This window comes from Rattus norvegicus, chromosome 6 (assembly GCF_021556685.1).
Source record: "Rattus norvegicus strain SHRSP/BbbUtx chromosome 6, alternate assembly SHRSP_T2T, whole genome shotgun sequence".
NCBI classification, from domain to species: Eukaryota; Metazoa; Chordata; class Mammalia; order Rodentia; family Muridae; genus Rattus; species Rattus norvegicus.
This window is the reverse complement of record NC_141539.1, coordinates 70,993,894-71,065,982: the sequence shown is the minus strand read 5'-3', so window position 1 is coordinate 71,065,982 and position 72,089 is coordinate 70,993,894. Positions and strand designations below refer to the sequence as shown.

General features: G+C 35.9%; 1 pseudogene; it reads right to left on the bottom strand.

Annotated features, from left to right (window-relative positions):
* Nucleotides 1-32,883: 32,883 nt before the first annotated feature.
* On the bottom strand, nt 32,884-33,010 carry LOC120093502 (U4 spliceosomal RNA; annotated as a pseudogene).
* Nucleotides 33,011-72,089: the final 39,079 nt, after the last annotated feature.

Sequence of the window (72,089 nt, the reverse complement as noted above, 5' to 3'; positions counted from 1 at the left end):
GAATTACATGCTGACTGGAGCCTGATATAGCTGCCTACAGAGAGGCTCTGCCAAAGCCTGACAAATACAGAGGCAGATGCTCCCAGCCAACCACTGAAATGATCATGGGGATCCCAATGATGCACTTAGAGAAAGGACTGAAGGAGCTGAAGGTGTTTGCAACCTATAAGAAGAATAACCATATCAACCAACCAGACACCAAAAATTCCCAGGGACTAAACCACCAACCAAAGAGTACACAGGAATGGACCCATTGCTTCAGCTGCCTATGTAGCAGAAGATGGCCTTGTAGGGCATCAGTGGGAGGAGAGGCCCTTGGTCTTGTCAGTAACTAATGCCCCAGTGTAGGGAAATGTCAGGGCATGAAGGAGGGAGTTCTGTGGAGCAACCTCATGGAAGCTGGGGAGAGGAATGAGATAGTGAGTTTCTTCAGGGAAAACTGGAAAATGGGGTAACATTTGAGATGTAAATTAAAAAATAGGTTAAAGAAAAGGTAAAAAAATCATTAGGATTCCAAAACTCCATACACTACTGCCAATACCCAACCCCTATTGATCCATTGAAACTTAATGTCTTGGATCATAATATTTGGACATGAAATCTTTGGGAAATGGTTAGAATTAACAAGTCCACAATGGCAGGGCACTTATTTTCTCCTTTGTTCCACTTAACACAAGTTTCTAGAGTATTAGCTACATATACTCCTTTATTGCCATATTGGATGTTCTAAAAAATAGTAAATGATCTAAGATAGTTGGACTCAAACAGTGGCGATTTCCTATATCAGGAGACATCTGACAATGCCTGAGGACTTTTTTAAAAACAGCTCATGGCAGAGAGGAAGAGGGTTATAATTATCTGTAGCTAATACAACAAATTAGCTAATGTGTATCTGTTCCATCCACAACAAATAATTATCCAGGACAAGTGTCTTTAGTATAAGGTGGAAAAGCCCCAAATTATTAAACCAGTCATGTAGTTCCAAGGAAGAACAAGACTATAGGATAAAACTGACTGAGCAGGGAGTAGGGATAGAAGAAATATACCATCTCTGCTTGTTTAATGGTTCTATCAAAAACATGCTGCAATAAAGCTAAAGATCTTTGGACTTTGAAAAATAAAAGATCAGTCTAAGAGAGGAGCTCCAACTTGGTTTTCTCACTCCAATGAAATACTATGATCCAGTCACCCATGGAAATAAGCAAAGTAGAAGCAGGATTTACTAAGAATCATAATAACATAAAAGTGTCACACTCAGGACAAGCAAGAAAAACTATTGAAAGCATGGACAGGTATTCACAAAGAGGAAAAAATAAAGTGCAAAGAGGCAAAAATAAATTTACTTTTCTAGGAATTTTTAAAGAATATACAGGAATTATAGACACTGTGCATAAGATTATTTTACTTTTCTAGGAATTTTAAAAAATTATACAGAAATTGTGGACACTGTCCACAAGATTATGTAACTCTTCTTGAGGCAGTTAATTCACAGGGCTATTGTGGGTTAAGCCAGCGGCAGCGATACATGATTTTTATATGCTATTATAAGCTCTCCAGGGCATTATCATGTGATGTGCTTGTACTGTCCACACAATGTAAGGTCTTTGAAGTCCCTCTCTGTTCATATCTGAATCTCAGTTTGATCCTAACCATATACTGTCACTTTATCAGCATCACTAATTTTTAGCCTTGCAAAGAGTCTAGTACTTTCACATATGCAAAATTTTCTTTGCATTCACAGTTCATGAAGAGTTGGTGACTTTACTGTATCAGAGACAACTCATCATAGACACAAAGATGTAGTTGCAGTCAAGTTGTTAGCTATATTTAGTTCCCTTTTTACAGAGTGTTCCAGACTCTTCTTGAAGTGACTGCAAACTTCCTAGAAGTCATCTTTACTTACAATTTAGTCTATTATGGTTAGCTGAATTAGAACCAATGATGTATCAAATAACAATATTGCTTTACATGTGTTCTTTACACATTTCCTGGGGCCTTATGGCCTGTGGTAAATGCCCCAGGGCACCCTTTCTTCTCTTATCTGAACCTTGGTTATTTCATACCAACTACACCCTCTAATCTTCATCTTAACCAGACTCTTGAGTTTACCACTTTAGGTGTGTCCTCATTTTGACTCTATTGTTTGTTCTGTAACATTTAGAGCAAACTACAGTCTTACGAAGAATATTTACCTTTCCATTGCTATATACATGGAGCTAGGTCTGGTCTCAATAAAAGTGTTTCTTAAGCAATGAAATTAAAGTACATTTATGATCCATTGTTATCATTTAATTGTTGGTATGTGTTACCAATTAAATTTAATGGAACTGTTAATTATTCCTTACCATTGTATAATCTCTTAAACTCTTATAGGAACTGATCAAAAGGAAATTTTTAACTAATACACATAAAAACAGTGGCATAGGCAAATCAAATCATTGAAACCAATTATCATTTTTTTTAATGCTGAGCCATTTTTGTATGTCATGAGCTTACGGTAAATGCTCTTTACATTCTATGTTAATGTATCCCATAATGTAATATATGGTGAAATCCACATGTCAAGGTTATTATTCATCCCCACTACTGTGCACTTTATGTAATTCTTCACTTCTGTTCTAACTCTACAGACTCTGAGCTTTACCCTCTAGTGATAGAAAAATAAATATTTCAGTAAATAAATGGTATTTCTTCTGTGGGTTGTTTGCTATAAATTATTTGTATGAATATTAATTACATCATTTACCTTTCCTAGGAATAAAATATTATGTGGTAGTTATGGACTTGAAAGATTACCTACTGTATAGGACTGTGTTATATCTTCATATGAATGAATAATGGAATTTCACTTAGACTGATATCAAGATTTTAGCTAGATTTAGCAAATACAGATTAGTGGTAGATGAAAAATTTTCTGGGTAAGTATGTTTTAACTCTGAGGTTCTCAACAATAAGGAGATTTTTATCTTCTATGACAGTTTTAAATGGTTCAATCTAGGGAATGAGAATAAGATTTGGACTATAATAAAACTGTTACAACATTTTCAATTTAAGAATTAATGATGAAATCACACTCACTCAAATCAGTGTGAAAGTGCGAAGAAATTATCTCATTTTTTATATATTTGCATTTTCCTATTTTTTGATAGTGTGTGTGTGTGTGTGTGTGTGTGTATTGTGCGTGTGTGTTTTGTACTAGTGTACCTGTCACTAGGACCCACCTTGTATTTTATGTGTATGTCTCTGGATATGCATGTGTTGAATCTGTCTCTCTCTCTCTCTCTCTCTCTCTCTCTCTCTCTCTCTCTCTCGTGTTTTGTGTGTGTGTGTGTGTGTGTGTGTGTGTGTGTTTTCATGTAAAATGCATGAGTTCAGTTGATTTAGAGGAATTTCCAAAGTCTGTCTATAGCTTACTCATGCATTTAAATCATTAAAGATGACATTTCAGAAAAAAATCTTACTTCCATATTGGAGTTAGGAACAAAAGGATGGAAAGAAAAATGTTCATGTCATTTTTATTGCCTTCTTCTTTGTAGTTAAAGCAAAAACATTACTATATGAGGTATTGGACTAGAAAAATAAATTAACGTTAATATAGGTTATTAAAGTCTAAAATCAATTGCATCCCAAGTTGAAGCTAGAGGAAGACAGCAGCTATTTCACTGAGAGTAACCTATAGCTGTTTACTTCTCTGTGCAGTGATGTTGCTGAGAGTGTGGTGCTGAATGACGATGAAGCAATGCTAAACATAATCCTCTGCTGGGTTCCCAACAGGAAATCATGCCTCAGTCACAAGTAATAAAGTAAACATAGAAACTGCAAAAATCCATCACCAGAGGAAAACAATAATTTAAATGAGTGATAAAAAAGGCACTTCATCTATGCAGGATAAGAAACCACTGAACAAAACAAATTATACAACACGCCAGAATGGCTCCCTGCCCAAAGAAACTGCATATAGCTTATGATGAGAGGAGAGAAAAAAACCACAGAATGAAAGGAGAATGTCCCTCACACAAAAAATTACCAACATCAGGTTTCTAAAAACGTCCCCCAGAACATGGTTCTAACTTTTAAGGATTGTATTAAAGCAAGAAAGGATTTTAGTGATAAACAGTAATGAGATGAAGCTCTGCTTTGCTCTACAAATCTCCATATTGTATAGGATAATAGTTTGTCAGTCAGCGCCTTGTCCTGGGAGTCTCCATTTTATAAACAGTATTGCATTCCATTTTGTGCATGGAAGGTAGCTCTGCACATGATTCAGAAACATCCAAGCAGCACAAGCAGAAAAATGACTTATTCCTCTCCCTAGAAAAAAGCATAATGCTATGAATTTATTCTATCTATCACCGAATATCTGTTTCCATCTCTATCAGCTCTCTTGGATCTCTGGACTTCTGAGAATTCCTAACTTTTATTGCATCTCCTAACCCTATCCAGCACTCTGTAATCTTTGTGTAAGGTGTGTCTTTATAGTTATGATATTATCAGACTTAGGGAGCACAGAATCACTCCCAGCCAATATTTCTCAACAAGCCAATTGAATATGCTACATTAATACTAGAAGGCAGGATAGATGATTTATTCATTGTGTCTATGTTAGGAAGAGGGACAAAGATCCAGAGCCTCTCTGCCCTCTATACTCATCTTCCAAGTTCTGGTAGATTATAGTTTTACCAAGTATACGCACATCCCAGCAACACAAGCCCCCCTCACCTTTGACCTATCATTATCTGGGATTCAGTTTCATTTTGAGCTCTCACTGTCTGCGGTTCACTCTCATTCTGTAAGGCGATCTATGAAGTTGTTAGAACTATATGGAGTCCTTTTCCAGGAGGCAACTTTTCCTCATGGGAGCCTATTCTTTTCCATGCAGGAGATTCCTAGTAAATGTCTCATTATTTGGGACCCACTATGATGAGGGTCTAATATGAGTTCAAAAATACACGCGTCCTTTCAGAATAGGTTCATTTCTGCCGGGCCTGTTACTGCAACTAAGATATGAATAAAAGAAGCAGGTATTTACTCTGACCAGCCTCTTACAAAAACTGAGCATTTGTGGCCAACGGGAGCCAAAAAACAAAACATAAAAAACAAAAAACAAAACTCCACTGTATTGCCATGTTTTCTAAAATTATGTTATTTCATAAATTTTGACACTGTTGAAAGATATAAACATAGACATTTATGCATTTGTCATGGTGTGCTCTCTACAAAAACCTAGGGGACATTTTGGAAAACAGGACCATAGAAAGTGAAATTTGTCATATACCGCTCTCCAAGCAGCTGCTGCCTGTATTATAGCCATGATTCCTAGACATGGTGATTTTCATTTAAGTCGAAATACTTGTTTACAATATGGGTTTGCTTTTGCTGTTAAGAACAAAAATTAGTATTAAATGTCAATACTTTTATGGTTTTATTTGTAAATTATTATAGAAGCAGCTCCTTTATGAAACTCGATGGATAACCATTTTCCATGGTGTAGACTAGGGATACTATATATCCCCAGAAAAGACTCCATTCCCACTGATTTCTCAGATATAAATGTTAGAACAACATTGTTTATAATTTTATAATTTGTTAACCTTTTTTCTTTTCCAAAATTTTCTCCAAATTGAAGCACTCCCTCTTGGAGGGAGAAGGAAGACTCATACCTCAGAAATCTAATGAGTCTAATAAGGTTCCAAAAGTTAGGTTTGTGGGACCCTTTCCAGAAAGCAAGAAGCAGTGGCTGGGTGAGGAGGTTGCAGTGGATTGACCTGCAGGTGGTACAGGGAGCTCAGAAGATGCAGCTGGCAGGAAATTGTCACGACAAAGAAGGCAGTTAACTTTGAGTCCCCACAGCTCCTGTTAATAATCGTTATCCCATGTTCCTATAGTTAAATCCAATACACAAATTGGTTTGAACTATGTAGGAGTGAAACCATTTCTTTGGTCTGTCTTTAGATTTTTGTCTGAACAGATATTTGCTCACATTTCCTCAAAACATACATACATACATAAACACACATATGCACACATTCTCTCTCTCTCTCTCTCTCTCTCTGTCTGTCTCACACACACATACACACACACACACACAAACACACACACATACACACCAACTCCCACATTTGTTGGCTTTGATAACTAAATATGTTCTTACACTAGGTATCTATAAATATTAGGTTTTAAGTGTTTGAAGGTTTTTATAATGATATTTCTAGATACATTTCAGGATTAGAGAATAATTATGAGAACACTTAGTATGTCTGTGGTGGAGAGCAAGATCAGTGTTTCAGGAGAAATTCATCGGTATGAAATAAGTGGTAAAAGGTGACTGGGAGTACAGAGATGGCTATAAATTAAAAGTGCCTAATATTCTTGAAGAGGACCTTGGTTCAGTTCCCACTACTGAATCTGGTGGCTAGCAAGGTCTCACTGGGGATATAAACCATTCTTAGTGGTAGGTCCGCTATCCGTAGGTAGATGGCCTACACAAAAAATTATCCCAATTGCTTCTTGGAGGCTCTTTATCTCAGTGCTTTCTTAGGGTGTTGTTTTAATTTTAGCTGTAGAGATCTTTTGCATCTATATTATGACTTGCATGTTTGTTTTTATGTGTTTCCTATGTGCTTGAATGGGTGTGACTTGTTTTTCTTTTTGCTTCTTTTATATTTATGTATTTTCTCTGATTCTTTTTGTTTGTTTGTTTGTTTTATTATTCTGTATATGCTTGTTTCTTTACAAAGAGGTGCAGAAAGAATGTAGAGGGGACAAGGGAGAAATTGAAAGAATAAAAGAAAGGGAAGCTACAATCGAGATATATAATTTATTTTCAATAAAAGACAAAAGGATTTATATGGATTACCAAAAAATATGTTAATGACCCTAAGAAATGAAATGAAACACTGATGTCATTATCAAATTTAAAAATTGTACATGAAGAAGGATTGTTACAACGTCCCTAAGATGAAGTACAAAAGCCCAGAGGTACATGTAAAAATAGTACAAAGCACTATTGCAAAGTACACATAATTTTAAATAAATATGACTCAACTTTGTAATAAACTGAAAGGAGAAATAGGAAAACCAGCTACTAATGAATTGCAAAAAGCTAAATAGGCTGAGTAGGTCAGCTTCTTTCTGTGAGTGGTTCTTAGGTATGGCAAGCAAACCTCTTTATGTTGGGGTATTTTGGTGGATTTAGACACTATACTTGCAAGAGCTAGCCACTGTCAATAGCCCCAGGAGCTAAGTAGTCAGTCTCAGGATCAGTAGTGAAAGTGCTGATGTTAAGCACACATCATGAGTTCCATCATATTTTATTCAGACTTCAGTAAACTAGTAGAGCTTCAGAGAACAAAACTCTCTCAATTAAAAGGGGAAATATTTTAACCATAGTTATTGAATATTAGAAGAAAAACCCTAAAACTAGAAATGAGAAATTCATGGAACTCTGATAGACCTTGACATAAGATCCATGAAGCATTAGAAAGAACTGCATACATGCAGAGTTTAAGAAGACTTACACGGTACTTATTCTTTTAGATTTATGTAGATTATTTTATGTGTATGAGTATTTTATCTCTGTGTGAGCATGTGTACCATATGTGTTCCTGAGGCCTATAAGGGTCTGGAGATGACTTCGTATCATCTAGAACTGAGGTTTCAGTTGGCGGCAGATGCTAGGAACTTAATCATAGTCCTCTGTATGAGTGCCATATGCTCTTAACCTTTGAGCCATCTCTCCAGCTATGGCTTACATATCCTTAATTAAGGTTTTAATTTTGAAAGGAAAGAGGAAAATGAATTGATTTTATAGATACTGACAGTTTTTTAGAGATACTGACAGTTTTCCAACATTGAAGGCATACAACAGATTTGTGGTTTTGAAAGACATGCAATACTTACATATAATATTACTTAAACATATGACTGCAGAAACCAAATGGCATACAGAAATAGCAAAAAAAAATCTCCCAAAAATCCACCCATTTTAGACAGAATTGCAATCACTTAAGAAATCATTTAACTCAAATTTTACAAAGAATACCTTTATAATTGAATATATTGGTTTTGGTTTGTAACAGGACATCCCTAACCATCTACACTGGCTTTTGACTCTGTCCTCTCTACTCTCACAAGCCCTCAGATTATAGGCCTTGCTTGGCACTAGTATGTAAATATATTACTGCAAAGACAAAGAAACTAAGTATTCATCTGAAAATGAAAACAGATAATCATTAGTACATACTATCTCAAAACCTGTTTTGCATCTCCAAAATAGAGATAATAATAATATGTTCTTATATAGATGAACATCTATGTGCAAATAACTTAACCATGTGTACAAGGCATTGAATATTTTCAACAAGCCTCATCTACTCAAGAGTATTTCTCTAAAGGAGGGATGAGGTTATAAAAGGGTCAGCCAAGAAACAGGATTTACTGTTTCACTCCCACATTGCCCGAGGGAAATGGGCCCTGGGCAACTGACTGTTTCTCATCAGGCTAGCCATCTCCACCCAGCTCTGATAACAGAAGCCTCTGTTAGCACTATTTGAGGACCTCAAGGACTGAAGGCACAAAAACTACCCTTCCCAGTGTGACAAAGAAATGAAATAGGAAAACAAAACTGAGATACATTATATATTAAATATTTTATTGCCATTTTATTAAAAATTGGAAAATATCAAATGTGTATATACTTAACTTGAAGAAAAAGTTTCAGAATGTATAAAGGAAGCTCAGTGGGAAGAGGACTGAGGGAGCTGCAGATGAGTAGACTGAAGACAAGCCAGTGCTTCCTCTGAGTTCAGCAAGGAAAAAGGACCTCGGTCCTGTGGAGGTAGAGACCCAAGCTTAGGGAGATGTTAGAGCAGTGATATAAGAGTGGCTGAGTGGGTAGAGGAGCACCCTCATGAAGGCAAAGTGGAGGGGGAGAGGACAGATGGGATGGGGGTATTGTGGAGGGGTAACAAGGAATGAGGATATCATATTATTTGAAACAAATAAAATGATTAATAAAAAAGAAGTGAGTAAGTATATGAGTAGTTGTTTTTTAGGAGAAATGAATGTAATTATGGGGAAAACAATTCAACAATTATGTTTAGGAATCAGAAAAAAAGTTCATGAAACATATATAAAGTGGTTTTTAGAAGTCAAAGAGCCCAAATGTAGATGGAGGTGACAAATTTTAATGGGTCAACTAGAAGAAGATTCATTAGCTTGATTCAATTTTGGGATATGCAGGATAAATTTTAAAAGATCAGAGTAAGAAAAAGGAAGAAATTAGACAGAAACAGACAATATAATGCATGGAACTGGGTAAAAGACATACAGTTATGCCATGTGAATGAAAAGAGAAAAAAAAAACGAGATGAAACATGAACTCCTGATGTGAACAGGGTGATAGAAATAGGAAATAAGCACTTGCTGTTTGCACTCAGTAATCTTTTGGCTTGCCACTGTGTATCATTTTCTAGAATTAATTGGATGAAAAGCTTTAGAAAAGTAACAAGATATCATCACTTAGCACTTCACAATGCTTCAGCTAGAAGAATACTGTGAAGTGCAAAGTGATGATGCACTGTCTTTGTCTCTGTCTTTCTCTCTGCCTTTATCTCTCTGTCTCTGTGTCTCTGTGTTTGTGTGTCTCTGTGTCTGTTTCTCTGAATCCCCCCCATACACAACCCTAGTATTTCCCTTCATCATAGTACATCCCTTAGTACTTTTAAGTGAACAAATTTCCATGTCTAAGAATTTAATAAGCAACTAATTGAGTATTATCCAACATGGTGAACTTTGCACTTTCAAATTTGATATAAAAATTTTAAGCATTGGGCCATGAAAATAATTACAAATTTTTAAAAAAAAACTGACTCTGTCCAATTCATTTCTGATGCATCTCTCCACCTATAGCAAAATGATTACTGCCCTTGGCTTTGTGGGCAAAGAGATGCAGAAACCATTCTGAAGCGCTGTCTGTAAAAGTTGCTGTCCTGAGAACACAGGTTCTAGGATGGAAAGAGAAATGAGAGGAAATCAGCTTCAACTTCTTAATTGACCACCCAGATTTTAAATCAGTCTGGAGGTTCCTCAGAAAATTGGACATTCCACTACCTGAGGACCCAGCTATACCTCCCCTGGGCATATACCAAAAAGATGCTCCAACAGAAAACAAAGACACGTGCTCCACTATGTTCATAGCAGCCTTATTTATAATAGCCAGAAGCTGGAAAGAACCCAGATGCCTGTCAAGAGAGGAATGGATTCAAATAATGTGGTTTATCTACACAATAGAGTGCTACTCAGCTATTAAAAGCAATGACTTCATGGAATTCATAGGCAAATGGAATGAACTAGGAAATATCATCCTGAGTGAGGTAACCCAATCACAGAAAAACACACTTGGCATGCACTCATTGATAAGTGGATATTAGTTCAAAAGCTCAAATTACCCAAGATGCAATGCACAGATCACAGGAAGCTCAAGAAGAAGGACAACCAAAATGTGGATGCTTCTACTCCGTCATAAAAGGGGGAACAAAAATATCCATAGGAGGGGATATGGAGGCAAAGTTTAGAGCAGAGAATGAAGGACTGGCCATTCAGAGATTGCCCCACATGTGGCACCGAAATTAGGTAAGATTGATGAAGCTAAAAAGTGCATGCTGACAGGGACTGGATATTGATCTCTCCTGAGAGACACAACCAGATTATGTCAAATACAGAGGTGAATGCTAGCAGCAAACCACTGAACTGAGAATGGGGTTAATAGAGGAAGGACTGAAAGAGCTTAAGTGCCTTGCAACCCCATACGAGCAACCAACTAGAGCTTCCAGGGACTAAACCACTTCCCAAAGACTATACATGGACTAACCGAGGGCTCAAACTTCATATGTAGCAGAGAATAGCCTTGTTGGGGTACCAGTAGAAGGGGAAGCCCTTGGTCCTGCCAAGGTTGGACCCCCAGTGCTGAAGAATGCTGGGGGGTGTGGTAAAAAGGGATAGACGGGGGGGGGAACACCCTTATGGAAGAAAGGGAGGGAATAGGGGACTTATGGACAGGAAACCGGGAAAGGAAATAACATTTTAAATGTAAATAAAGAAATATATCCAGTAAAAAAAAAACAAGCAAAATTCTCAAAATTTTTCAAAGTATTATACTCTCGTTTAAAGGCAGCACAGACATCTGGAGGTGTCTCTGAAACTTGGTAAGGAAGTTCAGACTTCACTAAAGGCTCAGAAGAGAACTTTTATTTTTTTTTTCAGGTAGCACAGAAGTGCATACAATGGATAATATAACAATTGATGCAGAATGGAAAATCAGAACAACTTTCTCACAATGATTATTGTACTTGTAGCTCTTAGGATTGGAGAGGTTATTTGAATTTTAAGAAATTCAGAGTTGAAAATATGTATTGTTGCCATAGGCAGGGTATCACTCAGACCATGAACTTCTGAGGTAAATAAACTGCTATCCTTGAGCCTATACTGTTTTCAACACCCATACTAAAGAAACAAAAATCAGCATAGCAAATTAATTTCTGTTAACTGTATTTCAAATTGGTTAGCACAAATAAGTTTTTCTTTACTTGGAACAATTTAAAATTATTAGCAACAAATTACATGACTTTGCCCCATTATACCTTTTAACTAATCTTTATTTCCTATTTAATAAACGTATTGTGTTGACTTATAAGATGTAATGTCAATTTAGTTTCTCACAGAATGGTTTAAGAAAACCCTAGCTAAATCTGAAAAGTTGTTCTTAACAATAATAAGCATTGCCAGAAAAATCTTAACTTGAAAATACATTATGAATACAAAGAGGTATGTCGTCAGCCCTTGGAATGAATTTATTTACAAAAAAAAATGCTTTTTTATTAATCATAGATAAGACAGTGAAGGAAGAATCTATCAATCAAATATTCTCCTAGACTCTCTTTGAGTTTCATTAGTAAAACTAAATGATAGAGAAATGCTTGTTGTAATAAAATATGTTAAAATAAAGGAAAAGCATGTTTAAAAAATATAGTTTGTGTTTTAAGATACTGATTATATATAGCAAATGAACATATATAATAATAAAGTGAAATGTTAATTTAATTTTTCTAAAAGGCATAACAAACTCACTGAAAACCCTCTACTTAATATTTTAAAGGACTTGCTAATTTGTTTGAATATGTTTTTATTTGCTATGTGAAAAACGTTTTCAAGAGAAAGTGTTTGTATGGGAAGCACAAAATGAAAGTGTCTTTTTATATACTACTTGAAACTCCAAAATCAGATCCAGCATACCCACTTCCTGTTTCTATAGCATCCTTTTATGTGTGTGATGCTTTATTGGTGGTTATCTTTCCATGGGAGCAATGGATTGAGTTCTAATCTCAGAGCTCTAGCTGACACCTCCTTTCTTTTCTTCTTGTGCTTATGTTCAATATTATTATGATTTTTAAGCATGCCATTTATGAAATAATAAAAACCAACTTATTTTTAAAATTGTAAGCTAAAACTTATGTGTTCCTGGGAAGCATCATTGAAGAACATAAAATAAATACATTGAAATATATGTTATGCTGTTTAGGCCATAGTTAGACAGCTACGATTTACTCTTAAGTTTGCAGCCACCTGTAAACTTTTTTAGGTTACAGTTACACTAGGACAACTAGAGTTACACTAGTTATACAGATATAAAATATATATTTTATATCTGCTGTTTTAAATTCATTTGCATCTTTTGAATTAAAATTTCCAGGAATAGTTTTTAATGAAAACATTCATTTGTCATCCCTATTACATCAAAACAGAATTTGGAGGTATAGCATGGTGTCATATGGCTTTCTCCCCAGACTGGGTAGCAAAGATAGACATGAATCCAAGGCCAGCCTGGTCTACATGGTGAGACTTCATCAAACTCTAAAACAAACAAGGAAAAGCCAGCAAAATAACTTGGTAAGTAATTTAAGTAGCTCTTTGTCTCCTCAAGAGTTTTCTTCTTTGTAGAGGTATTTTAATCCAGCAACATGGCTGTTCTGGCAAGGGATCAAATCCAAAGATATCTTAAATCCATGAGATTTGGATAGAATGTAGACATTCCCTGGATTATTGTGTGATCTGGCTGAAACACAGACATGCCCTAAGTATAAACCCTTAACCCCAAACAGTGTAGGTAAATGTAATTGTGGAAGAAAACAGGCATATTTGAAAGTGAAATCTAATTGAGGAACAGACAAGGTGATGAATCAGAGAAAGATTTTACAGAATTAGTCAGAGATATGATGTTCCCAACTATCAAGAGAAGAAACAGGAAAAAAAGAGGTAGCTTAAAAGAGAAGTATGCACTCATTGATAAGTGGCTATTAGCCCAAATGCTTGAATTACCCTAGATGCACAGAACACATGAAACTTAAGAAGGATGACAAAAATGCGAATGCTTCACTCCTTCTTAAAAAGGGGAACAAGAATACCCTTGGCAGGGAATAGAGAGGAAAAGATTAAAACAGACACAGAAGGAACACCCATTCAGAGCCTGCCTCACATGTGGCCCATACATATACAGCCACCAAACTAGATAAGATGGATGAAGCAAAGAAGTGCAGGCCGACAGGAACCGGATGTAGATCTCTCCTGAGAGACACAGCCAGAATATGGCAAATACATAGGCGAATGACAGCATCAAACCACTGAGAATAGGACCCCATTGAAGGAATCAGAGAAAGAACTGGAAGAGCTTGAAGGGGCTCGAGACCCCATATGTACAACAATGCCAAGCAACCAGAGCTTCCAGGGACTAAGCCACTACCTAAGGACTATACATGGACTGACCCTGGGCTCCAACCTCATAGGTAGCAATGAATATCCTAGTAAGAGCACCAGTGGAAGGGGAAGCGCTTTACCACTGAACTAAATCCCCAACCCCATTGATACATTTCAAATGATAGCTCACTTCCCTGTTACTCCTTCACAAACCTCAAATCCCATCCTCTCTTTCCCCATTCTTCTTTGCTTCTATGAGGGTGCTCTTCCACTCACTCACGGACTTCCTCTTCACAGCTCTAGCATCCCCCTATGCTGGGGCATCAAACCTCCACAGGACCAAGGGCTTCCTCTGCCACTGATGTCAGATAAGGCCATCCTTTGATACATGTGTATCTGGAGTCACAAATACCTCCATATATACTCACTCTGTTTGATGTTTTAGTCCCTGGGTACTCTGGGTGGATGTGTTAGTGATTTATTCTTCCTATGGGGTTGCAATATACTTCAGTTCTTTCAATCCTTCCCCTATCCCTTTCTGGGGTTCCTGGGATCAGTCCAATAGTTGGCTGTGAGTATCGCCATCTGTATTGGTCAGGTGCTGGTAGAGCCTCTCAGGGAACAGCCATACCAGGCTCCTATCAGCAAGCACTTCTTGGCATTGTCAATAGTGTCTGGGTTTGTTGTCTGCAGATGGCATGCATCCCTAGGTGGGCAGTCTCTGGATAGCTGTTCCTTCAGTCCCTATACATTCTTGTCCTGTCTTTTCTTTGAACAGGAGCATTTCTGGGATAAAAATTTTGAAATGAGTGAGTGCCCCATTCCTCAAGTGGACATCATGACTATCTATTGGAGGTGGTCTCTACAGGCACTGTCTCCCCTTTCTTGAGTATTTTGGTTAAAGTAATCACTGTTGCGTCCTGGAAGCCTCTAGCTTTCCTGGAATCTCAATATCAAAGACTTGTAACAACATAGAAGAAACTTCAATTGCTGATTATTATTTATATGATATATAATAATAGATCATTCACTAAGAAACTAAATGTAGAGTTCATAAAGCCAGTTGATTCATTTTTCTGAAAATGTCACATATTATCTAAAATCTTGTACTTGACAGTTCATAGTGCATTACTCATAGCAGTCAAATCATGATAATAATGCAATAACTATCAATTCATGAATGCACAAGCAAAACATGCTATGCCTGTGCAATCAATCACAAAAAAAGCTAGCTTCTAATATCTATGGAAAGAATGAGGATCTTGAATACAACCTAAGGAAAGGAAAGACTGACACAAGACACTACTTAGTGCACTATTCCAATTCCATTAAATAGTCAGAATTAACAATTCTATAAGCATATCAGTGTCTCCCTGAGGAAGAAGATTTGAGGTAGAATTTATTTGTGGAATGGGGAGTGTCTAGGCATGAAGGTACAGGTATAGGTACTTGGACATGTGAAAATACTACAGTTTCTATTAACCTTTTCAGTCTTCCAAAAACAATTTCCATAAGTATTTCAACTTGAGAACGGGACCCCCATTGGAAGAATTAGAGAGAGAACTGAAAGAGCTGAAGGGACTCGCAGCCCCATAAGAATAACAATGTCAACCGACCAGAGCTTCCAGAGACTAAACCACTACCCAAGGACTCACTACACATGGACTGACTCTGGGCTCCAACTGCATATGCAGCAGTGAATAACCTTGTTGGGGCACCAGTGGAAGGAGGAAGCCCTTGGTCCTGCCAAAGTTGGACCTCCAGTGTATGGGATTGATGGGAGGGGCAGTAAGGGGTTGTGGATGGGAAGGGGAACACTCTTATAGAAGGGGGAGGGTTTAGGGGGCTGATGGACAAGAAACTGGGAAAGGTAATAACATTTGAAATGTAAATAATAAATACCCAATTTTAAAATAATGAATGAAAAAAGTTAGTGTTATCTCATGGTTACATATCTAACTTCAAGAAGATTAGAAGCAGTATTGAGATGTTTATATTCCAGTGTGAACCATACTACAAATACTTCAGCCTCACACCATAAAAGAGACATCTTTGTCTGCTGTTTCTTGGTTGTATAATGGACCATATTAACAGTTTCATACTAATAGTCAACTGCAATTCTTGTTCCTTTGTCTAAATAATATATTCTTCATAAAACTAAAATGAATTAAACAAGTGTTGTAGCAATTCTCATACAAAAAATAATATAGTAGATATCACATAACCTGCCAGGGGTAGGAAAAGGAAGAGCACTAAAGCTTACCTAAATATTCTAATTTTGCTTGATGACTGCACAGTTTGCAGAGTGCCCAGGATCCTCAGCATCATTGTTCCTATGGGATCTTTGAGATTTCTACAAGTGACACAATGTCTACTTTGATAAGGGAACCAGAGTAATCAGTAGTTAAGGAACAAATAAAATATGGAACAAGCTGAAAAGGGGATGGGACTGAGATTAAAGAAAACTACTTCCAAAACTGTATATGCTAGTGGGATTTAACGTAGTCCATACGTTAGGGTTACAGTTCCCACAGTGTAGCTATCAGAGGATTTCAGATCATTCACTTGTAAGTACTGCTGTGTGTGTTAATAGAATACCTGGCCTACTGTTCCCAAGACTAATTAATTAGTATTACCTGTGAAAGTATTGAAACATGATGATATAACCACATCCCAAACTTAATGAACCAGAAAAATAAAGCTTGTTAATACAAATATAAAAGTACAATGACTATAAGGAATAATGTTGAAGTATGGACTTTTAAAAATCTCTGCATGAGTGTGCCTATGCATGTTTGGTGCACGTATTCATGTGTGTGCAGTTGTATACACCTGAGAGTAGACAAAGGGAGCACATACGGTTTCATGTTGGTTCACTCCCTGCTGTATTCCTTTGAGACAAGGATTGTCACTGATCCTATATGTATGCTGGCAACCAGCAAGAGGAAACCTCTTGTCTACAACACAACAGAGCTGTGGTTACAGGTATTAATGGAGACACATCCAATTATTCCTATGTATTCTGGAACTCAAGACTTGTGCTTGCACAGCAAAATTTTTTACCCTCTTGAGCCATCTAACCAGGCCCTAAATTATGTTTATTTAATTATATTAAATTTATAAACCATATTACTGTAAAAACTTGCAAATGAATGAAAACATTACACAGCAAAATTAGTCAGACCCAAATCCTGTATGAGTTAATGAAATTTCCCATAGTTCAACTTGACATTCAAAATTGAAGTTGTGAAGCTTCAAATTAGATTTTATACTTTTACTATCAAATACATTTTATGCACTCTTCCACGATTGAAATTAAATCATGACAGAATTAGAACTAGGAAAACCACTAACTTTTATCTCTATTAAAACTCACGCTCATTATCTTCATTATATTTTTTCTCATCCTTTATTTTTAGCTTTTCTTGTTCTTTTTTTCTTCATGGTATACTGTACTCAGCTGTAAATATGCATATATATATATATATAATTGGCTACATTGAACATATGAAAGGATATGCAGTTTACTACTTTCTAAGATTGTCTAAATTTAGTTAATATTATATATTTTAAATCCATATATTTTCTGGGAAATTTTTTCATTTTCTTTTTAAATTTATTAATTAACATATCACACACACACACACACACACACACACACACACACACACCCCACCATGAAAAATTCTTTTTTGTTGTTTGGTTGTATAGTTGCAGGTCTGATCACTTTGGATTGGATAATAAATAGGAAGCTCAACACTTTCTCCCACTAATTTCCCCTCTCTTAAAAATCAGAGAAAGAAGTGGAAGAGCTTGAAGGGGCTCGAGACCCCATATGTACAACAATGCCAAGCAACCAGAGCTTCCAGGGACTAAGCCACTACCTAAAGACTATACATGGACTGACCCTGGACTCTGACCTCATAGGTAGCAATGAATATCCTAGTAAGAGCACCAGTGGAAGGGGAAGCCCTGGGTCCTGCTAAGACTGAACCCCCAGTGAACTAGATTGTTGGGGGAGGGCGGCAAGGGGGGAGGATGGGGAGGGGAACACCCATAGGAAGGGGAGGGGGGAGGAGGATGTTTGCCTGGAAACTGGGAAAGGGAATAACACTCGAAATGTATATAAGAAATACTCAAGTTAAAAAAAAAAGTCTGAGACGACAAAAAAAAATCATTAATTGCCTGTGTTGCTGTTGTTGTTGTTATTGTTGTTGTTTTTCTAGGAACAGCTTATCTAGTGAAATATTGTTATTATTCCAGTGTTGTTGAAGTAACCGTTTAGAATATAGGCAATTTCAAAGCAGATTTCATCATATTCAGGCTCTTATGATCTACCAACAAAGGGGGCAAATGGGAGGGAGAATCTCTAGAGACTGTATTCAGAGGTTAAGCACAGTTTCCAGTTAATTGATTGGGCCAACCACCTATCTCAAAACATATGAACACAGAATTGTTCCTGTGTAATGGAAATGCAGGGACAAAGGGTGGAGCAGATACTGAAGGAAAGGACATCCAGAGACTGCCCCACTTAGGGACCCATCCCATCTGCAGACACCAAACCCAGACACAATTGCTGATACCAAGAAGTGCTTGCTGATAGAAGCCTGATATGGTTGTTCCCTGACCAATAAAATGTAGATCCTCACAGCCAACCATCAGACTGAGCATGGGGACGCCAATGAAGGGGTTAGGAAAAGGACTGAAGAAACTGCAGGTGTTTGCATCCCCATAGGAAGAACCACATTATCAATGAAGCAGATACTGGAGAGCTACCAGAAACTAAACTACCAACCAAAGGTTACACATGGAAGGACCCATGGCTCTAGTTGTATATGTAGCACAGGATTGCCTTATATAGCATCAGTGAGAAGGAAGACCCTTTGTCCTGTGGAGACTGATCTCCAAAGTAGGGGAAACGAGCATGGTAAGGTGGTAGTTGGTGGGTGGGTGGGTGAGCTTCCTCCCAGAAACAGAGGGAGGACAAATGGAATACGGGGACAAATCAGGAAAAGGAATAACATTTTAAATGTAAATAAATAAAATAACCAATAAAAATCTTTCTTCCTGCTAATCAGCGATGTTCCCTGACCCATAGAAGAAGCTTTGCCATAGGTGTATGAACTAGCTGAAAGCCTACCATCCAGTGATATTTTCATTATGTCCTGCACAGAAATTTTGTCTGATACTAGAAACCCAGCCAGCTAGTCAGGGCTTGTGAAGTCAGATATCTCAGAAGATAATCTACCACAATCATTCTTTCTAGACAAGGATAATCTCTTAACTAGATCAAAAATATAATTCTTTTCCATATATATATATACATATATATATATATATATATATCCCAGATTTTTATTATCCATTCATTTGTTGATAGAAAACTAGATGGATTACAATTCTTCACTGAATATCTCTATGATAACTTATGGGTTCTTTGGGAACATACTTAGAAAAGAAATAGTCAAATCATGTGGAAGATTTCATTCTTTATCTACCTATCTATTCATTTGTTCATTCATTCATTTGTAGACATGTTCTCACTTTCTAGCCCTAGCTAGTCTAAAACTACTGCACAGACCAGGCTGGTCTTGAATGTATAGAGATTCACCTCTGGCTCCTAGGAGTGTGATTATAGGAATTTTTCATTTTTATACGGGTTTTGTAAATACCATGAAAGATAAAATACACACAAAACAACTTGAAATGACCAAAAATATGAAATTCATGATCTATAATGTGTTAGAAAGCAAATCGTTTAATATAAGTATATATAATAAGATGGCAGAAATAGTAATATGAATTTATATTTATTTATTTTAAATTGTTTTATTATGTTTTAATTATTTTATTTATTTATATTCCAAATGTTACCCCCACTTCTCACCTCCCCCAGAGTTCCCCACTCCATTCCCCCTCTCTTTTGCCTCTGAAAGTGTGTATTCACTCCCTATCCCACCCCATTCCCATTATACCCCTTTCTTGGTGCTTCAAGTCACTACTGGAGTAGTCACATCCTCACCTACTAAGGCCAGACAAGACAGTCCTCTGCAACATATATGCTGGGGGCCTTGGAACAGCCTGTGTATGCTCTATTGTTTATGGTTTAGTCTCCAAGAGCTTCCAGGGGTCTGGGTTAGTTGATACTGTTGGTCTTCCTATGGGGCTGCCATCCCCTTTAGCTTCTTCAGTCCTCCTAATTCATTTATAGAGGTCCACGATCTCAGGCCAGTAGTTGGCTGTAAGTATCTGCATCTGTCTCAACTGCTGGTAGAGCCTCTGAGAAAAGAGCTATGCTAAAGTCAGGTCTGCAAGTACAACATAGTATCAGTAATAGTATCAAGATTTGGAACTCTTCATGGGATGAAGCCCAAGTTGGGCAGGTCACTGGATGGCCTTTCCTTTAGACTCTGCTCCATTTTTGCCCCTGCATTTCTTTTAGACAGGAGCAATAGTGGGATAAAGGTGAGTTTGAAGGTTGATTGTTGGCTCCATCTCTTCACTCGTTGCCCTGTCAATCTACTGTAGGTGGTCTCTTCAAGTTCTATATTTCCACTGTTGTGTATTTTGGCTAAGGTCACCTTCATCGAGTCCTGGGATTTTCTCATATCCCGGGCTTCTAGGTCCTTCTAGAAAGTCACCCTAACCCTGGAAATTTTGTTTCATGTACATTGGTGTTTTGCCTGTATGTATAATAGTTGTAGACAATTGCGAGCTGCCATTTGATTGCTGGAAATTGGATCCAGGTCTTCTGGAAGAGCAGCCAGTGTTCTTAACCACTGGACCATCTCTCCAGGCCCTATTCCCTGAATATATATTTATTAAAGACAGCCTCATATCATATGACCTCTGACTTTTCAATTATTTGCTTCTAATTCTATAGGTATGTAATAACAATTAATACCTAAAAAAATAAGCATTGTACAGACTTTTGAATTGGCATTAACATAGTTTCAAATCCAAGTACTGATCCAAAGTTTAATACTTTTTAAGTAAAGAAAACGGAACCCTTAAAAACTAAATTTCACACACACACACACACACACACACACACACACACATCTTTGGTTGGGACATCATTTCTCCAGTTGAAAACAGGAGACAGTATATGTCAGTTACTTCTGAGTAACACAGACACACAGACACATAAACGCACATACATACATACATACATACATACATACATACATACACACACACATTCACACACAGACACATACACACACATACACATACACATATGTATTAGTAGAAACATGGATTCTAGACTATAAATTTTAGAATTATTTTTCCTTTTACATATAAGATCCTTTTCTTTCAAAAATAAGGACAACCCTGACCTTGTCAGAAAAATAAATTTTTTTGTTTGTCTGGTTTGATTTGGTTTGGTTTAGTTTGGTTTGGTTTGGTAGGGTTTTTTGGCTTGCTAATTTGGAGTATATTTGTTACCATGTTTCTGAGGATCAGGAAATTCATAATAATCTTAGCTGGGTCTTCAACAAGAATGCTATTAGTTTTGGCTAGGTCGAGTCTTTATATAGAGATTAAACTATGGAAAACTTCCAGACTCAGTCTACTTTATGTCAAACTTAGTAAGTCCATGAGATCTAACTTCTTGCTTTCTATGGACTGATTCCAGAGACAGCATATGGTCCTTTGTAGTCTGGAATCCCAAAATACTTGTTTGATTCATTGAAGTTTATAGAGACCATAGGCTAGAAAATGGGAAAATATCCTATCTAATCCTTTTCCTTATCATATTCCATAGTACGTAAAAAGTCATAAACCTGCCTTCCATACTAGGAGAAAGGTGTTAGCTCTGTGGTATGGGAGATCATGTACTCAACTTGGAGGGTACTTACCACATAATATGGAAGACAAGCAATCTCCTTAGCCTTACATTTTATCTCCATTCTTTCTTTGTTCCTCACTACCTTGTCAGATGATTTATGACAATTTCAATGCATCTTTTTGACACAACATAGAACATGGCCTGAAAGAAATAAAAGTAAATACTTGTTTAGAACTACTTGTTTTGCTCAGACTGCCAGTCAGTGCTATAATAAAAGCTTAGACATCTTCACCATTGCTACATGTTATATTTCCTGATGAAATTACAAATTAAATAATACTTTATGTATATGATCAATTACTTTTTCCTAGTAAAGACTGAATATCACCATACACACATGACCAATGATTGACTTTCTTTAATCTATTTTTCCCCTCTTTCCTTTACACCATATCATGACATAGGCAGGCTACAGGCTGAGAATCATTGTCCTTCAATTTCAAGTTTGAGCATGACCCTGATAGTTCAGAATGACAAATCTAAAAAGATAGGAAAGAGAAACTAGATGTAGTCAGTCAGTTCATATAGAGCTTCACTATACAGTTGGTGTATTTTGTAGTATTTTCACTACTTGATCAAAAGTACTCCATGTTAATACTTTATATAATATTTAGAAATGAGCATCATTGATTTTGCATTTTATTTCCATGTGTACTTATCAATGTGGGTTTTAAAAGGAATAAAAACATATTTCCTAGATTTAGTTTCATACAAATGAACCTTCCTCTGACAGTTAAACAGTAATGAATCAACTTAAATGTTTCAATTTTCCTTTATAATCAACATCATTAATTTTTGAATCTTGAATTAATTAAAAAGAATGTTCATTTCCCTTAGGTGGCAGCATAAACTTCAATAGAGTAGTTATTTCTAGTAATAATAACTCATATCTTCTACAATAATGGAAAATGTACTATTTTAGGAAACTCTGAATTCATTGATCAATCTTTTGAATTTATTTAAAATACATCGTACATGAAAGTTTTGAATAATTTATTTTGCTAAAGGAATATGATTATAACTTTACATCATTTCTGACAGCCTTATCATTTAAAATGAATAAATGAAAATTAAAATGACTGAAATTTAAAGTAAAAATTAATAAAAATATATGAGGATCTTATATGACTTTTTATATATCAAATTCACTTTTTATAAATATACAAATATGTGTGTAAGAAAAATTGTAGATAATACTATATATTATACTGTAAGAGTGATTGACTCCTCAATCAACAGATTCTCAAATCTTACTCATTTCTGTGAATTAGTAGAGAAAATAATGTGGTTTCAATGAATTATATTATGATGTTCTCTTGGATTCACTGCAGAGTTCAAATCCCAAAAGAAAGGGAAACTCGACGTAACTTTTAGTTAACCTCTACTGAAAACTGAAAGTTGATGATAACATCCTAAAAAAAAGTTTGCACATTAGATGTAAATTAATGTTTCAGGCTTTCTTGATAAGAAAAGAATATGAGAATGCAATTCCAGAAATCCCCTGCACAAATAAAGAAATTCACACCATGAAATGGGGACTGGACAACTCCCTAAGCAATCTGATATTAAAATAATAAAACAAATTTAAATGTTAATTTTAAAATAGTATAGTTTACTGTTCAATATTTACATTCATTTGTTTGTTTACAGGTTTTCTTTTCTTCTTTGTGTTAATCTATTTCTAAAATATTGCCTTTATTTCTTTAAAAATAGCACTCCAGGAAAAAAAAAAAAACTGTTAGAGCTTAAGACCAAATATATCTGACTCTCAGGTCTACTCCATTTAGGTTTCAAAGATACGGTGGCTGTTGTAACTTCAAATCTCTTCCTTTCACATATTTTCTCCTAGGATATTTTCCCAAAGAAGGATGGATATTGTTGACAAGGAATTAAATGTAATAATCAGGCAATTAACCAAGGGCGTTTGCTGCACTATATAAAGAAGCAAATTAAGACGACCATAGTAGCTAGAAGCCATCTGTTAACCAATGTCAAGTTGATGATAAAGAAAATTGAGTTCCCTTGGCAGTTGGTTTTTCTCCAGCTGCATGCAGCTATAAAAGAGCCATCAAAGACAAATCTGCATTTGTTGTTAATTCAGAAATGCAGTAGGCAGAGATTGAGAAAGCTCTAGTGACGACTGAATGATGATGGCAAAATCCTGAAAAGGTTGTACACTGGGTTTTGGTAAACATTTCAGATACATTTCAAAACTTTTTAAAGAGAGCTAAAAGGTAGCTGTGCAATTCTGGTATGCGTTGGCAGATACAAAGTTATTCATATCAGAGAGCGGTGAATGGAACATTTCAGAAGCAATCAAGCAAACAAATGTTAGGCTATGCTTTGTTTTGTTATTTTATATGATTATTTTGCCTCTGTGTATATGTATAACAAGCATGGGCTTGGTTCCTCCAAGGCTGTATCAATTCATCAGATTGCCTGGAACTGTCAATACAGAAGATTGTAAAGACCAGATATTTGGTGATTAACTGACCCAGGTCCCTGAAAGAGAAGCAAATTCTCTTAACACCCACTGTTTGCTATCCTAGTAGCTCCAAAAGACAATGTTTCCTTTAATCATCTATCAATTCTGACTTTTAGAATCTTTCTGTCCCCTCTCTTGCAATGGTCCCTGCACCTAAGAAGAAGGTGGTGTGATACATATCTCTCAATTTAAGTAGATCATTGATAGTACCTTATTCCTTGTGCCTAAAACAATTGGGTGTCTCTATGTTAATCACAATCTTCTGTAAACAGCAGATTCTCTGATGAAGTTTGAAAAATGCATTAATCTATGGGTGTGAATATATGTCACTTATAGTTAGTTTAATTCTATGTCAAAAACTAATAGCATATTTTCCCCTAGTGGCTAGGTCCTTGGACTCATAATGGCTTTCATCTTGTGAAGTTAAATTAAGTTGCTTAAATGTAATCAGAAATTGATTAGTTACTCCTGTGTTGATTATGTAACTATTGGGCCAGCAGGGTAGGGGGACAGCATGTATTGCCAGGCCTGTCATTATCGTAGATTACAGGGTTCATAGCTGCATAAACCAATGATTAGTTTTATCCTCCTGCAATGTGCACAGCACCTTCAGACATTATAAAAACTAAACTACATGGATTAAGCTTCCTATATAATTGCATATGGACCCAGATTTTAAGTTTAGAGCTCTTGAATATGGGGTATAATGAAATGATTCAGGATGCTCTCATGTAAAGTCTATAACATTTTACCTAATGACTGTCTTTTATTTACTGGATAAACTGATGTATGTGAATTCCACACAAGAAAAGGCCAGCGGGATAGCCACTTTTCTTCTTGTTAGTGTGTCTCACCTTACTCTTGGGGATGTCACAGCACCAACTTGTCCTCTGTAACTTCATCTCTTGTAAATACATAGCTACTCTTCTGTCATGGCGAAATTTAACTCATAAATTGTGAAATAGACTTAGCTTAGCATCCATACAAACAATATAAATGCATAGGAATTTGTCTGACAAGCAATTCTTTATCATTAAAAGGAATACAAGTTACTATAATTGATCTTTCTCTTTTTCTTTTTCTTTTTTTTAAATCATGCCATTTGTTTACATCTCAAATGATACCCCACTTCCTGCTTACCCGTCCAGAAGAACCTCTTCACTCAACCTCCCTCAAATCCCTTCCCTTTGCTTCTATGAGGGTGCTCCCCCACTCTCTCCCACTCTACCCCTACAGCATCTCCCTACTCTGGGGCATCAAATTTCCACAGAATCAAGGGCCTGACCATCCACTGATGTCAGACAAGGCCATCCTCTACTATATATTTATCTGGACCCCAAAATAGATCTCTCCCTGTACATTACTTAGTTGGTGGCCACATCCCTGGGAGCACTGGGTGGTCCAGCTAGCTGATGTTGTTGTTCCTGTGGGACTGTAATCTTCCTCTGCTCCTCCAGTCCCAGTAAGGGCTCCTGAGCTCAGTCTGACAGTTGACTCCAAGCATCCACATCTGCATTGGTCACTTGCTTCTTGTTTGCTGAACCTCCCAAGGAGTAGCCACACCAGGTTCCTGTCAGCAAATGACTCTTGGCAATGGCAGCAGTATCTGGTTGGTGTCTGAAGATAGGATCCCCAGGTTGGGCAGTCTCCAGATGGCTGTTCCTTCAGTCTGTGCTCCACTTTTTGTTCCTGTTCTTCCTTTGGACAGGAACATTTCTGGGTTAAAAACTTTGAGATGGGTTTGTGGCCACAGCCCTCAAACGGGGACCTTGCCTATCTACTATGGTCTCTACAGGTTCTATTTCCCCTTTTCTGCTAAAATCATCCCCTTTGGGTCCTGGGAGCCTCTTGTTTTCCTGGTGTCTGGGACCCTCCAGTGGCTATCCCTAATTTCCCATCCCCTCATTACACATTTTTATTCGATTTCCTGACCCTCTGTACCTCTCTCCTGTCTCCTCCAATACCTGATACTGCCACCTCTTTTTCTCCCCCTCCTCTCTCCCTCCCAGGTCCTACCTCCTGCTGTCATCCTGTTCCCTCCTCAATGCAAGACTGAAGGATTCACACCACGGTCTTCCTTCCTCCTAAACTCTATATGGTCTGTGGGTTATATCCTGGGCATTGTGAGTTTCTTGATGAATATCCACTTATTAGTGAGTATATACCATGTGCGTTCTTTTGTCTCTGGGTTACCTCACTCAGCATGATATTTTCTAGTTCCATTCACTTGCCTGTGAATTTCATGAAGTCATTGTATTTAATAGCTGAGTAGAGTAGTACTCCATTGTGTAAATGTACCACATTTTCTGTATCCATTCTTCTGTTGAAGGACATTTGGGTTGTTTTCAGCTTCTGGCTATTATAAATAAGGCTGCTATAAACATAGTGGAGTATGTGTCCCTATTATATGTTGGAACATCATTTGGGTATATATGCCCAGTAGTGCTATAGCTGGGTCTACAGGTAGAATTATTTCCTATTTTCTCATGAACTATCAGACTGATTTCCAGAGTGGTTGTACCAGTTTACAGTCCTACCAAGAATCACTATCCCTGACCTCAAGCTATACTATAGAGCAATAGTGATAAAAACTGCATGGTGTTGGTACTGAGACAGGAAGGTAGATCAATGGAATAGAATTGAAGACTCAGAATGAACCCACACACCTATAGTCATCTGATCTTTGACAAAAGGAGCTGAAACCATCCAGTTGGGGGAAAAAGACAGCATTATTCAATAAGTGGTACTTGTTCAACTGGTAGTCTGCATTTAGAAGAATGAAAAAAGATTTATTCTTATCTCCCTGTACAAAGTTCAATTCAAGTGGATCAAGGACATCCACATAAAGCCAGAAACACTGAATCTTATAGAAGAGAAAGTGGGTAAAAGCCTGTAACACATGGCACAGGGAAAATGTTCCTGAACACAACACCAATGCCTTATGCTCTAAGATCAAAAATTGACAAATTGGAGTCCATAAAATTGAAAAGCTTCTGTAAGGCAAAGATGCTGTTAATAGTACAAAATGACAACCCATGGATTGGGAAAAGACCTTTATAAACCCTCAAATAGAGGGATAATATCAAAAGTATACAAAGAATTCAAGAAGCTATACTCCAGAGAACCAAATAACTCTATTAAAAATGGGGTACAGAGCCAAACAGAGAATTTTCAACTGAGGAATCTCACATGGCTAAGAGGCACTTAAGAAAGTATCAACATTCTTAGTCATCAGGGAAAGGCAAATCTAAATGACCCTGAGACTGCACCTCACACCAGTCAGAATGGTTAAGATCAAAAACTCAGGTGAAAGCAGATGCTTTTGGAGAAAGAGGAACATTCATCTTTACATTACGTAAAAATGTCTATTTTTTTTCTCAGCAGGTATTGAACAGCTATATCTCTTCCTTTAAGGGTGTGACCTTGTGAGATTTCCGACATCCACATTGGCCTGTCAACTGGTGTTATTATGTAGAATTTCTTTAGACAGCCATATTGTTGGGAGTTTACTCATGAGCATTCTTGTCATGTCTAGATGATATGCTCTGATCCTATAACTTTTATGATTTGTTAGCCATCTCATCTACAATGTTTCTTGAGATATACACATATAGGTTTTGTTGTAGACATAGAAATTGATAAATGTATAGCAATTTTGAAATTGAGAACAAATTATTTCAAAACCATAAGTTTAAAAATATTAACATTTCAAAAATGACCAATGTTGGTCTTGGTATAAAACTGTCATTCAACAACCTCCCAGAACTCTACATCTTTGGTTTAATCCCTAGGAACAAAAAGAAAAAAATGCCTTCCATTTCAATAATATAGTTGAACTTCCTATATATGATGTAGCTAGCTATAATTAAAATTCTCTATGTCTTTCTTTGTATTAATATTACAGGAAAATAATGTTCTGAGCCCGCTGATGCTGATGCATTAAGGAATTTTCAAGTAGAAATGATTAAGTAGTAGACAGAAGTAAACAGTATAGTTTATCACAATATTCAGGAAGCAGAGGAATAACTCTACTGGAAATAAAAAAAACATTTTTAATATATAGTCATACAGAACAAAAAATAAAAACTATTTTGCAAATTCATGATAAACAATAGAACTAACTCATAGACACATAGACTGTTTAATATATAACAAATATCTTGCAAGAAATTGTAACATTAATCCTCACAACAGTATGTATCTAGCAATGATAAGAATTGGGTAGTATTAATTCTTCCTATTTGTTGGTAAAGTGAGATAGCGTACCAGGGACCACTAAAACCAGAGTTCAAGCAGTAGCAACTTTGAATTGCCTCATCTACAGCATACCTTCCTTATTTCTTTCCCTGTTTGAAACTCATAAACACTTCATTTTTTTTTTGCTGATGTCGATTTGTTATTTTTGAAACAGGTGACTAGCTCCTAGGATAAACATTATTTCTCTTTAACTTCTGATCACTTCATGACAAATAACATCCAAAGGAAAAAAAGACATGGGCAGTGACATTATTATCACAGGCTAAAAATCAAAATTACAAACTATTCATTTCTTCTCTACTCTTTTATATACCATATTAAGCAATAAAGAAATGTAATGAAGTATCTGTGGAAATAATTTAAAATTTACCTTTTGTACCTTCATAATAGGTCATAAGGGAAAGATAAAGACACTAAAATAAATAAAATAAATGCCCCCTTTTATTATAAAAGCCAGTAATTTTCTACCAATTCAAAGTATTCTTACTTAGAACTCATTATTTGTGCATAACATTACTACAAAGGTAAAAGTTTCTCGAGAGTAACACTATATAACTTCACCAGATTTCAATAGTAACATCAACTTACATAATGAAAGATGGATTCCGAGCACTTTTCATAATCAATCAATCAGTCAAGGTCTTCCTTTGAGTGTATTTAGTAATTGACATTCTTGTATGACACTATGACTTGACTTATTCACTTTACTGCAACAGCAAAGAGAAAACAAGCCATGAGAAAAAGAAAAGGTGCAACCAACACTTTGAATATTTCTAAGTTTACAGAACACAATGCTTTCTATTAAAGGTCAACTTTTTAGCATAAGGAAAATGCCTGCACTGTCCATGAAGTTTATGAAATATTGTAAGTTCTCATGCCATCAAGAAAAACATCCTAAAATTTGCTGGCTTCAAACCCCACTAGGCTGACCCTATCTGAAAATCAATGTATTCAGAATTTAATCTAGTGAGAAGATATATTAATACAGATATCTGACAGTCATCACTGGCACGCTTGGCTTCAAAGTAGAGGTTTGAAACAGAGAGGTGATTAAGAGTTTAGCCTATGAAGAGTAAAATTTGATAAGCCAGTAGAGTGTGCATTATGTCCTACAAACACTGCTGTTCATATTTTGCTCATAATTGTTCAGAAAAAAATAACAAAGCTATCGAAAGTGTTGAGAAAGTTAAAAAGAAATGAGTAAAATCCTTTCATTACCTGGCAAAGGGTGAATACACTACACTTAGATTTTTCATTATATATTCATAATTGAACACACAAACTTGCATAGAATTAGGCATATGAAAGCAATTTAGAGACAAATTTAGGAAATATTAAAGTCATCTGTATTAGCCTTACTCAAAAGATATGCTGAAATTTTAAAGCAGTGGTTTTTGATCTGTGAGTTGTGAACTCTTTTGGTGGGGATGGGGGATTGGTGGCTGGGTGGGTAAGACAACCATTATGCAGCTCATTTAAGATCATTCAGAACTACAGATATTTACATTATGAGTCATAACAGTAGCAAAATTACAATTATGAACTAGAAAATAAAATGTCCATGGTTAGGTTCATTACAACCATAAACCACAACAAAATTTAGTGGATTAAAGGGTTGCATCATTAGGAAGTTTGAGAACTGCTGGCTTAAAGTATATATGTGGATGACTTTGGAAATTCACTTAGTTTGTTTATCATTGATAAGGTGGAATTTTATTTTAGTGAAAGCAAATAAAATCTGAGACTATGTGGAAGGCATTTTAGAATAAGTGGAGAATCAGAAGAAATGAGAGGATAATAATGAGGATTGTATATGCATAAAATATATAATATACATATATGAAGGTTCAAACAATAAGTTTTAAAAAACTTAGAGACATGTTATGAAGGAGTCTATTTCAACATATTGTTAACTAATACAATCCTTGATATATTAATATGAAATGATATACAAGAATATCTCTTGACAACAAAAGATTTTATGTGTCCATGTGTGTATTTTAAGTGTATATCTATTTCTATATATGTATTTATATATCTAGGAACCTATATAGTGTATATAAATTATATCTATAGGTAGATAGATAGATAGATAGATAGATAGATAGATAGATAGATAGATAGATAGATAGATGTGTACTCTGCCTTTTCCCTACAAATTTCCCACTCTGTGACTATAGAAGAGCTGTCAAGTATAATTCTGAACTTCAGTCAATGGCAAAGAAATTAACACTTGCAATTACTCATCAAAATAAATGATGAAATTGATTCAATGAAGTCAATTTGTCAATTATTCTAAGAGTCCTTCCAAACTACATTCAGTTGTAATTTCTTTCCCTCTGAATGGTGAAAGCAATTATCCACATCTCTTAAACTAAAATGTATTTGATTATTCCATATAAATCCATATATAGCTTATCTTGCTGTTTTTATAAAATTATTAAATATATAACATCTATCCAATTTATTTTTTGATAATAGTACTTTATTGAGTTATATTTGTGAAATTGATGGGAGAAGCCATAATTTACAGTAGGAGCAGCAGGTATCTCCTGGCTATTAATGAGCCTCTTTCAAGATTCTTTGTCTTTGGGCACAATTTTGTTTTTTAAACCCCAGTTTACTTGACGTATTGCTTTGTTAGTCAAGTAAAATATAAAATGTTGAATTCCTCATTTGGAAATTATTTTTTTCATATATTATAGTTAAAAAATAATTGTTCCCGTCACCCATTTTTTCCATCCACACCCTCTAATAAACCTTTTCTTACTCTTGTTCAAAGTCATGCTTTCTGCTTTTTTACTTGTTAAATACGCATATGTATATGCATATATACCTAAGTTCATAAAGACATCCTTGTGCTTCCAATTTCTTTGACTTCCTTGTTGATTAACCCTTTTTTTTCTAATGGGATATATATATATATATATATATATATATATATATATATATATATATATATGGCTTTTAAAGCTTGACAAACCAGAGAAATCTTCCTGTTTGAAATGTGACAGATTAGCTAGTTTAATTGCATCTGCACCCTTTACTTTTAGCATGTTAAATAATGGATTTATAGTCTATGAGCAGGAAATTTTCTTAGTAGGTGCAACTTTCTTTGTACTTCTAACTTGATGCACTTTAATTTGAGAGATATTTTAAATTACAGATTTATAACTCTATTTGTAGTGCTGATACATAAGCATATTTTTAATCATACTAATAAATTTTCCAAGCTTTTCTAAATATTTAACATCACACATTCAAACTTCGATGTGAATTTGCATATTTTTTGATTTCAGATATAACTAATATTTGCACTTAGGAATAGGAGAGATGAAAGTGAAAAATAGAAGCTTTATCATAGTTTTATAGCTTAGACACCTACTTTGCCTTGGGTTCCAAAAAAGTCCTTGGTAAAGTAGTCTAGTGCAGCAATCTAGAATACAAAATTATTGAAATGGACAGAGACTAACAAACTGAAAATCAGCTATTAGATATACAACATAGTAGAAAAACTAATTATATCATGTCCTTATTACTTCATTAATAACAAAATACCCTCATCCATTTGTACACACATATACTTATAAATATGTTTAATTTTCTCTGACATTATTATTAAGTTGTGATGAAATAATGATAGGACAGTAAAGGTTCAAGTGTTGAAAGGACGTATAAGTGGAACATACAATATATAATAATTTTTAATCATTTAAAATATACTTGGACTTTCAGGAATAGATTTCTGTACTCAATCATTTTATTTTATTTCTAAAAAGTATTTTTGGTCAAATATTGCATTGACAATAATCCAATCATAGCCCTGAGGGAGCAGAACCAATTTCCCTTTCACTTCACTACACTATGGTAGCTAATCTCTCACCATTGATAGTCAGCGCATGCAGCCTTCATTAGCAGAGCTTTAAGCATCAGAGTTGGAGACTGTTATAGATTCATAGAAGCCCTGTCATACTTGCTCAGTTCATAATTAGGTTATAACTTTACAAGAAAGCACACACAAAACACTGGGTCATAGCTTTAAAGTTATAGAAGCAATAAAACCACCCAAGGTTAAGCCATTATTCTTAAATGACTTACAAGCAGTTTCATTTTATTACCAAACATTTTTATCATTCTTTTTTGCAAAGACAAACGTGCTCAGCCTGATTTGTGTTTGTCTTTGCATTTAATCAAGCTTGCAGTCACTTTTGAAACTCACAATTAATCCTCCCTACATTTGTGTACTACTTTTAAACTTTTCTCTTAATTTATATTACTGTTTGATTGCTTATTACAATTTTATAATGTTGTAATAATAATAATATACACTAGTGCTCTGAGTATCCCTACAGAAAATATTTTACAATTCTATTATTTTAATTGCTCAAATATTTGCAAGTAACACATTCATAAAATGACAAACGTGAAAACCTGACACAGATTCTATGTTTCCCAGAAACCCACATAAAGTAGAATTCTTAATTTAAACACAAATTAATATTGTACACATTTATTTGAAAATTGAGACTAGATATAGTTTTCTGTCTTCAGATAGTAGAGAATGATTGTGGTTGGGGGAAAGAGAATAGGCATTTATAGTTTTCAATTAGCAACAATCGTGCCTCAAATAAACCTCATTGGCTATGATACTGCCACTATGCAAAGCTTGTTACCATTTATACAGATTTATTCTTGGAAACAAAATAAAGAACAAAACATGCTCAGAAAAATAATAGTAATAAGAATGAGGACAATGAGATATAATTATAATATTATGAGTCCTACATATTTAATATAACAGCATACAGATTATGTAGAGTGTGTGAAAAATTTAGGCTAAATAAGATGCTTTGTGCATTACATTTGACTTTATACTGATAAGTATGCATGCATATAATTTGGTTCTTAACCTACTGCTCCTCTGCAAATTGAGAAATTCAGACAATAAATTATAATTGTCAAGATTTCCTTAAAAGAAGAACCAATAGAATCAGAATACATATCAGATGAAGAAACATAAATATAGATGATACAGACGCTTATATTAAAGGATATAAGGGGTTAACCAGTCCCAGCAATTATGGTAGGTAAGAAGCCCTGTGATTGTCTTTTGGAAAGTAAGAAGCCCAAAAAACTTTCGCTGCTATTCCTCTCTGAGCCTGAAAACTTGGGAGTCAGGAGTCCTGAAGTACATCTTCAGAGTAAAGATGACTCATATCCAACAGAAAGAACAATTTCCTTCCTACTGGGACATGTTCAGTCATTCTGGGAGGAATATACTACGTTTCTCAATTCACTAATCAAATATTACCCTCTTTTGTAAACATGTTTTCAAACATGTCTGAAATCATTATTTTTCCACTTATCTGCATTATACTAAATTGAATGAAATTAATACAAAAGTCAAGTCTTCACATTATTTGGCTAAATGTTTAAAACTTCTTAAAGATAGTTAACACTATGACATTTATCTATTTTTGGTGTGTATGTGAACCCACAAGGTCCCAGTATATAGGGATGATTCAATAAATGAGTTGCTAAATGTTAACTTTATTCCTTTATTTGTGGTTTAATCAATGTCATTACTCAAATGTGTATTCTACATTGATAGGCATATTTTAGATAATAAATAAACAACTTTTATTTTGAATGATATAATAAGTTATAACTGGAGAAACATTACAAAGAGAAATGGTAATTCTGATTGAAGGATTGTAATAATATGATAGCTATGATATGGCAAACATGAACAGTGAAATGGAAAGAAAGTAAATATCAAAATTTTGCAATGTCAATTAATAAAAGAAGTTCCTTTTACCAGACCTGGCTAAAGATTTCTAGTTTTTACTTTGTAAAAAATAGTTGAAGTCCAGAGGAGACCGTGACCTGAGCATATATATTCCTCCTCTCTCTCATTCTAAATATAGATAGAACTAATAGCTAAGACGAATGAAAGATCTAGTATAAAACAATAACCAAAACAACAGTAAATACAGAAATATATCTTCCCAGTAAAAACTAGATATCTAAATAGCAACAATGTTTCCCAGAGTGGGTACTTGAATGATACAAAAATTGGTTTAATAGTTTATCCACTTTGTCTACATCTCCTCTCCTTCTCTACCATCACTTTGATAATACAGCAAATTGATGGAGACATGTCATATCCTGAACATTCCACTTCTTTTGGGGATTGCATTTAACTGAGCTGAAGGGTTCTCCTTGTCTATTACAATGTGGACACCTGGGAATGGATAACATAGCTAGGCCAATGTTAAAGTCAGTGAGCTGTAGCAATCATGTTTATTGTCACTTGAATCTCTGTGATTACATTGTAACTTCATACCACATACCTTAAGCCATTTACTGATTTTTGTAAGCTGTATTTGCCCCATCTTTCTATTTTTGTTTTCTAAACAAGCATTCTGCTATATGTGTATATGATTATAACAGTGAAGATAAAGTATTACTATGATTTAAAAATGCCTTCCATATAAACTCTCATTCACAATATCTAAAAGAAATAGGGGAAATTTCTTTAATCCATATAGATCACAGTTCAATTCTATATGTGAGACATTGTATTCTCTGCTGCCCTATTGAGGACTTCCATAGTATTATTCCCTTCTTTACTCACTGAGGAAAACAATTGCGGTGACAGCCAGAAGAGTCTGCTGTATGGTTACTGAGTGTGCCTTTACCCAGTTGAAGAAGACATTAGGGAAAATGATCTTGTTGCTTACCTTACTGCTTATCCATGGATTTGCCAGTCTTGAGGGCACATTGCAGTCAGTCCTTGCCTAAAAAGGGGCTGGGCCTAGAGGTTCTATGAAGAAATGCTATAGACTATACAGTAAAAGTTATTAGCCCTAACAACTAACTATAGGATAGTCACAAGATGAATAAATTACTTGTATATCTATACATTATTACTGTCAAGCTATCCTTAAAGAGTATTTCAATAGTAAAGTAATCATAGTTCTGGAAAGCAAGAAAAGTTGGAAGACTCCTGATGCTGACTGTAAAAGGGCACAATAAAAACCGTTGTGGGAGGAAAGCATACATATCAATTGACAGCATAGGCAGAAAGTCCGGAAACAGAGAAATACACCTGAAGTGATTATTTCCATCCAATATACAAGGGAAACTTATTGGTAAAAATAGATATTACCAAGCATACATTGCTGTAAAATTTAGGTATATAACAACAAATTAAAATTTGAGAAATTGTCTGTCTCTCTCATTTTCTCTAATTAAACATAACATAGAATAAAATGTAAAGTTTTAAAAACTAAAGGAAAGTTTGAGGTGATTTGATAAAGTGAAAATCAGACAAAGAACTCATAGATGTAATAATAGTGTTCTCCTGAAAGAAAACTTTAATAGACTATATTTCAATAAAAAAATTTGAAACTGAAAAAATACTTCAAATAATGAAAAGACAGCCTAGACAAAGAGAAGAAAATTGTAATGGTTCTGTCCATTAAGAAATTGAATCCACAGAATGGAAGATCTAAAACACACACACACACACACACACACACACACACACACACACACACACACACAGTGTACACAGTGCAAGCAGGTAAAAATTGGGAATAAAAAAGTCATGAAAGTTTATGTATAACCAGCATATAAGAAGATGCTCAATGCATTAGTCATTAAGATATGAAACCAAGACACAAAGGTAGGTTAATGGATATGTTGGGATGACAATATTGCTCAGAGGTTAAAATTTTTGCTCTATAAACATGAAGACCAGATTTTTTATGCATAGAAACATAAGTCAAATTTGCAGTCATGGCCAGCTTATACTTCCACTCCTAGAAGACAAAGACAAGTTCCCCAAAAAAGAGGCCTAGCAAGGTTAGCCATAGGAGATCATGGTTTTCTTAAGTTTCCTTTCCTCAGTGAATACAGGAAAAAGAAAGGAAAGTTAATTTTCTCCATCCTTCAGGTGCACATATGTGCACCCCCAACACACCCATAGATATACACACACACACACACACATATACACATACTGTACACACACATACACATACTACACACACACATAATACACACACACATCCCACACACACATATATATGAAAATAAATATAAAAAGACAAAGACATACAAGTAGATATTCATTAGACCTACAATGACAATTACAGCAAGCACCTCAAAAGAATGCACAAACCAGCAAGTCAGGAGAGCACCTTAAAATACTAAACATTCCTTTTTTTTTTCCGGAGCTGGGGACTGAACCCAGGGCCTTGCTCATGCTAGGCAAGCGCTCTACCACTGAGCTAAATCCCCAACCCCTAAACATTCCTATTTTAAGTACAAAATTCCTACAGGAAAATAATTTAGCATTTTCTAATATATGTAAACATATACTTATTATATAACACAATTTCTTTCATAGATCTTTTACTAACAGAAAATATTTTGTTTTATAATAAGTTCTTCACTTTGTCACACAGATTTATTTAAAGTTGTTTATTTCTAATTTCTAAACCTATTTTAAAAAGAACAAACAACTAAATAGCCTTCAAAAGATAAAGGAACTATGATGAACCCATGCAGGGGGAAACTAACCAATAAGAAAGAACCAATCACTGATACCAAGCATTAACGTGCATGAATTGTCAAGGAATCAAAAGTGTATTAAGTCAGGATCAGAGGGCTGCCTGGTGCATGCTTCTCTTTATGTGAACAATTAGAAAATAAAGCTGTGCAGACTCTGAAAAGAGATGGGAAGATGCCATAGTGATTAAAGAGACAGCTCTGGAACATGTCCTTGATGTTAGCATTGGCCTGTCCTGTGCTAAATGTGGTAGTTACAAAAGTCCCTATATTTGTCAAAACTAAGAGAGTCACTATAAACCAAGAGTGAACTTTACTTTGTATAAATTAAAATTACAAAGAAACAATGCAAATTCAAAATGCAGCACTCATGTTAGTCAGACTTGACAACAGTGACACATAGCTGGAGTGAGGAGATTAAAGAAGGAAAGTTTAATTGTGACTCACCGTTTAGAGATATCAATTCATGGCTGCCTGCTTCACCTCAATGTTTCTCTCCAACCAGCAGTCACATTTCATAGTTCCGTCACTCACTGTCTTTTCAATTTTTGGTTCCCTTAGTAGTTTAAATTATCCATGAGACTGACCATGATAAATAATCTTTTTAATTTAAAAGTGCAATACATATTTGCCATAACCTGAAAGGTTTCCACGTCAAGGCATTATTGAATATTACAATTTCCATCATGACTACAGCTCTACAACCTTCTTCAACTTCCCTGTACTTATGATTCAACTTGGTAGACACCAAATTTCTACAAATTATACTCATCAAGACAAAGGGATAGTTATTGAATTTGAAAAAAGACACAATGAACACAAGGAGATGCAAACATTATTGAAACTGTAGAGCGGAACAGAATCATCAATTTCTTCACAGATGGTCCACTTAGATTTTACACCTCATTCAGTTTTATTTTAAAATTTCTTCTTTTAATTGGATATTTTTATTTATTTACACATCAAATATTGTCAACTTCCCTGGTTTCTACTCTACAAACCCCAATACCATTACCCTATCACTGCTTCTATGAGGATGCTCACCTACCCAGCCATTCCCACCTCACTGCTCTAGCACTCGCCTACACTGGGGCATCGAACCTTCACAGGAACAAGGGCCTCTACTCCCATGGATGCCAGAAAAGGCCATCCTCTGCTCCACATGCAACAGGAGCCTTGGGCCTCTCCATGTGTACTCTGGTTGGTTGTTTAGTTCATGGGAACTCTGGGGGGGGGGGTACTGGTTGTTTGAAATTGTTTTTCATTCTGTGGGTTGCAAGCATCTTCAACTCCTTCAGTCCTTTCTCTAACTCCCCCATTGTGGTCTCCATGCGCAGTCCAATGTTTGGCTGCAATCATCTCCACCTTTATTTGTCAGGATCTAGCAAAGGTTCTCACGAGAGAGCTCTATCTGATTCCTGTCAGCACACACTTCTTGGCATCAGCAATAGTGATTGGGCTTGATATCTGTATATGGGATGGATCTCCAGTTCTGGCAGTCTCTGGATAGGCTTTTCTTCATTCTCTGCCCCATACGTTTTCCCTGTATTTCTTTTAGACAAGAGGATTCTGGGTTTAAAAAACTGGATGGTCTTGTCAGGTATCAAACAGAGGAGAAGCCCTTGATTCTGTCAAGGCTCGATGCTCCAATATAGGAGAATGTTAGGGTTGTGAGATGGGAGGAAATGGGTGGGTAGGTGAGGGAGCACCCTCATATAAACAGGGGTATGGGGGATGGAATAATGGGTTTCTAGAGGGGGAAACTGGGAAAGAGGATAACATTTAAAATGTAAATAAAATATCCAATAAAAAATGAATAAAATTATTGGACATTATTGGGTGGCCCCATTCCACAACCAGGACCCTTGACCAACGTCTGTATGTGGCCTCCACAGGTTCTTCTTCCCCGTTTTTGGACACTTCAGCTAATCTTTGAGTCCTGAGAGCCTCTTGTTTTCCAAGCATGTGGGACTTTCTGGTAGCTACACTGTTCCCCATCTCCTATTGCTACACACCTCTGTTCTATTTCATAACAAATTGTATATCATCCCTGTCTCCTCCCATACCTGATCCTGTCCCCTATTTCCTCCTCTCCCTCCTCTCTTCCTCCCAAGTCTCTCCTACCCTCCACCTCCTATGTTTATCTTGTTCTCCTTCTAAGAAGTATTGAAACATCTACAGTTTTGTCTTTCTTCTTCTTGAGCTTCATATACTCTGTAAGTTGTATCATGGTTATTCCAGGGTTTTTGCCTAATATCCACTTATTAGTGAGTAAATAATATGTGTGGTCTTTTGTTACTGGGTTTCCTCACTCAACATGATATTTCCTAGTTCCATCCCATTGTCTGCAAATTTCATGAAGTCATTGCTTTTAATAGTGTAGTACTCCTCTGTTTTTAATGGAGTATTATTCCATTGTATACATGTAACACATTTTCTGTATCCATTCCTCTGTTGAGAGACATTTGGGTTCTTTCTAGCTTCTGGCTACTGCAAATATGCTATGCTAAGAACATAGTGGAGCATGTGTCCTTTTTATATGTTGGAGCATCATTGGACTATATGCCCAGGAGTGGTATGGATGGGTCCTCTGGTAGAACTCTGTACAATTTTCTGAGAAACCTCCAGAATAACTTCGGGTGGTTGTACAAGCTTGCAATCCCACCAACAATGGAGGAGTGTTCCCCTTTCTCTACATCCTTGCCAGCATTTCCTGTCACCTGTGTTTTTGATCTTAGCCATTCTGACTGGTGTGAGGGGAATCTCAGAGTTGTTTTTATGTACATTTCTCTAATGACTAAGGATGCCAGCAAGTAGAAGAATTCAAATCGATCCATTCTTATCTCCTTGTACAAAGCTCAAGTCCAAGTGGATCAAGATCATCCACATAAAACCAGATACACTGAAACTAATAGACGAGAAAGTGAGGAAGAGCCACAAACACATAGACACAAGAGAAAATTTCCTTAACAGAACACCAATGGCTTATGTTCTAAGATCAAGAATTTACAAATGGGACCTCATAGCATTCATTGCAAAGTTTCTACATGGCAAAGGACTCTGTCAATAGGACAAAATGACAACCAATAGATTGGGAGAAGTTCTTGCCAATCCTACATCAGATAGAGGGCTAATATCCAATATATACAAAGAACTCAAGAAGTTTGACTCCAGAGAAACAAACAGCCCTATTAAAAATAGGACACAGCATTAAACCAAGAATTTTCAACTGAGGAATATCAAATAACTGAGAAGCACCTGAAGAAATATTCAACATCCTTAGTCATAAAAATATTTTTCTATATATTACACTTAAATATAGGCACTCCTCGAAAGTCAGCCGATTTCATGAAAATGGCTTGATGTGGCATTATAAATGTCAACAAAAATTTTTGAAGGACTGTAGAGTCCATTTTGCTCTGTCATAATATATTCTAATTAAGGTATCTGTACTCTGAGCCTGTGTGCATTTTAAACAACACTATAAGAGAAAACAAGAGAGAAAGAAAGCTTATTGAGGTTGAGAGAAGATTTACACCTCAATAAAGAAATAGATTTCACTTTAAGTACCCAGGAGATTATTTTTACAAGGAATAATAATAATATTTTTAAAAAAATACCACTTTGTATTGGCCTTTAAGTCTACAATATTGCTTTCTCAATATAACCCCCATTGAGGCAAAAGCAATATTAACAAATGATAAAGTTTGCTGTAATTCTTAGTATTTTAATAAATATGGTCATAACATGCTAAGTAAATTAAACTCCTTAATCTTCCCCGTTATTTCACTCTGACACTGCACTGCTGCAGTTGGAAAGTGATCATTCTATAGACAAAGCCACTAATCATCCAAGATTGATTAAAACGAAAAAACTTTTGCACATTCCCTGTGACCTCAGAGCTGAAGTCTTTGAATAGGAGATTAAAACTTAATTATTTTGATGTTCAAGTTCACTGTCATCCATCTGCCACTTCACCCATTTGAAAGTGTAAATTGCTTGGGCAAAAAGGATGCATGCTTTCCTCTCTCCATTTTAAAAGAATTTGTATTCTCAGCTTCTAGCTGAAATATAATACCTTAACTAAATGCTAAACATATGGGTTTTTTTCATGTTTTTTTTATTTTGTTTTTGCTGACAAGGATAGAAAAATGAAGAGATTGCCTAGAATACTTAGAGAGCCATGTGAATAAATCAATAAAGCTCTGACTATGGTGTTAATCTTCCTTTTCAGACATAGAATAAACAGTTTCTGATAATGCAGAATATTTAGATATAAATGCTTTCTGAATCTTAGGATATAAGTTTCTTTACTATACTACTTAAACTAAATTGAATATATATATATATATATATATATATATATATATATATACTAGTAACACACAGAAAACTTGATATCTGTTTTGTTTCAAGACTGAAATGGTTTAATAATACACAAATATTATTTTAAAACATTTTAAGAGGATAGTTCTTATGTTTTTGAAAATCAGTTAATTTTCAAGTTGTATGTTGATACAAATAAATACATACAAAATTAATATACTTTGGAAAATGTTCAATGTTCAATAAAAATGTGTACAGAAATAGCTAAGCCTGTTATTGACAGTTTCCCTCTGCTCTTCCCTACTATGAAGATCCATTTGGAGCCACCCAATATTTTGTCAGGAGGACATACCCAATAAAAAACAATTTCATGACAAATGGTTGAGGTTTAAATGTCAACTGCATAAGATTTTCACCATGTGAATTTTAGATAAGTATTGAATTTAAATATGCCTCTGTTTATAAATCTATTAAACATATTTAACAGTTGTGGAGAAGTTCCTGATGAGACTATAAACATCAAGATTATATATAGGAAGTAGAAATGAAAAACTAACTGGAAGGGTTTGTAAACAGTATGGAGAAGAGACTATTTCTGGGTTGCTAGTTGAGGTGGAAGGTCAGCTGAGTGTTTATTTACTAGTAGGCTTTCACCCTAGGATCTGGCTCCTGAGTCTTCATTTGGTAAAAATGAACTATTGGAATTTTTAAAAAAAATAACAAATATTATCTCCAAAGTTTAATAAATTAGAAAATCCATTAAAATATTTAACACTATTACTAGTACAATACATATGCTTTCTCATTAAGCTGGTATGAACATGATAGCCATGTGTTCATTTCCCTTCAGGGAAAAAAGAAAATGAATATTAGTGGAGGAAGAAATGAAAACACCATCACCAATATTGCCTATGAGTATAACCTTATCAAAAGCTGATGTATTAAACTGGAATCATTTTTGTGCCAAATTTTCACCTGCTGACCATGGAGAGGGGCCTTGACTCAATCTCAGTCATGCAGCAAAATAAAAGTTGGTAAATACACTGCTCTCTTCTCTCTCTCTCTCTCTCTCTCTCTCTCTCTCTCTCTCTCTCTCTCTCTCTCTCTCTCTCTCTCTGTCCACAGGCAAACTTTGGCAATACTGAAATAGTAAAATGAGCCGGTAAGTCTTATCTCAACTGCTGGACATTGTTATCAATGTGATTAGACCATCCACTCTATTCAGAAAACATCATTTGTTCATGTATTCATATTTAGGATGTTAACACTAAAAGTAGATGCCAACAGGTAAAAAAAAACCTTTAATGCTTATAGTAATCTAAAAAGAAAAACTATTAGATGCGCTTTCTGTATTTATTAATATAATTTGTGTGGGAAGTGATCAATACTTCCCTTTCTACCCCCTTCATGGAAGAACCATACATTGTACAGTGTTAAATTGTAGAATTAACATTGACATTCAGATTTTATTGACTTGAAGTCCATGTTTACTATAATTCATTGGTTTGAGGGTTAAAATTATCAATGTAAAATTTCTTTAAGAGCCATAACTATAGCAAAATACCGTGTGTGTGTGTGTGTGTGTGTGTGTGTGTGTGTGTGTGTGTGTGTATACCAATACCATACAGTTTTTATAACTATTGCTCTGTAATACTGCTTGAAGTCATACATGGTGCTTCCCCCAGAACTTCTTTTATTGTTGAATATAGCTTTCACTATCCTGGGTTTTTGGTGATTCCAAATGAATTTGCAAATTGCTCTTTCTATCTCTATGAAGAATTGAGTAGGAATTTTGATGGTGATTGCATTGAATCTGTAGATTGCTTTTGCAATATGACCATTTTTTACTATATTAATTCTACTAATCCATAAGCATGGGAGATCTTTCCATCTTCTGAGATCTTCCTCAATTTCTTTTCTCAGAGACTTGAAATTCTTGTAATAGAGATCATTTACTTGCTTAGTTAAAGTCACACCAAGAGATTTTATATTATTTGGGACTGTTGTGAAGGTTGACATTTCCCTAATTTCTTTCTCAGCTTGATTACTCTTTGAGTAGAGGAAAGGTACTGAGTGTTTGAGTCAATTTTATACCTTGACACTTTGCTGAAGTTGTTAAGTAGTTCAGGTTAAGTAGTTCTCTGGTGGAACTTTTGGGATCACTTAAATATACTATCATATCATCTGCAAATAGTGATAATTTGATTTATTCCTTTCCAATTTGTATCCCTTTGATGTTTTGTTGTCAGACTGGTCTGGATAGGACTTCGAGTACTGTATTGAATAAGTAGGGAGAGAGTGGGCAGCCTTGTCTAGTCCCTGAATTTAGTGGGATTGCTTCAAGTTTCTCTCCATTTAAGTTGATGTTAGTCACTGGTTTGCTGTATATTGCTTTTACTATGTTTAGATAAGGGCCTTGAATTCCTGATCTTTCCAGGACTTTTACCATGAAGGACTGTTGAATTTTATCAAATGTTTTCTCAGCATCTAATGAAATGATCATGTGGTTTATCTTTGAGTCTGTTTATATAGTGGATTAAATTGATGGACTTCTGTATATAAGACCACCCCTGCATCTCTGGGATGAAGCCTACTTGATCATGATGGATGATCATTTTGATGTGCTCTTGGATTCAGTTTGCAAGAGTTTTATTGAGTATTTTTGCGTTGATATTTATAAGGGAAATTGGTCTGAAGTTCTCTTTCTTTGTTGGGTCTTTGTGTGGTTTCGATATGAGAGTAATTTTGGCTTCATAGAAGGAATTTGGTAGTGCTCAGTCTGTTTCAATTTTGTGGAGTATTTTGGACAGTATTGGTATCAGGTCTTCTATGAAGGTCTGATAGAATTCTGCACTAAACCCATCTGGTCCTGGGCTCTGTTTGCTTAGAAGAATTTTAATAACTTCTTCTATTTCTTTACTAGTTATGGGGTTGTTTCGATGGTTTATTTGTTCCTGATTTAACTTTGGTACCTGGTATCTGTCTAGAAAATTGTCCATTTCCTTCAGATTTTCCAGTTTTGTTGAATATAGGCTTTTGTTGTAGGATCTGATGACTTTTTTTAATGTCCTCAGATTCTCTTGTTACGTGTGCTTTTCCTTTTTGGTTTTGTTAATTTGGATATACTGTCTGTGACCTGTGGTTAGTCTGGCTAAGGGTTTATCTATCTTGTAGATTTTCTCAAAGAACCAGCTCCTGGTTTTGTTGATTCTTTGTATAGTCCTTTTCATTTCTACTTGATTGATTTCAGTTCTGAGTTTGATTATTTCCTTCCTTCTATTCTGCTTTATTTCTTTTTTATTGTAGAGCTTTTAGGTATGCTGTCAAGCTGCTGACATATGCTATCTCCTGTTTCTTTTGGCAGGCACTCAGAGCTATCAGATTTCCTGAGTAAGGTAACCCAATCACAGAAAAACACACTTGGTATGTATTCATTGATAAATGGATATTAGTCCAAAAGCTTGAATTGCCCATGATGCAATCTATAGACCACAGGAAGCTCAAGAAGAAGGATAACCAAAATGCGGATGTTCCCACTCCTTGAAAGGGGGAAAATATCCAAGGGAGGAGATATGGAAGCAAAGTTTTCAGCAGCAACTGAAGGAACAACCATTCAGGGCCTGCCCCACATGTGGCCCATATATATATATATATATATATATATATATATATATATATATATATACACACACACCACACACACACACACACACACACACACACACACACACACACACACACATATATATATATATATATATATATATATATATATATATATATATATCCACCAAAACTAGGTAAGATTGATGAAGCTAAAAAGCACATGCTGAAATGGACCAGATATAGGTCTCTTCTGAGAGACACATCCAGAGCATGTCCAATACAGAGGTCAATGCCAGCAGCAAATCACTGAACTGAAAACAAGACCCCGTTTAGGGGAATTAGAGGAAGGATTGAAAGAGCTGAAGGGGCTTGCAACCCCATAAGAACAACAATGCCAACCAACCAGATCTCCAACTACTAAATCACTACCAAACTATACATAGACTGACCCAGGGGTCCAACTGCATATATAGCAGAGAATAGCCTTGTTGTGGCACCAGTGGAAGGTGAAGTCCTTAGTCCTGCCAAGGTTGGACCCCCAGTGCAGGGAAATGTTGGGGAGGGCAGTAAGAGAGGTGGATGGCAGAACATCCGTATGGGGGAGGGGTGGGGATGCGGGCTTATGGACAGGAAACCAGAAAAGGGAATACCATTTGAAATGTAAGTAAAGAAATATACCTAATAAAAAATTTTAAATAAATAGAAAATATCATCGACCCAAAAGGACATGCATGGTATTCACTAATAAGTGAATGTTCGCAAAAGAATGTGCAGAATACCCAAGATACAGTCCACAGAACACAAAATGGTCAACAAGCTAAAGGGCCCAAGAGAGGATGCCTCAGTCCTACTTGGAAGGGAGAAGAGAGCAATCATAAGTGGTTATAGAGGAACCTGGGGGGTAAAGCGGATGAGGGGGGTGGAAAGGGGAACATGATCTGGTATTAGGCGGGAGAAAAAGACTAAAGCCAAGTGGGTCAGCAAAAAGAATGTAAACAATCAATCTCATGAGGTAGGAGGTTGGGAGGACTCTCCAGAATGTATCAGAGATCTGGGATGTGAGAGGCTCTCAGGACTCAAAGGGAGGGATCCTAAATGAAATGCCCTACAGTGGGGAGAGGGAACTTGCAGAGTCTACTACCTCCACCAGTAAGACAGGGCATCAAGTGTGGGGTTGTTATGCCACAGTCAAAACGCTGACACATAATTGTTCCTGTCTGAAAGAACTGCAGGGATGGAAATGGAGAAGATCCTCAGAAGCAGAAGGTCCAGTGACAGGCCAAATGTGGGATCTAGCTCAAGGGGAAGGCCAAAGTCCTGACACTATTACTTAGTCTGTGAAGAGCTCACAAAAATGGATCTATCATGACTGCTCTCCAAAAGATCCAACAAGCAGTTGAAAGAGTGAGATGCAGATATTTGGATGCAATCAATGAACAGAAGCTGTCGATCCCTGTTGTTGAATTAGGGAGAAACTGGAGGAATCTTAGGAAGAAGACGACTATGAGGGAGACCAGCAGTCTCAATTAACCTAGACTCCTAATATCTCTCAGACACTAGATCACCAATCAGGCAGCATACACCAGCTGATATGAGGCCTCCAACACATATACAGCAGAGGAAAGCAGGATCTGGGTTCAGTCAGAGAAGATGCACCTTATCTTCAAGAGACTAGATGCTCCAGGGAGAAATTTAAAGCTCTAGTGGAATGGGGACATCCTCGTGGAGACAGAGGCTGGGAAGGAGGAATAGGATGCAGAGCAGTCATAGGGTGGACTGGGAGAGGAATAAAATCTGGAGAATAATAATAATAATAATAATAATAATAATAATAATAATAATAATAATGATGATGATGATAATGATAATAATAATAAATAAACCCAAATACCAAAAATGTTGTGGTCATGAAAGGATTTTATATTTTTATGTTTAGATGTGTTTATTTTATTTTGTGTGTATGAATATTTTGCTAACATGTTTATATATAACAATTGTGTGACTAGTTACCCCAGAGGTAAGAAAGTGCGTGATATAACCCCTGAAATTGAAATTACAGCTGTTTGTGCACTGCCATGTGGATGCTTAGAACTAAAATTGAGGCTTCTACAAACAGAAGAAGTGCTCTTAGGCTCCATTATAGCTCTCCAATGCCAAATCTGTTAAAAAAAATCCATACTGACTTATAGGAAATGAAATCATTAAAAACACAAAGGTTATATATATATATATATATATATATATATATATATATATATGAGAAACTAAATATAAGTAAGTATACCTAAATTGTGGAATATTTATACTTTCGGTGTTTGAAATAAAAAACATAAATATATTCAAGACAAAAACAAATAATATTAATGTAGGTGTTGGAAGAACATTACTAAATGCCATTGAAGACTAGACAAATGACAAGGATATGAACATTTTAAAAAATTAAAAAATTATTGATAGCAAAATTCTTTGACCAAAAGATCCATGATGCCTCCAAAAGCACATCTATGATATATGTGCATATATATGTATATATGTGTGTGTGTGTATGTGTGTGCGTGTGTGTGTGTGTGTGTGTGACTTTAGTATTAATGCACGTACAATGTTTTTAACTAGTATATTACTATACTGTGTGACTTCTTTTTCTGCGGAGATAAAATGCAAACATATAGCCATCCCTCTTAGGGACATAAAGACAGCATACAATGATGAAACTATAAAAGTCCAACTTGCTTGTCAAACCAAATTATTGGCTTTACCTACAAGAAAATTGGCAAAGGATTCAATATGGTAGCAAGAACGACTCTGACAGCTTTGACCCATCGACCCCAGAATACTGTTCATGACACAAAAGCTGTGCAAACTTTGAGCTTTATACAGGATTTTCAGCTTTATAGGTTGTAGAGACTTCTCCCATCAGCACGATCATCTAGTCTTTGACAATTTCATTTGTTTGCTGCTTCTAAATCCCTGGGTCTTGTGAATGATAGATTTCACACACACTCCAAGTTTGAAGAGTGTTTGCATCCTAAGCCTCAAGAGTCTTATGTCACTCTCACCCACAGGATTAAATGTTTCAAATCAGAGGAAGCTACTTCATGACATATTTTAATAATTGTTAAAATAGTTTTCACATCAAAAATATTCCTTGTATAGTGAGAAGACAATCGCTTTTACAAATATCTGCAACAGAGATGGAGGCAATTACATAAATTCAATTCAATATTACTAGGTATAATGACAGAGCTTAAGCCCAGGAAAGTAATAATGGTAATAGCCATTAGATTGAACAGGAGAAAATATTACAATAGAAACATCAGACATACATATATTTAAATGTGATCTACCATATTGCCAGCTATAGGATTGAGTGATGATTTTAATAGATGTATAAAAGGCATTTTGCAAAACTCAACAACTCTTTATGATAAACTGAGGGATCATAGCTCAATATAAGAAAGAATATGTATGGGAAAACTAGAGATAATGCCATGGTACATGGAAAAAAATCTTGAAGCATTCTCACTAAGGTAAAAATAAAACACGGGAATCACTCTATTCACGCTTATTCAATATATTGTTTGATGTCTTAGCTAGAAAATGAGAAAATGAAATTAGAAAAGGTTACAAATAGTTGAAGAAGTCAGTGTATTCTTATTTGAAAATGATATGATACTATTTATGAAAGACCCTAAAGTCTCTACTAGAAAGTTCCAAAAGACAACAAATGCTTTTTAGTAAAGTGTCAAGATATATAAGACAAATATACAAAAAATAGTAGCTTTCCTATAGTAATGACAGTCATGCTAAGAAAGAAATTATGGAAATAACTTTATTCATAAAAGCCAAAAAATAACTATGAAAACACCACCTCTGTATAAATCTAAGCAAGGAAATGAAAGACTCCTACAGTAAAAACATGGAGTTAAAAAGAAATGAAATCATATTTGATAAGACCTATCACCCATATTTATTGAATGGAACCTATTTTGGAACTGGACTTCTTACTAAAAAGTAATCTACAAATTTAGCACTAAAGCAAACCATAATGATAACTCCTTATTTTATATTTAAAAAATAACAAGCTTAAAATTCGTGGAAGCATAAATCATGCTAGATGCCAAAGTGACAGTGCTGTTTTGATAAGTGGTAGTGGTGTATGAATATCTTCTTGGTAGATTATACCTAGATCACTGATATAAATGATAGACAGACAGATAAAAAGGTACAAAGATAGTACATAAACATTTATATATCCATACACATACATGTATAATATACAAGTATATGTTTAAAAATAGCATGCTAGTACTTTTTCAAGTCTTCATTATAAAAGTCATCTTTTAGAAGTTGGTACTGATTATAGAGACTCAAAACTGGTCAATTTTGAGAAATTTTGTGACTATGAAATGCTTTGTCCTAAACTGAACATTTATGACTTTACTGTTGAAGATATCACAATCCCTAATTTCAAGTTATAACATAGAGTCACAGTAATAAAAATAGCATGGTACTGAATAAAAATAGACACATACATCAATGGAATTCATGTAAAATTGGACATAGTTGTCAAAAATAGTCATTGAGGAAAACAAAGTCATTAGCAAATAATGCTAGGAGAACTAAACATACACATACAGAAAAAAATTATCCCTCACCTTGCACAAAGTACACTTCAAATGAATCACAGAACTCACTGTAAGGTCTAATATTCTGAAACTTTATAAAAGCACCATTCCAAATATAGGCACATATGACTTTCAAAAAAAAATCCAGCTCACTTGGATTTTCAGCTCTCAAATGTAACCACTTAATTCCACTATCACAAAGTTAAAATAAATTGTAAATCGTGTGAAGAGACAAACCACTGAATTCATTTTGCCAACTATACAACTGACAGTATTAATATCTAGAACACAATGAACTAAAATTAATAAGCATCATGAAAACAATGAGAAAATTATGGAATAAGTAGAGGATTCTCAAAAAAGCAATTAGAAAATTGTGGAGCTAAATAGAGGATTCTAAAAGTACATGAATAAATAAAGAAGAAAAAAGGAAAGAAAGGAAGAAAGGAAGAAAGAAAAATAGGAAGGAAGAAAGGAAGGAAGAGAATAGAAAAGGAAAAGAAAAGAAACATAAATACTATAGTTTAGAAAATATTAAATATCCTTAGCTGTCAGGGAAACATAAAACTATTTGTGAAACTATCTTTGGTCATTAGGGAACAAAAATATTCATAGGAGGGGATAGGGAGGCAAAGTTTAGAGCAGAGGCTGAAGGATCGGTCATTCAGACCCTGTCTTACATGTGGCCTATACATATACAAACACCAAAACTAGATAAGATGAATGAAGCTACGAAGTACATGCTGAAAGGGAGCGAATATAGATCTCTCCTGAGAGGCACAGCCAGAACATATTAAATACAGAGGTGAATGCCAGCAGCAAACCAGTGAACTGAGAACGGAACCCCCTTTGGAGGAATCAGAGAAAGGACTGAAAGAGCTGAAGGGGCTTGAGACCCCATATGAACAACAATGCCAACCAACCAGAGCTTCGAGGGACTAAGCCACTACCCAAAGACTATACATGGACTGACCTTGGGCTCCAACTGTATTGGTAGCAGAGAATAGATTTGTTGGGGCACCAGTGGAAGGGGATGCCATTGGTCCTGCCAAGGCTGGACCCTCAGTGTCAGGGATTGTTGGGGGGCGGTAAAGTGGGACAGATGGAGAGGGTAACACCCATATAGAATGGGAGGTAAAGGGTTAGGGGGCTGATGGACAAGAAACCGGGAAAGGGGATAAAATTTGAAATTTAAGTAAGAAATACCCAATTTAATAAAAATTGAAGGAAAAAAAAGAAAAAAAAGAAAAACTAAAGTATCTGAATTTTAGTTTTAACAAAATAAAAACTTTGTACCTATAAAAAAATAAAAGAAAAAAAGAAAAGCTGAAAAATGCTAGAAAGAATTCACAGAAAAACTCTTGGTGAGAGTGCAAACTAGTTCAACAACTACACAAGTAAGCATGAAATATTCTTAAAAGTAAAACATTGGTGTCTGTAGATCAAGCTCACTCTGGAGATCCACACTGAGCACTATCAGAATGCTGTCAGAGAAATGGTGAGCATTTATTACTGCGCTATGCACAATGGCTAGGAAATGGAATCAGATTTGTTGCCCATCAACTTATAAACGAATAATGAAATTGTGATAATATACCTGCTGTTAATTTATTCAACTATTAGAAGGAACAATATCATAAATTTTGCTGGAAATTGCTGGAACTGGAAAGAATATACTAAATGAGTTAACTCAAATCTATGTAGAAAAATTCTGCACATTCTGTCTTACATAAATATCCTAGCATTGACTTGCTAGATTAGTGTGTTTAAAGTGTCTATAATGTTCAGGAGTCTTACAAGAGGCTGTTATAGGAAGAAGGGGAAGAGGCTTTAAAGGAAGATGAATAATAAAGCATACATAATGTGAATATATCCAGGTCTATACACAGGTAGAAGAGTTTAAACAGGAATGAAAGTGAGGTATAGGGCAGCAGGTACAATGAAGCCGAAACAAAACCCCAAACTGATAAATACTCTATTAAAACCTACTATAACTGTATTTAATGAAAGATAATAATTTAAAAAAATTAATGGAGGTACACTGCACAGTTGACAATAACCGTCTAAGACAACTGAGATTATGAAACAAATATGATGGTAAAATGTGTAGACTATAGCGTTACAAGCTTGGCCCCTCCCCAAACATTAAAAATATTTCTAATATTTTTGGCTGTTCATCAAAACTCATGACTAGTAATCCATCTCATCAAGTCTTCAGTGTTTTAAGAGAAAACCTACTGCCTTTTTGCTAAATGGGCATATCTCTTTTATTTTATAGTAGGTGGTTATAATAATTTACATGACATTTACAGTTAGATGATTATGTCATCATAATAGGCAGGTTTTGACACCATAATGAAGTGTATGACATCATCAATGTAAACATGATTTTAGATGAGAAAATTTTAATTGAGGGGCTGTCTCCATGGAGATACCTGTGGGTCAATCCGAAGGGTATTATTTTGATTGCTAATTGATATGATATAGCCTAGCTCTTCGTTGAGTGACATCGTTTCTCAGAAAGTTGCCACAGCTTAAATAAGAAGGGTAGTTGAACAAAAAGAGGGTAATTTTCTACTAAGGCCTCTGTTTCATTTCCTGTTTACAGGTTCTAGTTCGAGTTCAAGGAATCTGTCTTAGATTCTTTCAGTGATGGATTCTTAACTTATAAGTTGTAAAAAAATATTCTTCCCCATTTTACTTTTGCTCAATATTTTATCTCAGTTACAGAGAAGAAACTAATTCAGTGACTCAGAATTTGCAGACCCAGCTATTCAAAATGAGAAGTGAATGACTGCCTAGTGCTGCACCCTTAGACCATTTATATCATCTTCTGTAAGACTCAGGAAATTTATATCTCATTCTGTAAGACTTGGGAATGATTTGAAGAAATTAGGAAGAACTGTATGTAAGAAATGGATGCCACAGAATGTCTTCCAAGTATACCATGGTCACTGCATCAATGAGCTCACTGCAGTTCTCGAAGCCTGAACAAGAACTGTGTTGAACTGGGCTTATTACTATTTGATCATGTATGGAGGAAGATCTCAGGAGACACCACTACTCACTCCAAGACTGTGGGCAGTCTATGATTGCTGATGGTGGAGTATCATTTTTTTCCAATGGGATGGTCCATAAGTTCCCCATGTTGTAATAATTGTTAATGTTCATGTACACATACCTAATTCAAGTCAGTGAATCACCATCAACAACAAAAGCCATCAGATTAGAAAGGGGATTCTTCGGAAGAGGAAATTTAACTAATGAGATGGGGATAATTGACAAAAAAACAGGGGGTGAGAATAGACCAAATTCAGTACAAAATTATCACAAAGTAAAACAAACAAAAACATACATTTAACAACTAATGTTTCTTTCATAGAAATACCACAAAATGAAATCATTTTAGTGAATTTAATTCAAGAGACTTTGCAAGTGAAACAGTCTCTGAAAGTTGCTTACAAGTGTTAAATGGTTCAAATTTACTCAAATGGATGGGTTTTACTGGTACTTAGACCAGAACTGTCATTATGTGCCCCAATACTGTTAACTTTTAAGTGTCTCCCATGAAGCAACCTTCTCTTGCTGACTATCTAAATCTACAGCTTGGTTATTTGTCAAAACAGTGAATTATCCAAGTTTAATGAAGAAGAGAACAAGTTAATAACATATCTGCTGCTAAGGAGAATTGAATCACCAGGTTCCACCAAGCACAGCACAAAAGGGATAGTATTTGTTTGACTTTCATTTGTACACTGGACATAAATATTTTATCATAGCAAAATTTTATACCCAATAAATAAAATAAAGTAAAATTCCAATCACTACTAACTTCACAAAACAGATATAATAGTAATTTTGTGATCATCAACATGTTTACAATTAAAGATGAATTTCATAAAAAAATCAGATTTTATTTCTGTTTAAATAAAATAGTTAAACTTCTGTATTAATAAAATAATAAAAGTTTCCATCCATAGCAAAACCAATACTATTGACGTAGTGATTTCTCCAGTCAGGAGTTCTTACAGGACACAGAAAATGTTGCCAAGGTCTTCCTTTTCTAATGAAAGTCATCTTTCCCTCTCATCAACCACAACCTACAGTTATCTAACATAACTCACTGAGAGATGAGAGCTGTCTCACATCTTTTTGTGATGAGTGAAACTCAGCACAGATTGCTACTACCTCCCTCAGTCCCTCCCGGAAAATGTCGGATGATCCCGAATAAAATTTAAACAAACTAAAGAGAACTCTGTTCAGGTATTGCTTACTCTGATGTATTAGGGCATATCCTTAAATACACAATTATTTGTCACATTATTGAAATACTTAAAAACCTCTAGAAAAACTGAAAAATAGCATGTAAATGCTAAGTACAAAAATGTTTTCTGATTTTTTTAAAATTTTACATACAGAGTACATAAAATGAGCACTAATGTACAATCGTTAAGTGAATGATTGAAGAACAGCAAAAAACAAACCAAAAATAATCAAAAAGTCAAAGATAAATAAGTTCAATCCTAAAATAGAGTTGCATAGAGGATATGTAAAAGAGGAGCTCCTCAATTCACTTGGATCCCTAAATCTTAATTCCAAAACTCTGCAAAAAAAAAGCATGACAGACAAATCTCAGTTACACATCTACATGCAGAAAACACAGCTAAATTAATAACAAATTAAATTAGTTATGTACAAATTAATATTGACTATACATGATAAATTCATGATATAATTAGATATTCAATTACTAGAGTTTAAATATGAATAAAAATAAAATCACAACATAAATTATTAAGTCCTTATAAATTAAACGTATGCTTGACCTTTATAAAACACAGCAGCCTGGATCTTTTCCACAGTATCCTATGGACCTCTGAAAGTACATCACCCTCTCAGAATTGCAGGATGCTCATTGATATTATAAGGCATAGCTTAAGAAATATAATAGGGAAAGATGTAGGTATGTAGTCCTATTGCTCAAGAGGCATTCTCAAATACATAAAAACTTCCATAATACATACAGGCATAAATGTATGTGCTGACTTGAACACAGTAAACAATATAAGACGGTAATATTTCTTGCATAAAAATAATGTAATTAACTAATTATTAATTAAAAACTATTTTAAAGATGTAAACATATACACATTGATGTGAAGAAATATAACTCATTTTACTCCAGAGCACACGATTTTACTGATAGAGTTCTTAGCATTTATCAATATATTAATGGAACTCATAACATAATTTATAATGGCCTCTTATTCAAAATGAATACATATTCAAATACAAATGTATCATCACTTTTAACCACTTTCACAGAATAAATTAATATAAAGCATGAACATAATTTAGAAATATCCTTCACTATGAGAAGAAATAGAAATGCCTTATTTTCCTACAGGAATGTTGGAAACAAAATTAGTCCTCACAACTCATTGGACTTCTCCCTACAGCACACACTGGTGTAGTTAGTAGTCACGTGTGTTGAGTGAAAATAGGAAACTAAAGATAAAAACTAATGCTATGAATGAAAATGAATCTGGAAGCAGGTTGTTTTGAATTGTATCAAGTATTAAATAAATATATTTTAATATAATTTCAAACATTTGACAACTTATTATCAGGATGAAAATATATTATCAACTCAGAAATATCTAGGTCTAGAAACTGTTCAAGAAAATCATAGTAGAACTGTAATTAAAGTTATTTTAAAGGTTCAGTATTTTTATGTATGGAATGATCACTAAGAGTACTTAAACAAAAATGGAGGTTCCTGCCTGCTTTCTTGCTAAATGATAACTTGATAATCTCCTGCTTGTCCAGAATTTTATTATCAGAATATGAACAGCTATAGACTTGATCAATAGGACTATAAAATAAAATAAAACAAAATTTATCTGTGATAAAAATGACACTTAATAGTCATGTAACCAGGTAACTTTGAACTAATTACAAATAGATATCCCTGACTTAATAAAGTATAATACATAAATAGAAAATTCTAATACATTGAGACTTCAGCTCTTTTAAAAAATTCATGGGAAACCTATACAGAGAAATTTGTCTAAAAGTACAATGTACTTAAGTCTTCATCTGGGTACCTATATTGTGGTTGAGATGAGTAATGGCGTAAAAATGTTTCTAAGAGTCTTAATCAACATACCAATATTCTTTTAAGAGATGTTTTTAAAGCTACAAATTATAAAATGTAGTGTTTCAAACTATTTATTAACATGTAGATTACACATTTACTTTGGTATTAGCAGCTAACAAAGATAGAATACTTCCTATAGCTCTTTGAAGCTGCACACATCACCTCTAGGACACTTTTTTAATGGAGGATGTGTACATAATTCACAACAAAAGGTATTTTCAAAATGATCAGTAGCCTACATACCATCTTCCAAATAAGGAGATCCCAGTGATTTATCTTCTAAAAAATAATTTATTATTATTATCATTATTATCATTATATTTGTGCTATATGTGTATGGGATTCCACAGCTTCCACCTTGAGATTATTAGATATCTTTACATAGCCAATATTCTACTTACACTTTTACAATAGTGTAATAAATTCAGTTCACCAGGTTTGCTATGAACACACCTTTAAATACTGAGCCACCTGTCAGCCCCTTATTATTCAGCTTACAATGCAAAAATTAATATATTTTAATAGTTTTAAATATGTCTTATGCTTTTTTCCTAGAGATGGGAGCTACACCTACTCAGGCGCTACTCGAAATAAGTGTACATAAAATATAATTTTGCTTACAGGGTTGTCAACTTTTGGTTTCTTCTCTATCAGTTTTGTATATAAATGAATACAGAATGCCAAAAGATTGTAAAACTATATTTATTCTATCACATAATTTACATAAATGTGGTTTATGAAAAATGGCTTAGTATTTCGATAATACAGGAATATGTGTTTTTTAGCTCTGTATTATTGTTTCCTTTTCCATATTGTCTCTGTTTGGAAAACTGTGATATTATGCCCACCTATGTATATTCTGAAGAAGCTTGTATAAATCAGATACTATTTCTTTTCAACTGTTCACTAAAATATATCAATAAATAGGCCATGCTAAAAGTTTCATCCTGAAAACTTTTTGATGATTAAATTTTTATACAGAGATAGAACTAATCTGATTTTTTTCAATTTATGTCAGATATTTAGCTAAAATTTTAATGTGAATTTAATTTTACTATGCTTTCTTTTACTGTTATTTATTATTTATAATATGTACATATATATGATTATATATATTAAATTATATTTGAGATAAACAAAGGAGAAAGTGGCAATAAATTTCTTTAATTTCTATATTAAATGATCATATACTTAAAACTCATTATTTTTGATTTAGTTGTAAGAAACTGTTTTGTAGAAATGAATTCTTGGTACCCAAATCCTGTGGGGGAGAGAGCTGGACTCTCAGGAGTGCAGACAATCCTGAGAGCTCAGGGGAGACCACCCCTTCTGCTCACATTCCTGGCCCAAGAGGAACCCTCCTAGAACCCTCTGGACATAGGAAACGAGGAACAGTCATGGGGAAGATCCTTCTGATCTGTGCCTGGGCCCAGAGATGAAAGCCAGTCAAGAGGACCACTGACACTCCTGACAGCAGAGATAAAACCAACTATTCTGTTCCAAGAAGCTAGCCTGGAACCCTCAGGACACAAAAACCCAGGAGCAATCTGTGACAGGCCACATCTGGTCTCAGCCTCGGTCCGGAGCCTGCCTGGTTCCATAACTTTCTGTATCCAGATCCTGCTGGGAGGAAACAGATCTACAGGAGTGCTGACAAACAGGTTTCCAGGAGGGTCAAAACACTGTCAGAGAGAGCAAGACCAGCTAACACCAGAGACAACTTGATGACCAGAGACAAGCACAGGAACTTAAGCAACAGAGACCAAGACTACTTGACATCATCAGAGCCCAGTTCTCTAACCAACGCAAATACTGGATATCCAAACACAGCAAAAAAGCAAGATTTGGATTTAAAATAACCTCTCATGATGATGGTAGAGGACTTTAAGAAGGACATAAATAACCCCCTAAAAGAAATAGAGGATAAAACAAGTAAACAAGTAGAAGCACTTAAAAAGGAAAAAACAATCCCTTACAGAATTATAGGAAAACACAACCAAACAGGTGAAGGAATTGAATAAAACCATCCAGAATTTTAAAATGTAAATAGGAAGTATAAAGAAATCATGAAGGAAAACCACCCTAGAGATAGAGAACCTAGGGGAGAGATAAGAAATCATAGATGCAAGAATTACCAACAGAATAAAAGAGATAGATGAGAATCTCAAGAGCAGAAGATATCATAGAAAACAGACACAATAAGCAAAGAAAATGCAAAACACAAAAAGCTCCTAACCCAAAACATCCAGGAAATCCAGAACACAATATGAAGGTCAAAACTAAGGATAAAAGGTATGGAAGAGAATGAAGTTTCCCAAATTGAAAGGCCAGTAAATATCTTCAACAAAATTAAGAAGAAAGCTTCCCAAATCTAAAGAAACAGATGCCCATAAACAAAAAACAAAACAAAACAAAAAAACAAAAAACAAAACAACAACAACAAAAAAAAGCCCACAGAACTCCAAATATATTGGACCAGAAAAGAAATTCTTCCAATCACATAATAGTCAAAACACCAAATGCACAAAACAAAGAAAGACTATTAAAAACAGTATGGGGAAAAGGTTACGTAACATATAAAGGCAGACCTTTCAGAATTACACCGACTTCTCACCAGAGAATATGAAAGCCAGAAGATCCTGGGCAGATGTCTTATAGATACTAAGAGAACACAAATGTCACCTAATGCTAATATATCAAGCAAAATTCCCTTTTAACATGGATGGAGAAACCAAGATATTCCACAACAAAACCAAATTTACACAATATCTTTCCATAAAAACAGCCCCACAAAGAATAATAGATGGAAAACACCAAGACAAGGAGTGAAACTACATCCTAGAAAAAACAAGAAAATAATCTTCTTGAAACAAACCCAAAAGAAGAGAAAAAACAAGACATAATTCCACTTCTAATAACAAAAATAACAGGAAACAACAATCACTATTCCTTAATATTTCTTAATATAAATTGACTAATTTCCCCAGTAAAACGACATAGACTAACAGACTGAATAGGTAAACAGGACCTAACATTTTGCTGCATGCAGGAAACATACCTCAGAGACCAAGAGAGACACTATCTCAGAGTAAATGGCTAGAAAACAACTTTCTAAGCAAATGGCCCAAAGAAACAAGCTGGAGTTATCATTCTAATATAGAATAATATTGACTTTCAACCCATAGTCATTAAAACGGATAAGGAAAGACACTGCATATTCAGCAAAGGGAAAATCCACCAAGATGAACTCTCAATTCTGAATATCTAGGTTCCAAATCCAAGGGCACCTACATTCATGAAAGAAACCATATTAAAGCTTGAAGCACACATTGTGTCTCAAACAATAATAGTGGGAGATTTAAACACACAACTCTCATCAGTGGACAGATCATGAAAACAGAAACTAAACATAGACATAGAAAAACTAAAAGAAGTTATGAACCAAATAGATTTAACAGATAATTATAGAATATTTCATCCTAAAACAAAAGAATATAACTTCTACTCAGTATCTCATGGTACCTTCTCCAAAACTGACTATATATTTGGTCTCAAAACAGGCCTTAACAGATACAAAAGATTGAAATAATCCAATGCGTCCTATCAGATCACCAGGGACTAAGGCTGGTCTTCAATAACAAGAAAAATGACAGGAAGCCCATATACACATGGAATTTGGACAATGCTCCCTACTCAATGATAACTTGGTCAAGGAAGAAATAAATAAAGAAATTAAAGACTTATTAGAATTTAAGGAAAATGAAGGCACAACATACCCAACTTATGGGACACGATGAAAACAGTGCTAACAAGAAAACTCATAGCTCTGAGTGCCTCCAAAAACAAACTATAGGGAGAATATACTAGCTGCTTGACAGAACACTTAAAAGTTCTAGAACAAAAAGAAGCAAACAAACCCAACAGGAGTAGATGGCAGGAAATAGTCCAACTTAGGGCTGAAATCAACCAAGTAGAAGTAAAAAGAATTATACAAAGAATCAACAAAACCATGACCTAGTTCTTTGAGAAAATCAACAAGATAGATAAACGCTTAGCCAGACTAACTAGTGTAGACAGAGAGAGTATCCAAATTAACAAAATCAGAAATGAAAAAGGAGACATACCAATAGAATCTGTGGAAATTAAAAACAATCATTGGATCCTACTAAAAAGCCTATATGCAAAAAAACTGGAAAATCTGGAGGAAATGGACAATTTTCTAGACAGATATCAAGTACCAAAGTTAAATCAGGTAAATAATCTAAACACATCCTAAAGAAACAGAAGCAGATATTAAAAGTCTCCCAACTAAAAAGAAAGCTCAGAATGAGGTGAGTTTAGTGGAGAATTCTATCAAACTTCATAGAAGACTCAAACCCAATACTCTCCAAACTATTCCACACATAGAAACTGAAGGAACACTATCCAATTCCTTCCTTGAAGTCCCAATTACACTTATACCAACTTCAGACCAATTTCCCTCATGAATATCAACACAAAAAATACTCAATAAAATTCTTGCAAAACTAATGAAAGAACACACCACAATTATTTATCATCATCAAGAAGGCTTCATCCCATGGATGAGGGATGTTCCAATATTTGGAAATCCATCAACATAATCCACTATATAATGAAGCTCAAAGAAAAAAAAACATTTAATCATCTCTTTAGATGTTGAGAAAGCATTTGACCAAATTCAACGCCACTGCATGAAAAAGACTTGGAAAGGTCAAGAATTCAAGGCCCATTCCGAAACATAACAAACCAGGAGCAACATCAAAATAAATGGAAAGAAACTTGAAGGAATCCCACTTAAATCAGGGACTAGACAAGGCTGCCAACAATCTCAATACTTATTCAATATAGTACTCAAAATCCTAGCATGACCAATCAGACTACAGAAAGACATCAAAGGCATACAAAATGGAAAGGAAGAAGTCAATATGTAACTATTTGCAGATGATATGATAGTATACTTAAGTGACCCCCAAAATTCTACCAGAGAATTCCTAAACTTGATAAACAATTTCAGCAAAAGGCTGGGTGTAAAATTAACTCAAACAAATCAGGAGCCTTCCTCTTCTCAAAGAATAAACAGGCTGAAAAGAAATTAGGAAAATGGCACCATTCGTAATAATCATAAACAACATAAAATACCTCTGTGTGACTCTAACCAAGCAAGTAAAAGTGTGTGGGAAAGAAACTTCCAGTCTTTGAAGAAAGAAATTGAAGACCTCAAAAGAATTGTAATTTTGCTAAAAGTAAACTATAGACTCAATGCTGTCTCCATCAATATTCCAACTCAATTCTTCATAAAGTTACAAAGAGCAATTTGGAAATTAATTTGGAATAACAGAAAACTCAGGATAGTGAAAATTATCCTCAACAATAAAACAACTTCTTGGTTCCGGTGGGGGAGGGCCCAGGAGCGGCAGGACTCCTGCGCCTGAGACACCACCGGAACCTGAAGGAACAGACCAGATAAACAGTTCTCTGCACACAAATCCCGAGGGAGGAAGAGCTAAACCTTCAGAGAGGCAGACATGCCTGGGAAACCAGAAGAGACTGCACTCTCCACACATTACTGATTCCAGAGGAAAACACCAAACGCCATCTGGAACCCAGGTGCACTGAAGCTCCCAGAAACGACAGCGCAGATCTTCCTGGTTGCTGCGACCACAGAGAGCTGGTGGGCAGCTCCCCGCGAGCGAACTTGAGCCTTGGGACCACAGGTAAGACCAACTTTGATGCTGCAAGTGACCTGCCTGGTGAACTCAAGACACAGGCCCACAGGAACAGCTGAAGACCTGTAGAGAGGAAAAACTACAGGCCCGAAAGCAGAACACTCTGTCCCCATAAAGGGCTTAAAGAAAACAGGAAAACAGGTCTACAGCACTCCTGACACAAAGGCTTATAGGAGAGTCTAGCCACTGTCAGAAATAGCAGAACAAAGTAACACTAGAGATAATCCGATTGCAAGAGGCAAGCACAGGAACCCAAGCAACAGAAACCAAGACTACATGACACCATCGGAGCCCAATTCTCCCATCAAAACAAACATGGAATATCCACACACACCAGAAAAGCAAGATCTAGTTTCAAAATCATTTTTGATCATGATGCTGGAGGACTTCAAGAAAGACGTGAAGAACTCCCTTAGAGAAACACAGGAAAACATTAATAAACAAGTAGAAGCCTACAGAGAGGAATCGCAAAAATCCCTGAAAGAATTCCAGGAAAACACAATCAAACAGTAGAAGGAATTAAAAATGGAAATAGAAGCAATCAAGAAAGAACACATGGAAACAACCCTGGATATAGAAAACCAAAAGAAGAGACAAGGGGCTGTAGATACGAGATTCACCAACAGAATACAAGAGATGGAAGTGAGAATCTCAGGAGCAGAAGATTCCATAGAAATCATTGACTCAACTGCCAAAGATAATGCAAAACAGAAAAAGCTACTGGTCCAAAACATACAGGAAATCCAGGACTCAATGAGAAGATCAAACCTAAGGATAATAGGTATAGAAGAGAGTGAAGACTCCCAGCTCAAAGGACCAGTAAATATCTTCAACAAAATCATAGAAGAAAACTTCCCTAACCTAAAAAAAGAGATACCCATAGGCATACAAGAAGCCTACAGAACAACAAATAGATTGGACCAGAAAAGAAACACCTCCCATCACATAATAGTCAAAACACCAAACGCACAAAATAAAGAAAGAATATTAAAAGCAGTAAGGGAAAAAGGTCAAGTAACATATAAAGGCAGACCTATCAGAATCACATCAGATTTTGGCCAGAAACTATGAAGGCCAGAAGATCCTGGACTGATGTCATACAGACCCTAAGAGAACACAAATGCCAGCCCAGTTTACTGTATCCTGCAAAACTCTCAATTAACATAGATGGAGAAACCAAGATATTCCAAAACAAAACCAAATTTACACAATATCTTTCTACAAATCCAGCACTACAAAGGATAATAAATGGTAAAGCCCAACATAAGGAGGCAAGCTATACCCTAGAAGAAGCAAGAAACTAATCGTCTTGGCAACAAAACAAAGAGAAGAAAAGCACACAAACATAACCTCACATCCAAATATGAATATAACAGGAAGCAACAATCACTATTCCTTAATATCTCTCAACATCAATGGCCTCAACTCCCCAATAAAAAGACATAGATTAACAAACTGGATATGCAATGAGAACCCTGCATTCTGCTGCCTACAGGAAACACACCTCAGAGACAAAGACAGACACTACTTCAGAGTGAAAGGCAGGAAAACAACTTTCCAAGCAAATGGTCAGAAGAAGCAAGCTGGAGTAGCCATTCTAATATCAAATAAAATCAATTTTCAACTAAAAGTCATCAAAAAAGATAAGGAAGGACACTTCATATCCATCAAAGGAAAAATCCACCAAGATGAACTCTCAATCCTAAATATCTATGCCCCAAATACAAGGGCACCTACATACGTAAAAGAAACCTTACTAAAGCTCAAAACACACATTGCACCTCAGACAATAATAGTAGGAGATTTCAACACCCCACTCTCATCAATGGACAGATCATGGAAAAAGAAATTAAACAGAGACATAGACAGACTAAGAGAAGTCATGAGCCAAATGGACTTAACAGATATTTATAGAACATACTATCCTAAAGCAAAAGGAAATACCTTCTTCTCAGCTCCTCATGGTACTTTCTCCTAAACTGACCATACAATTCGTCAGAAAACGGGCCTCAACAGGTACAGAAAGATAGAAATAATCCCATTAGTGCTATCGGACCACCACGGCCTAAAACTGGTCTTCAATAACAATAAGGGAAGAATGCCCACATAAAAGTGGAAATTGAACAATGCTCTACTCAATGATAACCTGGTCAAGGAAGAAATAAAGAAAGAAATTAAAAACTTTTTAGAATTTAATGAAAATGAAGGTAAAACATACCCAAACTTATGGGAAACAATGAAAGCTGTGCTAAGAGGAAAACTCATAGCACTGAGTGCCTGCAGAAAGAAACAGGAAAGAGCATATGTCAGCAGCTTCACAGCACACCTAAAAGCTCTAGAACAAAAAGAAGCAAATACACCCAGGAGGAGTAGAAGTCAGGAAATAATCAAAATCAGAGCTGAAAACAACCAAATAGAAACAGAAAGGACCATAGAAAGAATCAACAGAACCAAAAGTTGGTTCTTTGTGAAAATCAAAAAGAAGGATAAACCCTTAGCCAGACTAACGAGAAGACACAGAGAGTGTGTCCAAATTAACAAAATCAGAAATGAAAAGGGAGACATAACTACAGATTCAGAGGAAATTCAAAAAATCATCAGATCTTACTATAAAAGCCTATACTCAACAAAACTTGAAAATCTGCAGGAAATGGACAATTTCCTAGACCGATACCAGATACTGAAGTTAAATCCGGAACAGATAAATCAGTTAAACAACGCCATAACCCCTAAGGAAATAGAAGCAGTCATTAAAGGTCTTCCAACCAAAAAGAGCCCAGGTCCAGACGGGTTTAGTGCAGAATTCTATCAGACCTTCATAGAAGACCTCATACCAATATTATCCAAACTATTCCACAAAATTGAAACAGATGGAGCACTACTGAACTCCTTCTATGAAGCCACAATTACTCTTATACCTAAACCACACAAAGACCCAACAAAGAAAGAGAACTTCAGACCAATTTCCCTTATGAATATCGACGCAAAAATATGTAATAAAATTCTGGCAAACCGAATCCAAGAGCACATCAAAACAATCATCCAACATGATCAAGTAGGCTTCATCCCAGGCATGCAGGGATGGTTTAATATACAGAAAACCATCAATGTGATCCAGTCTATAAACAAACTGAAAGAAAAAAACCACATGATCATTTCATTAGATGCTGAGAAAGCATTTGACAAAATTCAACACCCCTTCATGATAAAAGTCCTGGAAAGAATAGGAATTCAAGGCCCATACATAAACATAGTAAAAGCCATATTCAGCAAACCAGTTGCTAACATTAAACTAAACGGAGAGAAACTTGAAGCAATCCCACTAAAATCAGGGACTAGACAAGGCTGCTCACTCTCTCCCTACTTATTCAATATAGTTCTTGAAGTTCTAGCCAGAGCAATCAGACAACAAAAGAAGGTCAAGGGGATACAGATCAGAAAAGAAGAAGTCAAAATATCACTATTTGCAGATGATATGATAGTATATTTAAGTGATCCCAAAAGTTCCACCAGAGAACTACTAAAGCTGATAAACAACTTCAGCAAGGTGGCTAGGTATAAAATTAACTCAAATAAATCAGTAGGCTTCCTCTACACAAAAGAGAAAAAAGCCGAGAAAGAAATTAGGGAAACGACACCCTTCATAATAGACCCAAATAATATAAAGTACCTCGGTGTGACTTTAACCAAGCAAGGAAAAGATCTGTACAATAAGAACTTCAAGACACTGAGGAAAGAAATTGAAGAAGACCTCAGAAGATGGAAAGATCTCCCATGCTCATGGATTGGCAGGATTAATATAGTAAAAATGGCCATTTTACCAAAAGCAATCTACAGATTCAATGCAATCCCCATCAAAATACCAATCCATTTCTTCAAAGAGTTAGACAGAACAATTTGCAAATTCATCTGGAATAACAAAAAACCCAGGATAGCTAAAGCTATCCTCAACAATAAAAGGACTTCAGGGGGAATCACTATCCCTGAACTCAAGCAGTATTACAGAGCAATAGTGATAAAAACTGCATGGTATTGGTACAGAGACAGACAGATAGACCAATGGAATAGAATTGAAGACCCAGAAATGAACCCACACACCTATTGTCACTTGATTTTTGACAAAGGAGCCAAAACCATCCAATGGAAAAAAGATAGCATTTTCAGCAAATGGTGCTGGTTCAACTGAAGGGCAACATGTAGAAGAATGCAGATCGATCCATCATTATCACCCTGTACAAAGCTTAAGTCCAAGTGGATCAAGGACCTCCACATCAAAGCAAACACACTCAAACTAATAGAAGAAAAACTAGGGAAGCATCTGGAACACATGGGCACTGGAAAAAATTTCCTGAACAAAACACCAATGGCTTATGCTCTAAGATCAAGAATCGACAAATGGGATCTCATAAAACTGCAAAGCTTCTGTAAGGCAAAGGACACTGTGGTTAGGACAAAACGGCAACCAACAGATTGGGAAAAGATCTTTACCAATCCTACAACAGATAGAGGCCTTATATCCAAAATATACAAAGAACTCAAGAAGTTAGACCGCAGGGAGACAAAGAACCCTATTAAAAATGGGGTTCAGAGCTAAACAAAGAATTCACAGCTGAGGAATGCCGAATGGCAGAGAAACACCTAAAGAAATGTTCAACATCTCTAGTCATAAGGGAAATGCAAATCAAAACAACCCTGAGATTTCACCTCACACCAGTGAGAATAGCTAAGATCAAAAACTCAGGTGACAGCAGATGCTGGAGAGGATGCGGAGAAAGAGGAACACTCCTCCATTGTTGGTGGGGTTGCAGACTTGTACAACCATTCTGGAAATCAGTCTGGAGGTTCCTCAGAAAATTGGACATTGAACTGCCTGAGGATCCAGCTATACCTCTCTTGGGCATATGCCCAAAAGATGCCCCAACATATAAAAAAGACACGTGCTCCTCTATGTTCATCGCAGCCTTATTTATAATAGCCAGAAGCTGGAAAGAACCCAGATGCCCTTCAACAGAGGAATGGATACAGAAAATGTGGTAATCTAGACAATGGAATATTACTCAGCTATCAAAAACAATGACTTTATGAAATTCGTAGGCAAATGGTTGGAACTGGAAAATATTATCCTGAGTGTGCTAACCCAATCACAGAAAGACATACATGGTATGCACTCATTGATAAGTGGCTATTAGCCCAAATGCTTGAATTACCCTAGATGCCTAGAACAAATGAAACTCAAGAGGGATGATCAATATGTGAATGCTTCACTCCTTCTTTAAAAGGGGAATAAGAATACCCTTGGCAGGGAAGAGAGAGGCAAAGATTAAAACACAGACTCAAACCATCTGGAACCCTGGTGCACTGAAGCTCCCGGAAACGGCGGCACAGGTCTTCCTGGTTGCTGCCGCTGCAGAGAGCCCGTGGGCAGCACCCCACGAGCGAACTTGAGCCCCAGGATCACAGGTAAGACCAACTTTTCTGCTGCAAGAAAGCAGCCTGGTGAGCTTGGGACACAGGGAAGCAGAATTCCTCTATGACCGGGCACGTTCCGTGTTTACCAGAAGTCCCACACCCGCGGATCCCGGCCAGCAGCAGCTCTCTGCCCCCAGACCCTGTGAGAGAGAGACCCAACCGCCTGATCAGGTGGGCACTCCTGAGGCTGTAGAGCAGAAGAGACCACCAACACTGTTCACCCCTGCCCACATCCCTGGCCCAAGAGGAAACTGTATAAGGCCTCTGGGCTCCCGTGGGGGAGGGCCCAGGAGCGGCAGGACCCCTGCCTGAGACACCACTGGAACCTGAGGGAAACAGACCGGATAAACAGTTCTCTGCACCCAAATCCCATGGGAGGGAGAGCTGAACCTTCAGAGAGGCAGACAAGCCTGGGAAACCAGAAGAGACTGCTCTCTGCACACACATCTCGGACGCCAGAGGAAAAAGCCAAAGACCATCAGGAACCCTGGTGCACTGAAGCTCCCGGAAACGGCGGCACAAGTCTTCCTGGTTGCTGCTGCTGCAGAGAGCCCGTGGGCAGCACCCCACGAGCAAACTTGAGCCTCGAAACCACAGGTAAGACCAACTTTTCTGCTGCAAGAAAGCTGCCTGGTGAACTCAAGACACAGGCCCACAGGAACAGCTGAAGACCTGTAGAGAGGAAAAACTACACGCCGGAAAGCAGAACACTCTGTCCCTATAACTGACTGAAAGATGGGAAAACAGGTCTACAGCACTCCTGACACACAGGCTTATAGGACAGTCTAGCCACTGTCAGAAATAGCAGAACAAAGTAATACTAGAGATAATCTGATGGCGAGAGGCAAGCGCAGGAACACAAGCAACAGAAACCAAGACTACATGGCACCATCGGAGCCCAATTCTCCCATCAAAACAAACATGGAATATCCAAACACACCAGAAAAGCGAGAACTAGTTTCAAAATCATTTTTGATCATGATGCTGGAGAACTTCAAGAAAGACGTGAAGAACTCCCTTAGAGAACAAGTAGAAGCCTACAGAGAGGAATCGCAAAAATGCCTGAAAGAATCGCAAAAATCCCTGAAAGAATTCCAGGAAAACATAAATAAACAAGTAGGAGCCCATAGAGAGGAGACACAAAAATCCCTGAAAGAATTCCAGGAAAACACAATCAAACAGTTGAAGGAATTAAAAATGGAAATAGAAGCAATCAAGAAAGAACACATGGAAACAACCCTGAATATAGAAAACCAAAAGAAGAGACAAGGAGCTGTAGATACAAGCTTCACCAACAGAATACAAAAGATGCAAGTGAGAATCTCAGGAGCAGAAGATTCCATAGAAATCATTGACTCAACTGTCAAAGATAATGTAAAGCAGAAAAAGCTACTGGTCCAAAACATACAGGAAATCCGGGACTCAATGAGAAGATCAAACCTAAGGATAATAGGTATAGAAGAGTGTGAAGACTCCCAGCTCAAAGGACCAGTAAATATCTTCAACAAAATCATAGAAGAAAACTTCCCTAACCTAAAAAAAGAGATACCCATAGACATACAAGAAGCCTACAGAACTCCAAATAGATTGGACCAGAAAAGAAACACCTCCCGTCACATAATTGTCAAAACACCAAACGCACAAAATAAAGAAAGAATATTAAAAGCAGTAAGGGAAAAAGGTCAAGTAACATATAAAGGGAGACCTATCAGAATCACACCAGACTTCTCGCCAGAAACTATGAAGGCCAGAAGATCCTGGACTGATGTCATACAGACCCTAAGAGAACACAAATGCCAGCCCAGGTTACTGTATCCAGCAAAACTCTCAATTAACATTGATGGAGAAACCAAGATATTCTATGACAAAACCAAATTTACATAATATATTTCTACAAATCCAGCACTACAAAGGATAATAAATGGTAAAGCCCAACATAAGGAGGCAAGCTATACCCTAGAAGAAGCAAGAAACTAATCGTCTTGGCAACAAAACAAAGAGAATGAAAGCACACAAACATAACCTCACATCCAAATATGAATATAACGGGAAGCAATAATCACTATTCCTTAATATCTCTCAATATCAATGGCCTCAACTCCCCAATAAAAAGACATAGATTAACAAACTGGATACGCAACGAGGACCCTGCATTCGGCTGCCTACAGGAAACACACCTCAGACACAAAGACAGACACTACCTCAGAGTGAAAGGCTGGAAAAAAACTTTCCAAGCAAATGGTCAGAAGAAGCAAGCTGGAGTAGCCATTCTAATATCAAATAAAATCAATTTCCAACTAAAAGTCATCAAAAAAGATAAGGAAGGACACTTCATATCCATCAAAGGAAAAATCCACCAAGATGAACTCTCAATCCTAAATATCTATGCCCCAAATACAAGGGCACCTACATACGTAAAAGAAACCTTACTAAAGCTCAAAACACACATTGCACCTCACACAATAATAGTGGGAGATTTCAACACCCCACTCTCATCAATGGACAGATCATGGAAACAGAAATTAAGCAGTGATGTCGACAGACTAAGAGATGTCATGAGCCAAATGGACTTAACGGATATTTATAGAACATTCTATCCTAAAGCAAAAGGATATACATTCCTCTCAGCTCCCCATGGTACTTTCTCCAAAATTGACCATATAATTGGTCAAAAAACGGGCCTCAACAGGTACAGAAAGATAGAAACAATCCCATGCGTGCTATCGGACCACCACGGCCTAAAACTGGTCTTCAATAACAATAAGGGAAGAATGCCGACATATACGTGGAAATTGAACAATGCTCTACTCAATGATAACCTGGTCAAGGAAGAAATAAAGAAAGAAATTAAAAACTTTTTAGAATTTAATGAAAATGAAGATACAACATACCCAAACTTATGGGACACAATGAAAGCTGTGCTAAGAGGAAAACTCATAGCGCTGAGTGCCTGCAGAAAGAAAGAGGAAAGAGCATATGTCAGCAGCTTGACAGCACACGTAAAAGATCTAGAACAAAAAGAAGCAAATACACCCAGGAGGAGTAGAAGGCAGGAAATAATCAAACTCAGAGCTGAAATCAACCAAGTAGAAACAAAAAGGACCATAGAAAGAATCAACAGAACCAAAAGTTGGTTCTTTGAGAAAATCAACAAGATAGATAAACCCTTAGCCAGACTAACGAGAGGACACAGAGAGTGCGTCCAAATTAACAAAATCAGAAATGAAAAGGGAGACATAACTACAGATTCAGAGGAAATTCAAAAAATCATCAGATCTTACTACAAAAACCTATATTCAACAAAACTTGAAAATCTTCAGGAAGTGGACAATTTCCTAGACAGATACCAGGTACCGAAGTTAAATCAGGAACAGATAAACCAGTTAAACAACCCCATAACTCCTAAGTAAATAGAAGCAGTCATTAAAGGTCTCCCAACCAAAAAGAGCCCAGGTCCAGACGGGTTTAGTGCAGAATTCTATCAAACCTTCATAGAAGACCTCATACCAATATTATCCAAACTATTCCACAAAATTGAAACAGATGGATCACTACTGAACTCCTTCTATGAAGCCACAATTACTCTTATACCTAAACCACACAAAGACACAACAAAGAAAGAGAACTTCAGACCAATTTCCCTTATGAATATCGACGCAAAAATACTCAACAAAATTCTGGCAAACCGAATCCAAGAGCACATCAAAACAATCATCCACCATGATCAAGTAGGCTTCATCCTAGGCATGCAGGGATGGTTTAATATACGGAAAACCATCAACGTGATCCATTATATAAACAAACTGAAAGAACAAAACCACATGATCAATTCATTAGATGCTGAGAAAGCATTTGACAAAATTCAACACCCCTTCATGATAAAAGTCCTGGAAAAAATAGGAATTCAAGGCCCATACCTGAACATGGTAAAAGCCATATACAGCAAACCAGTTGCTAACATTAAACTAAATGGAGAGAAACTTGAAGCAATCCCACTAAAATCAGGGACTAGACAAGGCTGCCCACTCTCTCCCTACTTATTCAATATAGCTCTTGAAGTTCTAGCCAAGGCAATCAGACAACAAAAGTATGTCAAGGGGATACAGATCAGAAAAGAAGAAGTCAAAATATCACTATTTGCAGATGATATGATAGTATATTTAAGTGATCCCAAAAGTTCCACCAGAGAACTACTAAAGCTGATAAACAACTTCAGCAAAGTGGCTGGGTATAAAATTAAATCAAATAAATCAGTTGCCTTCCTCTATACAAAAGAAAAACAAGCCGAGAAAGAAATTAGGGAAACGACACCCTTCATAATAGACCCAAATAATATAAAGTACCTCGGAGTGACTTGAACAAGGCAAGTAAAAGATCTGTACAATAAGAACTTCAAGACACTGAAGAAGGAAATTGAAGAAGACCTCAGAAGATGGAAAGATCTCCCATAATCATGGATTGGCAGGATTAATATAGTAAAAATGGCCATTTTACCAAAAGCAATCTACAGATTCAATGCAATCCCCATCAAAATACCAATCCAATTCTTCAAAGAGTTAGACAGAACAATTTGCAAATTCATCTGGAATAACAAAAAACCCAGGATAGCTAAAGCTATCCTCAAAAATGAAAGGACCTCAGGGGGAATCACTATCCCTGAACTCAAGCAGTATTACAGAGCAATAGTGATAAAAACTGCATGGTATTGGTACAGAGACAGACAGATAGATCAATGGAATAGAATTGAGGACCCAGAAATGAACCCACACACCTATTGTCACTTGATTTTTGACAAAGGAGCCAAAACCATCCAATGGAAAAAAGATAGCATTTTCAGCAAATGGTGCTGGTTCAACTGGAGGGCAACATGTAGAAGAATGCAGATCGATCCATCATTATCACCCTGTACAAAGCTTAAGTCCAAGTGAATCAAGGACCTCCACATCAAAGCAGACACACTCAAACTAATAGAAGAAAAACTAGGGAAGCATCTGGAACACATGGGCACTGGAAAAAATTTCCTGAACAAAACACCAATGGTTTATTCTCTAAGATCAAGAATCGACAAATGGGATCTCATAAAACTGCAAAGCTTCTGTGAGGCAAAGGACACTGTGGTTAGGACAAAACGGCAACCAACAGATTGGGAAAAGATCTTTACCAATCCTACAACAGATAGAGGCCTTATATCCAAAATATACAAAGAACTCAAGAAGTAAGACCACAGGGAAACAAA